A 72,089-nucleotide genomic window follows, 5' to 3' on the forward strand; every position below is an offset into this window, starting at 1 on the left:
TTGAGTTCATTTTTTATCATGGGTGACTCAAATAATATGGCTTGTACATCATCCCTAAATTTTCAAATTTCCAGCCTAGCTATTCTAATTATCTATACCACATGGTGAAACTTTATATTTATTTGTATCTTGAATTTCACAAGACCAACATCTCCACCATGTTCAACTATTCATTCTTCCGCAAAAAAAAATCTCATCAAGGATATCATTTTTACTATTATCAAATCACAGTGAACACTTTATATTTTTTATCATGACAATTTCATATTTATCTACTTTATTTATTTCTTAATATCTAAGAAATTAATTTCACAATCACCACATATATGAAACCATACATCATTTTTTTCACCAAGTAAGTTATTATAAAGAGCCTTCCAATCCCTTAGTGATATAAGACAACATATTTACTATTTTTTATAGTTTCTTTCATAGTCAATAGATGACCTTTAATGATTATCATGTATGCATACTCAAGTAACATTATTTTTAAACACAAAAGTGTTCCATATATTATTTTAGAACATAATCATATTAGAAAACCATCAATCATTTAATCATTTGACTATAACATCATGTACTTATACACCATTTATCATAGACATTATTAGTCAATTTGTGACTATTATTAAAACTATGTCCACCACCTAAATGGGTCAAAGAACATTAATATTTCTATTTCATTACTCATGAGATAATTTATTCATGGCTTCTAAAGTGAATTTTAAAATTTCACTATATCTCAAAATTATAGAACCATGAGATTATATATCATATCTAAGACATAAATATTTTTTAAAAAAAACATGTGTTGTAAACTTGTACAATATGATCTCGATTTTTAAATATATGATTATGGCGTTTAAATTTCCATTAAATGATTTCATACCAAAATAGTAATTTTGTGATATTAGCTAAGGTTTTTCACTATTCTATCTTGATTAGAAAAATTAACCATGCTAAGGGAGAGACTGCACTATCTTTTGCATATTGCATATGACTTATTTTATTTCTAGTAAAAACCACTTCTAGTCCAACATTTATAACATAAACTAAAAAATATGCAATCATATATAAAAACTCATATAGCTTTTTATTAGTTTTTTTTAAAACCAACCAAGATTATTCATATTATATGATTAGTTACAAACTTTCATTCTTAGCAATGAATACACTTAAAATAATGTATCATTAATAACACTCAATTGCTAGTTACTAATATAATGATTTGAAAACAAATAATTTCATATTTAAAGTTAAATATATATCATGAAAAAGAAAGAATATTTTTATACTAAAAAATTTCACGCACAAGTTGGATGGAATGGATTAAATTTCAATTCTCCAAATTTATTATCTACTTATAATGCACTCTTTAAAACGACTTGACTTATCAAGTTACAGTTTTTGCTTTCAAGAAATCATTTTAACTCAACCTTTTGAAACTAATGTTGGATTCAATAACACGACTTTTTGGTTTGGGAAGGCTCTCTCGAATGCTCAATGCTTCTATTAGATAGAAGTTTGTTCAACCAATGTTTAAACAATGTCATTACCACTCAAAATAAAAGTATTGTTTCGATCCATTAATAGATCCTTTCCCAACCATATATTTTCATTCCATTCATTTGCTTCCTTTCTTTCTTACATGATATTATTATATATTATATAATTTTATACCAATAATAATTTTGCATGTTAAAATATCATGCATATAATAACTAACATTTTACTTCTATCAATAAAATAATCCATGAGACAATCATACTTTTTTCATAATATAATTAATATGAATATAACTTAATTGTTGAAATCTAATTCATGCAACACTTGTAAAACAATAAACTTGACATACATTTTCTCGCAATAAAAATTACTTCTAAATCAAGATTTGATAATATCATTGACATCGATTCAACCGCATTTGTCGATAGCCATCCTCATACTACCGCAAAATTAGAATCTTAAAATTGTTGGAATATGAGGATAAAAATAAACTTATGAGAAATTAACGAAGACTTCAAGGTGTGTAACCATGTCACTTTTTTTAAGGATCTATTTACCCTCAACTTATATTTTGGTGTGCAAAAGAGTTATCGACAAATGAACCTTGAGTATACAATAAAACCCAATAACCATGTGTATTTTGCATTGACAAAAAATAGTCAACTGAGTATCAAATTCTACAAAAAAAAAAATTTGAAGTAACTCTTTATAAATTAATCTTTAAACATTAAGATGAAGGAGAACAAAGAAAATCTTTTAGAGTTTTTTTTGGTGTACATTCAAATGAAATTCAACTCCTATTTATAGAAGTTCTCGAGACAAGAGACATACTATTTAATAAATGTTTATTTGGATAGTCTCATTTATTAAGAATAAACACAATTATTCATTACATATTACTTGGACAATAACTTTTTTTTAATAATCAACATAACTTTTAATAACAAAAAAACATAACTCATCAATATAAACAATGATAACCTTTCATTTAATAATTAACTTACATAACTTTGGTTATGTAACTTTTAACTTGCAACTATAACAACATTATATATATTTTTAAAAATGTTCCATCAACTCAAACTCTGTTTAGAGGCAAAGGAGATCTTCTAAGAAATGCTTGAAAAAGTGTGAGCGCTTGCGAAGGGGACGTGTATGGAACCTCATGTGCTGCACCTCTTACTGTAGCAAATGTCAAAAATGTCAAATTTTGGCCTCTCCTTACTTTGCCAAATGACTGAGTCCACCCACCAACCTGATTATATATATTAGACCATGAATCTGGAATGAATACTGGAAAAGACTTTGAATAGCAGACATGACTTTGCAAAACATGCCTGCTTCTTATCATACCATAGAGCATAACTTCCGACAGGCACCAGCTTCAGTTCTTTTGCAAGCATATTTGCAATTATCCTTGTTTGTGTTAATGGGATTTTTGAATCTTGATCTCCACTGCAGTGAAGTTGCAGAAACTTTCAGTCATTTGAGGCAACTGGGGCTTGAAATTAGAAACCCTTTGAGGTTTAAAATTACTCACTTGAAGAGGAGAACTAGAATACTGCTTTTGAGGAGTTTTGACAGAAGGGGTATGATATTGATCCCTATACTCTCTCTTTGATAGGAAAGATGCCTGCAATTATAACAAGTTGTTTAATTTGCTTGCATACATGCAGAAGCATATGCAAAATTGCCAATTGAGAGAAAAAGAGACCCTCTACAGAATTCCCAAACTGAAGAGAGGTGAGTTGTGTTTGCATGAAGTGCTTCTTGTACTTTAGGTGTGTTGAGGTACTGACGTATCTCATCTCCACGACATGGATCAGTGGCAACAGCCGAGCTCATAGCAAGCTGCTAGAACAATCAAAGAAAATTGTTAGCTGGAAAAGAACCAGTCGCTTTCATGCCTGTGTTAATGCTGTTAATTACTTACCTTCCAATGTAACCGATTGTGTGTTCCCTGATAAAAAGTCTGGCCGAGTAGAGTCGGTGACAAGCAAATAGGCAAAATCAGGTCTCCAGGGTCAGTGTATGAACCCATTGCTTCTTCTAGTTTGTTAAGCACATGTATGCATTCTTTGGACAGATTCTGGTGAATGGACTCTTTAAGGTGCCTTGATGCATTACATACAGTCTTACTCAAAAGGAGAGTTTCATCTGAAATTACTCCATGTGAACACAAGGACTCAGCATTGATTACACTAATATCCGGATCTAAAAGAGGATTTCCCAACTGCAGAATGAACGAAAAGTAATGACGAAATTTGGGTAAAGCTTAAATTCATAGATAAACACAAGAATAGTTGGTAAGAGGAAGCTTAACTGCAATGGCTTTAAGCTTGATTGGTCTGCCACTGAAACGTTTATTGTAATCTAGGATTAAGTCAGCGAGCTGAGGAATGTAGTGACCTACATTTAATTTTTTATCGGAAAAGAGATTAAATTTGTCCATAGTTTTGATCCCAGTGATTGCATTCAAATCATTAGATTAAGATAAGCAATAAGCAGAGAGGTGAAAAATATAAATCAGAGGAGGGAAATGAATGGACTGCATAGATATTTCAGGGACTACACATATATGGTGCTAGATTCCATTTACTTGACAGCGAATACAACCAAAACACTTTAATCTCTAGTGTAGTGTGTTTAGTTTTCTTTTTCTTTCAGCTTATAACATTATTACTATATTTAATTTTATCATCATTGTTGTTTTTATATTAACTGTAAATAAATGCATCGCCGTCCTAAACTTTAAAAAAAGGTGGTGATTGTGGCTCAAGACCCCATTAATTAATCCAAATTTTCATGTAATTTTATTTATTATCATATATCGGTTTTATGATTTATTTTCAGAATTTTTTATTGCCCTTCCCACAATACTATTTCCAATGTTCAAACATTTCTTCCCTATTCGGGAGAACAATATATCATTGTACCCAACGTTTGTTAATTCCCTATGTAATTATTATGGTCAAATTCTGGTTATTAGTCTTTGTACTATATGTAAATTGTAAATTTAGTTATTTTTAGTTTCTATATTTTTTTAATTTTAATATTTTTATCTTGACCCAAACAATAACCATTAAATTTGTTAAAGTTAAATTATGTTGTTTTCAAAATTTTATGAGGAAAATATTTTATCATATGTGCAATGTTATATCTATTTACTATTTTTACTTAATGCTCGTTAAAAAGCCATATTATTTTATTTAATGTATTTAACTATTTGACTCAAGATTGAATTTTTAAAAATAAAAAAAGTCAAAGACTTAAAATAGAAAAAATTAAGGTATAAAAGTTAAATTTAAAATTTATACATACAAAGATTAATGATTAATAGTAGAATTTGATTAATTAGTATGGTAGTGATTTCTTTGGTTGCAAATTAAATAACGCTTTTGCTATGCTTTCAAAATTAAATATTTTTTTTTGAATATGATATTTATATTAATATATGACTAATATAATGATTTAATTCTTAAATAAATTAATTTGGTTATAGTTTAAAAAAACTTAAAATTAAATTACCATGACAAAATTATGTAAGATATAAGTTAAATTGAAACATTTCACAAAATAAATGCAAATAATTAAAACATGACAAAAATGTAATCATGTTAACATATACAGAAAACGAATTATTAAATAAAAATTTCCATAAATTTATAATCTTTTTAACATATCAGCCAATGTGAGCAAGAAAAAGTATATATATAATATAACTATGCCACACCAATAAATAATTTAAAAATTATAAAAAAATATATTTTAAAAAATTAAAAGAAAGATATAAAAAATTCATAAAAATTCAAAAGAAATTAGCATGAAGTACATATGGATTGCCACGTGTGTTGCCGTATTTCCGTTAAAAATGCCTCAATTTGATTTTTGTTTTTGTTTTTTTTGAAAAGTTGATGACCAAATTCAACTCTTTTTAAGAGGTTAAAGGCCAAATTTAGTGTGGAAAAAAAAGAATAAAGGTCAAATTGAAAACAAAAAGAACTAAATTTATCATTATGCCTATTAAAAATTCTTATTTTGCCTTTATGGCCTGCTTTTTCCTCGGTTATGTTTGCTCATAGCGGCACATTTTTTTTCTCCTTAAAAGGCTTTTCTAGTTTTGTCTTGTTCTTTTTTTCGTTTTTTTTTTTTTGTTGATTATTCTTTTTGTCCATAGAGAGTGGGATAGTTGGTTTGAGTATCACTAATTGTGAAGAGGAGGCTTGGCTATTCATGGGGGAATTGAATCGCAAAAGCCAATGTATGAGTATTGCCTTGCGGGATGTTTCCTTACGGCGAGTGTTGTTCACTTCTCGATAATGCAAACTACCATGGCCAATCTCTGACACCCTTTTGGGGTGTTTGGATGTCAAGTCTGGGCGAAAAACGCTACTTGTTTAAGCTTTATCATGAGTTGGATAGCAATAGTGTAACAACCCAATTTGTAACGATGTCAGAAAAGTGGTTCAAGGGCCACAATTCCGACGTTAGAGTCGAAAAATGTTATTTATTTACATTTACCAACCTATTAGAGTGCTTTATTGATGCTTGAATTGGTGAATTCGATCAGCAAGTTAGAAATGAAAGTGTATGGACTAAATTGTAAGAATTAGCGAAAAGTTGGTTAAATGAGTTTAATAAAAATTGTTCAAGGTACAACGTGGTAAATAACCACTCTTTCATGGTAGTGTCGGTTGTGTAAATGTTTAGTGGAAACACCTGTTAATTTTCGTTTAACGATGAAAATTAATATGTTAAGTGTTGTAGGCTGAAGTGGAGGGAAGAGAGTTTTCATTCTCATCATCCTCCACCGAAAACGTTGTTATTTATAGAAGAAAGAAAAGGTCTAAGCTTTCTCAATTAGTCAGCTTTGCATGTAAGTGTTTTCAAAGCCTGTTATTCATGAGTTTCATGTTTTTGAGATCATTGTATCTCAATTTAGCTAACCTGCATGTCTACTCTCAAAATTGTTAAAGTCTGAAGTGTTGTCATTGATAAGCTAATTGTATTAATGTATGGATCAAGAACCAAATCAACTAGTAGATAACAGAGGAAAAGGGAAGATCACGAATTGATCATTGACTTTCAATATCTACTACTGTACCAGGTAAGTTCATATGGTGTTGTTATGTTTATTTATGAAATGTTGTATGTAAATGTATATGGTAAATGTTAGTAAATTTGTATTGATAAGGTGAGAAAGGTATGATTCAATAAAAATAAAGTTATATTATGTATATGGAGCTCGAATGAACAAATGATATAGTTGGCATGCCAATAAAGGTAATTGTGCATTGTAAGGGAAGAAAGGAAATAAGAAAAAAGAGGAAGGAAGTTACTGAAGTTTTTTTGGAATCCTGCATTTGTTGTGGATTTCCAATTTAATCTCTTTGGAGATTCTGGCGTGTTATCAGTTGGAAATAGCTTTTATGAGCAATTTGACTTGTTATCGGTTAGAATTGCTCTTACAAGCAAATTGGTGTGTTAATGGATGAATACCCGCGTATTCCTTTCTGTTCTTGCTAAGTCATTGGGTGAAATATTTTTGAAATAGTAATGTTTACAGTATAATTTATATAAATTGAATTAATGTATTAATAAATAATAAAATGTGTGGGACATGTTATATGTTTGAATCTGATGCACTCACATTGGACAAGTGAAAGGTGTTGGCAGGATAAAGGAATTTAGTTAAATGTTATAAATGTATGAATATTTTGCGAGGTGAGTTTAACATTTTAAACCTATGTACTTACTAAGCCTATTTAATGCTTACCCCATTTATCTTTTCCCTTCCCTGTAGAGATTTTGGCGGAACTCAACAACAGGATTGATCTACTACTCACACTATCCAACTTCTTTTTCAGTAGAATAATTTTAACTCTATATCGAGTCAGGTGGGATGTATATAAGGTATATTTGGTGAAATTGTATATGAAATAGATGCTGTTTTGAACATTGTGTTCATATATATATACTCTTTTGTGGTAATTGTCCAATGCTGGCATAAACTATTAGTATGCTTGAAATGGAAATAATTGTTTTTATTAAATATGTTAACTTATTTTGAATTTGCAACTCCCTTACCCAACCCAATCGCCAAGCTCGTGTATAGTATGTCAGAATTAACACGATTTGATCTAAAATCAAACTCAAATTAGAAATTCACCAATATATTTTACTAATTTATTTCAAATTTTTCTTACAACGGGAACCTTAAACCAACCTAATTAACTACCTTGAAATATCTATACTCTAAGAAAACTACTTAATGACAATATATAACTCTAAGGAGAAACCTCTGAAGGTACCTCCTTCCTACGAGCATGACACCTTACTGAAAATGATCATTAATCTAACCCAATTTGGTTTGGTCCCTCCTTGAGTTCCTTATCCCATGAATCTTGCAAAGATAAGTCAAAAATTTTGTAAGTTCAAATGAACTTAGTGAGTTTCTTTACTACAATACATAAAAAATAGACTCCACCTTGTAGAGGTAATAAAATGAAAGGAAATTAAACACATTCAACTCCCTGATTGTTTTGGGGCGATTTCTTTTAACTTGAAATGGTGTTCTTAGAATCATTCTCTGAACTTATCTATTGGCAGACAGATCATTAAATTATCTTCCATTGGTTGATCCTATCACCATTCGACTAGTCTTGATGGACTTTCAAATGTATTGCAACAACTAATAATTATAATCTTTCTTCAACTACATTTTCTCTTTCGCAATATACTTAAAAGGTTGTCCTCTTAAATTTTCCATCCTAAGGACCCTTTTTATATGCCTTCTTAGGCGTACATTCCAATTCTGACTTGTCATTGGCGGACTCCCTTCCTTACTCAAGTTTTGAATAACCTGCTGACATCCCATCAAACAGGTTAAATAATGAGGACCCACTCCACTCTGGCAGACTAAATCTCATTTCACCCTATATTCGGGTTGAAAAGTTGTTTGGATTGTGATACCTTGTTTTTGAGACGTAACATGTTTGTAGACCGTTTAGCCTTTAATATGCAGTAAACTATTACTTGAACGACCATTTGAGTTCACGATTTCCCTTATCTGATGGTCCCCTATAAAACTAACTCTATAGTAGATACTCTCATACTAGGTTTTCCTAAAAAATGAATACTCTTGATAGAAATATTTGTCACTTGGATTAACCTTTTTGGTACCTCTTCTTTTCAATAGGTTCTAACTAATCTCCTCTTTACCAAATAGACTATCCGGGGTACTTATGATCAAACCTCTAACATACAGAGTTCTACTGAACACCTTCTAATGGTTCTTAATGGCAGATCCTTATATGTGATTCTCGAATAAGTCTTCTTTCATTTTCCTATACACCAGACACTACTGGTATGCCATTTCCTATATTTGATTCTTGTTGGGTTACCACCCATATGCCCTATTGGCTTCCATGATTACTGTTTGGTGAAATGTTCCCTTTTCTACGACTTTTTCCTTGTTCAATGGATTCCTCAAAATTTGTTTGCTAACTATAATCGTCAACACTTGCATTTTTCTTCTAACCTTTTTTCAATAATTATCGTCCTGACGGATTACCCTGTGTTTATTATCCCGATGGATTGCCCGTATTTATTGTCCCAACGAACTCTCTATGTTTCTGTAGCCAAGTAATGGTCTTTCAGATTTTACCCCATGTGTAACATCCTGACAGGCTCTATTGGTTGCCACAATTGAGCTATGGTCTTACACCTTAAACCTCCTTGAGGTGTCACCCTATAGAGCCTACTAACTGTCATTGCAGTGTTTCTTTATGGAACCTAATAACATTCGTCACAATGTCACTCTAACGAGCCAATCGATAACATTTTGTTTCATATTTAACATTAATACTTGCACATCGTAGTGTCCCCACCGCAAGGCTTGGAGCTTCACACATCACGACTTGCACCCAACAACATCGGATTGTAGAATCTAATTGAACTTCCATTTCCCTATCCATCCACTCATTCCTCCATTTCACCACTTTTAACCTTGATGCTCGAACTGTAACAGCCCATTTTCAGTGAAATCAGAATAGAGGTTTCAGGATCACAAATCTAATGTGTGGATATTTATTTTATTAATTTTTTAATGTCTACAGTATGTTGGAAAGGTCGTATAAAAATTTCGTTAAGAAAATTATTGTTTGCATGCTTAATTTGGTAAAAATGACTAATTCGTAAAAGATGCAAAATTAGAGTTCTAGTAGCTAAAGGTATTAAATGGCTATAGAACAAAAAATTAAAAATACTTATATGGTAATTAGACCATTTTAGTGATAGTGGACATTTATGAGATTGGTTTATTCAAATTATTAAAGTTTTTGAAAGTTATTTTGGTAATTTAGTAATAAAGGTTAAAATAAACAAAACAAATTCTTTTAATTTTCATTCATCTTCTTCCTCCAAAAATGAAGAAGGAAGAACACCATTTAGGGCTTTAAAATTTTGGTTCATTCTCTAGCTTACATGTAAGTGATTTTTGTCTTGTTTTTAATGATTTTTATGTTTTCGAGATCGTTGTAACTCAATCTAACTAGCCCAGGGACTAATTTGCAGAGCTGTTAAAAGGTTAGGGTTTTTCCATGAATGTGCTCATGTGATTTTTGATGTTTGATGGAAGAAAATGCATCTTTGTTGATAAATGAACAACTTTTGTAAAGTAAATTTTGTTGAAAATGTCAAATAGGGATTTATTCGTAAAATGTGTAAAATACATGATGGAAATTATGAAATAATGAATTCTATGAGTTTCTATAGACCTATATTGAATTCGGCTAGCTTGGGTAGGGATGAAATTGCATGAATTTCAAATTACGAGCTTAATGACTAAATTGTAATAAAATCAAAACATTAAGGGCAAAAGAATATTTTTGCAAAAATATGAAATTTGGATTGAATTGAATAGAATGGATATTAAATAGATTGAATTTATTTATTTAGATCAAGATAGACCTTGTACGGTTTTAGATCAAGGTAAAGATAAAGCTTCGGATTAGTCGACTCCGTTTCTACGCTTTTATTGTCGAGGTAAGTTCATGTAATTGTATAATGTTTTAATGTTATATTTTGAGCTATATGTAAATTTTGGATTGTTATGTAAATAATTAATGCAAATCCAACAATGTTACGACTATTATCGAGTCCCGTTTGAACCTTAGGAATTCGTAGGATACAAATGGCATATCATTAGAGTTTTCTGTTTCGGTGCTGGTCTTGAATGTCCTACTGATGGCTGAAGTTCAGCATGTGTTACGGATACTCCACGGCTCATGTGAGCAGCATCATGTAGCTTACATTCTGACCCATAGCTCGTGTGAGCAGACCCATTTTACAGCTCTTGTGAACAGACCCATTTCACAGCTCGTGTGAGCAACGATGTAAAAGAAAGGAAATGTTATGATTATATGTTTAGCACACTTTGTGTGAGCTATCTTGTGTATCCGATGATATTCTAAATGGTTCAACGGTCATGAATGTGAAAGGATATGGTAAGTGTTCAATATGAACCAAGACATGTATGTATGAAATACATTGAAATGATGAGCTATATGGAAAACATGTTATGTTGTTATGATGGATGATAAATCCAATTGAATCATGCTCAAGTATAATGGTTATCCATGTTAAATTCATATGATTTATGTTCAATTATGCTAACATGTTTGTGTTGGTGCTTAGGCTTGTGCCAAGCTAAAGTTGGATTATGCCATATTAAATTTTAATGTTATAAAATGAAATGGTAAGTTGTGTTTTATGTTATACGAATCTCATTTCCCTTGTTCTACAGTTAATCAGAAGCTCGTTTAGTTTGGAAGCTCATCAGAGACCTATCACACTATCTAGCTGCTATACCGGTAGCTTTTAATGTTTTGGTTATGGTTATATTGGCATGTATAAGTGGACTTCTATTAATGATCTAGTGGTTATGTTTGGCATGTATATATGTAGTAATATGGTTGTTGGACTTTTGGCATTTTGGTATTTACATGGTTGGTGTTGAAATAGTCAAGTACAAGTATATATTGGATGACCAATTTGGTATGTTTGGTTCTGTTTTGGTACATGATAAATGATGCTATGACATGGTATGGAAATGGGTAGTTGTGTGTGGTTGATTTCTGCCAAATGTGTTTATGTTTTGGTTGATTTTATTATTTGTGATTGAGGTGGCTTTTGACATATTGGTTGTATGGACAGATACCATATTGAATTAGTTCTATCATGCATGTTTTAAGTCTGTTTTGAAGCTTGATTTTATGTGCAAATGACTTACAGGTGTGAGCTTGATTTGGGTGAAATAAATGGCTTGAAAATGGCCTATTTCTTGTCCACACGGCCTAAGGCACGGGCGTGTGCCTCAGCCGTGTGCGACATATGGCCATACGACACGGTCGTGTGTCCCTTGTAGATTTTAAAGGGTTACAATTTAGATAGTTACATGACCTAGCACACGGCCAAGCACACGGCCTGGCACGCAGGCATGTGGCTTGGCCATGTGTTCCAAGTCAAAGAGTTACACAGGCATGGACACAGGCTGGGACACAACCGTGTCCCTACTTCGAATGTCCACACAACCTGAGACACAGGTGTGTGTCTCAGCCGTGTGACCCCTGCAGTGTGAAATTTTCAATATTTTTCCATGAAGTTCTAAACATTTTAGATTTAGTCCTGAATCGTTTCTAAAGTGTTTCTAAGGCCTCGAGGGCTCGAATAAGGGACGTTATCCATGATTTTGGATGAATTATACTATGTCTTATGAAATGTTTGAAATTGAATGTTTTAGGTTACGATTTTATAGTAATACCCCAAAACCCTATTCCGGTGACGAATACGGGTTAAGGGTGTTGCACAAACACTGCAGTGTTCCCTTTACTAGAACCAGAGCTTTGCACATCATGGTTTGCACCCAAAAACACCGAAAAACGATGAACGAAAGCTCCTTTCTCCAAAATTCTAACTTCACCTAACCCGTCAATAATCTTCCCTTTATATTCCACCGATATAAACATGCAATACATGTATTTCATTAACATACTATCATGGAGTACGCTATTTGAACACCGGTACACCCCATGGCGCAGCAGAAAAAATAAATATGGTGATCACACCCAGGGATCCATGTGCGAGGAATGAATTAGGGTGAGAAGAGTATGAACGATTACCTTTAATCTTCTAAAAAACCAAAGATAACTATTTTGAAACTAATTACACAATTTTATGTCGATTCTAAGCCGCTACGAAAAGTTTGGGCCTCTACGTAATCCACTCGGTGTGACAACGAATGGCAAGAACTCTTTTAAACTTTTTCAGAGAGAAAACTCATTGACGACTGCTAGACCTCATACACTATATTTTGGGTATATAAGGTTTTCTTAAAAAAATTATATTTCCTAATTCAGGAATAGGTGATATCTTAATATGACTCAAAATTCTTTATAATAATTAACCGAATATAATAATTATAATTACCATAATTATAATAATGTTTGACCGAAAAATTACAATTACAATAATTATAATAATATTCAATCGTAAATTATAATTAAAATAATTATAACAAGAATTTCAATAATTTATGTTTAATTCAATTTTCTACGATTCAAATTCATATATATATTTATTTAACCATGTCCTCATTATGTGTACAACATACTTGTACATATAATTCGTTCGATATTTTACTGCCCAATTAAATTAATTCTATAATCAATTTAATTCATGTGATAGCCAAAAAAACAATACCAAATATGTTTGGATTCCGTTCGTTTCAACCATAATGTGTGACCCTGTAGGTTCTTATAACATTAGCAGTAATACTAGAAAGATTCTAATATTACAAACAATGAGTGGCATCTAGCAATACATCATTGCTACTTAAGTTACAAGAAGTCATGATTCGACATAACCTCTCTGTGATTAACCCTTAATGTATTAAGTCATTTTGTCCTTTATATCTAGAATGGACACAAGTCATGAAATAGTCAACTTGCATACTCCATCTAACGTTTCTTGACATTTTGAGCAAACTATGATAAATAAATATGATATCTCATATCAACTTATTCGAGCATGGCCATGCATGTCTAGTCTCACTCATTCAAGTGGCCTAATATATTACTCCCTTTTATGTAGAAGGGACAAATCCTACATTGAACAACCATATCCCACTATATAGATTGTGGTATATTCAACATCAGCCTTTATAAAACAACCAGTTACAGTGGACGTTTGACTGTATCAAAATATATGACACACATGTTGGGATAATAATGATCTCAAGTCTGAGGATCATATACATAGTAATCACTATGAGTAATGTTGTGACGATTACATAATAATCCAAGAAACATACTCATAACGGTCAGTCCAATATGTTGTTCCCTAACATGCATACTCATGTATTGATTTTGACATCCTATGTCAATGACAACACTTTGTCATCAATAAACTACGCGTTAGTCTTAATGCATTATTTTTGTCTAACCCATAATAATACTCGACTAAGGACCTTTTAAGAATAATCATATTATTCTCAGAACATTATTATAAAACATTTTATTTATATACACAGAAGAGAGACTAAAATAATGATGGAAATGCCTTATATTAACGAATGAGGTAAAACACGTTATTACAATCATATCATGATTGGTCTTTGGGCATATTTTAACACACGCTACCTTCGAAACATAGAATCATAAATATTTCTTACATGCCAAACTACATTAGCGAATGCTAATCTATCTATCTAATCTTATACATGCTTAGTATTTAACAATCAACAGAGATCATATATCATCACAAAATCTTATTAAACTCAACACAGATTCATGCCAACCATACAATATTCCAAATAATGGAGTATGGAAACTCACCTGATGCTTCTTTGCCTCATCAGCTTAGCTTTTCCAACTGTTAGAGCTTCTATTCTCCTGGCAGCCAAGCATTATAACCAAAGTCATAAGTTAAACTCAACATTTTCAACTTAAAACTCGATTTTCCAAAAACATGCAAAATCGGTCAAAGGTTCTGAAAATTCTTAACTCCCTTTTTCTTAAGTTGACGAACACCGAAAGACTTAAAATCTTACCTACTCACTAGATTCTCTACCTTTTTACTCAAACCTCACGATCATCGCTCCATGTAGAGTTTCTCATAATTATCTCCTCTTCAAAGCAACCAAAGAAGAAGATGAAGAAGAGAGGAAAATGAAACAGAACTTAAATGAATTCTCCTCGGGAAGTCACTTCTCATTTATTTATAGCTTTTCACGCATGGTCTTCAACCATATAGAAACCATCTATTGACAACCATTTTGTCTCCCACTAAGGAACCAATCATTTCCAATCCAACCGAACTGGAATTTGGAACTCAACAATGTCCAAATCATCCCCTAAATTTTCCATATTTTCCTGTAGAAGCCACCAACTTACAGTTTCTTTCAATTTAATCCCACAATTATTCCTAATTTCCAAACTTAAAGGAACATGAGTGTGAAAATTCTCCCACAAAAAAAACCATCCTCAAAATTTCTTTTCACACTTATCCTTAGAGGCAAACTAAGGGAAACTCTTCCCTATCTTTGCCCTCGTATGGTTAACGGAAGAATTCACATTTCATTCTTAATGGAAACTTCAACTTAGTTATCTTTTAGTACATTTGCTTTATACCTGCTCCGTCCGATTTGCGGATCCCTCAACACATAACGAAATATAGATATCGGCTCATTCACATGTATCTGACCTTTCCATTGTTGGATACACTTACTCTACAGATATCGAGAATACTAAAGGATTTTGCTCCTTCCTATGACAACAGATGTCTTTAATACACTGGTGGACTTGAATAGTCCCTTTACTATTCTTAAATTCCCATAACTTCTCATGCACGTGTTTGGTTATAAATAAACCAGAATGATGAGGGGAAATTCACAAATCCATAAACCTTTTTCTTGACCAACTTACTTAATATCTCTTACTTTTCTTCTATATATCCTTCTTTTTCTCATATAATTACAATACTGGGTGTCGTTCCCTTATCCTATCGTCACCAAAATTTTGAAAATAAACTCTCTATTTTCCTCTACCTTCTTATTCTCTGAGTAAAATTAAACAAATGACGCAGGTAAGGTGAGAGCCTTTAACTTACAGGGGCACCTTCACCAAACACAATATGGTGGATCACTTGACTATTTAGGGAATCCAATGTTGTTTGAGAAAATCAGAGATGCATAACTTGTTGATGTCAAGTTAGCTGAGAAAAAGAAAATGGTTCATCAAGGCATAAAAAAAAACTTCAATATTGATGATCGTGGTTGTTTAAGGTTTTGTAATCGAATCTGTATTTCAAAAGTCGTCAATGTAAAAGATTTAATACTTCATGAAACTCACGATAGTCCTTTTGCTATACATCCTAGCAAAACAAAAATGTATCATAATTTATGAGAAATGTATTGGTGGCACGGTATGAAAAGAGAAATAGTCGAGTTTGTTACCAAATATTTGACTTGTCAGCAAATTAAGATAGAATATTAGGTCCCCATTGGACTTCTTCAACCTATTTTGATTCCTAAATGGATATGGGAACGCATAACGATGGATTTCATAATGGGGTTATCGTTGTCTCCAAGTAATAGAAATGTCATTTGGGTGATAGTTGATCGATTTATGAAGTCAGCCCATTTTCTTGCAGTTAGAATTGACTGGTTAGTTCCAATCCTAGTTGAGTTATACATTCGAGAAATAGTTAGATTACACAGTGTACCTATGTTGATAATTTTGGATCGGGATCCCCGATTCACCTCAAGGTTCTGGATACAGTTACATGAATCTTTAGGTACAAAACTAAATTTCAACACTACTTTTCACCCACAGATGGATGAGCAATCGAAATGAGTTATTTAGATTTTAGAGGATATGCTTCGAGCCTACATAATTTATTTTGAAGTAGGTTTGGAACGTTATTCACAGTTTGTTGAATTTATGTATACTAATAGTTTCCAGTCGAGCATTCAGATGATTCTGTATGAAGCATTATACGGTTTAAGGTGTAGACACCTGATTGCTGGTTAGATTTGTGTGAAAGAAAAGTAGTTGGGCCAGAGTTGATTAAAGAAACGAAAAATACAGTTAAAGTGATCAAATATAGAATGAAAGCAGCTTTTGATAGGTAGAAATCATATGCGTATCTGAAACATCGAGATATTGATTTTTTTTGTGGGTGATAAAGTATTTCTAAAGGTTTCTTAATAGAGGAAAGCTCTACAATTCAGCGGGAAGGGAAAGTTAAGTCCTCAATTTATCGGACCATATAAAATCATCGAAAGGATCAGACCAGTTACGTATGGGTTAGCATTACCGGTTGAATTATAAAAGATGCCCGATGTATTTCACATGTTAATGCTTAGGAGATATCAGTTGGATCCATCTCATGTTATTTCAATAGAATAAATTGAAATTTACCCCGATTTGTCTTACAAGGAAGATCCAACTGAAATTCTAACTCGTGAAATGAAATAGTTAAGAAATAAACGTGTTCCACTTGTGAAAATCTTATGGCGTTGTCACAGTGTGAAAGAAGTGACTTAGGAACCGGAGGAGACAATGAGATCCCAGTATCACCACCTCTTTTTAGGTAAAAAATTCAGGGATGAAATTTCTTTAGGGAGAGAATTGTAACGACCGAGAAGTCAATGGTATTAAAAAGTGTGGTTTTGGAACCCATTTCTATAAACTAGATCTGTAAATATTTTTATTAAATATTTACAGAGTTATATTATAAGTAAATTAGATTTTGGTTAGGAATTTTTATCGACTTAGTGTTTAATTAAGTTATAAGGACTAAATTGCAAATGTAGTAAAAGTTTAATCGCTAAAGATTTTCTTAATTTGAAAATAGAATAAGGATCTATCAACCACAACCAAGATAACATTTTTCTTTCTCGAAGTCATAGGAAACCCTGATACAAAAACCATTGATACTATTTTTCATTTCCATTTAGGAATCATTATTGGTTGTAACAAACCTCAAGGAACTTGAAGTTTGGCCTTAACTTGTTTACATACTAGACATTTTGAGACAAACTTTGAGATTTCACGCTTCATTTCCGGCCACCAATAATTCTGTTTCAAATATTTATACATCTTGTTACTATAAAATATCATTTTTACTATCTTTATACATCTTGTTACTATATGTCTTTCAAGTAAATTAAAATATTATCAATAAACACAACAACAAATTGATCCAAATACAACTGAAACACTCGATTCATCAAATTCATAAATGCAAGAGGGGAATTAGTTAAACCAAATAGCATTACTAGAAATTCATAATGACTTTATCGAGTTCTAAAAATAGTATTCAGAACATTAGATTCTTTAACCTTTAACTGATAATATTTGAATCTCAAATCAATTTTCGATAACACTATAGCTCCCTTCAACTAATCAAACAGATCATCAATTTGAGGAAATGAATACTTATTCTTTATTGTGACCTTGTTTGACTATCCATAATCAATGCATAACCTCATTAACCTTTCCTTTTCACAAACAGAGCTAACACACCCCAAGGTGATACACTTGGTCTAATAAAGCCTCTATCAATCAACTCTTGCAACTGGACTTTTAATTCCTTCAGTTCAGTCGGAGCCATTTCGTACGGAGCAATTGAAATTGGGGTAATCCCAAACACTAATTCAATAGAAAAATTGATTTCACGATTCAAAGGCAACTCAAGCAATTCCTTAGGAAACATATCAACAAATTCACTAACAATCGGTACCTACTCTACCTTCAACTCAAACATTCGAGTACCAAGTATTTAAGCCAAAAATGCTTCACAATCCTTTTTAATTAATTTTTGAGCAGATAATGTTGATACTATATTAATCACACCACCAAGCTTAACAAATTCAACTATAATAATCTCACTGTCTTGACATTTCAAAAGAATATCTTTCTGTTTACAATTGTAACAGCTCGAATTTGGGGCTAGTCAAAACAGTGGTTTCAAGACCACAAATTCGACGGGAAAAAATTATTTTTATTATATTTTTATGGTCTATGATTTCACAAAATAATTTCGTAAAAATTTCGTTCGAAAATTTCGACATTTGGGCACTCAATTTAGCTAAAAGAACTAAATTGTAAAAAGTGCAAAAGTTGAATTCTACATGTTAGAAGTGTCCAATTGTTATGAACTTTTAAATTGGAGGTCCTTAAATGGTAATTAGACCATTGGTTAAGTTGTGGATAAAAATGGACATGAGATAAGTGAAATAGGAAATTTTTAAGTTAGGGGCATTTTGGTAATTTGGTAATTAAAAAGTATTAAAAAACAAAATAGCCCAAAAATCATCATCTTCAACCTCATGGCAGAAATTAGCAAGGGGGAAGCCATGGTTAGGGTTTTCAAGCTTCCAAGCTCGATTGTAAGTCCGTTCTAACCCCGTTTTTAATATTCTTTACGTTTTTAGAGTCTCAGTAACTTGATTTAGATTATTCTACCAATAATTTAACCTAGGTTTTATATTTGGAAAAATACCCATAGGTGAAATGTGTTTATTTTGATATTTTATGGTAGAATGTGAATATAGAAATTATGTTAAACAACTTTTACTAAGCGATTTTAAGTGAAAACGAGTAAAACGACATTATCGGTAAAAATACCTAATGTTCATAAGTGTTAGAGTGAGAATTTGATGTTGCCATAGAATGGAAAAATGTTCAGCATGTCATAAAACATAAGAATAACAGATGAAGTTTAATTTTCGATCTTTGGGGCAAAAGTGTAAATATGTAAAAGTTTTGGGGTAAAATTGTAATTTTGTCAAAGTTCGAGTCAAGGACTGTTTTGATGAATGCGAGTGTTAAATAAGTTAAATGTATCATTATAAGTCAGGAAAGACAAAGAATTGACTTTGATTAGTGAAAAAAAAGTGAGAAAAAGTGAGAAATTCCTAGTTGAACCTTCGGAATAAACAGGGATACAAATGAAGTGACAGAAATGATCACATGTGTGGCACGGACTGTGTGTAGGCCACTATGTGAAAGTGAAAGTGATGGTCACGTGTGTAGTACTATGTGCAGGCTACTACGTGTACCAGAAAGATAGGTCGCATGTGTAGTACTATGTGCAGGCTACTATGCGTACCGGATAACTTCGATCACGTGTGTAGTACTATGTGCAGGCTACTACATGTATCGGATAGTGATGGTCACATGTGCAGTACTATGTGTAGGCTACTATGTGAATCAGTATCATTAATTATAAGGTGGTTGTTATATGCTAATCCCACCGGATATCATTGATTACAATGTGTGGTTGCTATGTGCTGAATCCACCATGTATCTGTTATTATTTCGAAGTGTTCATCGGGAAATTGACTAAGTGAAAATAAATGAGATCATGTAACGATTAAGTGTAATTGAATAATGAATATATGTGTGGAATTGAATTGAATATTGACTTGAAAATGACAAAGTGAATTTTGAATTAAATAGTGATTGAAAGTGAAAAAGTGAAATTATGAAAAAGTAGAATTAGCAACAAAACAGTTTTGGACAGTAACAATCATGTGACTTTAAAAAATCACAAACAATGGTGGAAATAGAATTAGAGAGTGAATAATGTATGAAATGAAAGCTTAGTGAGTCTATTTTTACATAAAAGAAACAGAGCAAGAAAAAGAGTTATATATTTTGAGATATTTAAATTTTAGTGAGACAGGGATGGGTTGATTTTGGAATCCCCTGTTCTGATTTTGGAAAATCATTAAAAATTGTAAAAAAAATAATTATAAGTTATAATTTATATGATTAGAATCCTTAATGAGTCTATTTTCAATAGAAACAAACTATAACACCATTTGAATTTTTTACAATGAGATAATTCATTTTTAGTGAAGAGTGGTCAGAACTGTCAGACTGCGTAACAGGGTAAACTTTAAAAAATAAACTGTACTATTTGGCCAAACCAAAAATTTTGAAAATTTTATGGTAAGAATATATGCGAGTCTAGTTTCAGGGAAAATTAACGGTTCTTAATTTGAAGTTCTGTATCTCTAGATAAAAATAATTTAGTGATACTGACTCGGATAGATAATTTTGAATATACATAAGGGTGAATAAAGAAACTATAGAAAATGTTATTTCTAAGAGTGTTAAGTACACTAAGGATGTGGAATTGAGAGGAGGAGGAAAATTATATATATATGAATGATTTATGTATAATTGGTTATATGATTGATTATAATCAATAAACGTGGAAATAGAAATGATGCTTACATTTGTATATTATTGATAATGGTTTAAGCTCATATTAAAAAATAAAATTTCATAGTATGTATGTATGGTATATTTGGTATATGATTTGGTATGAAGTAAGGCCATGAATGGTTTATGGATTAAATGCTCTAGCTTGCGACTATGGTTGAGTGTAATGTTTATATCTTGTGTGATATGCATAGGAAACGGGAGTGGAAAGGAAATGAAATACTAAGTTCATGCTTGAAGTGTAAAATGAAGCAAAAAGGGGATATTAAGTTAAACGATAATTATGTATTAGTACTGAACTTAATGAAATTGAACTGTACGTGAATTAATGGAAATTGCAAATTATTTGATTTGAATTAAATGAATTATTGTGGTATTGAAATGTATATTGGATTGAGAAATTGAATTGAATCGTGAACATGAGAATCATGAATTAAATGAAATGGAAATGAAGTATTGAATTGCATGAGTATGTATTGGGTCTTAGAAGCCCTATTTGTTACAAATATAGTATTTTGAAGTTATACCATGAAGATTTATAAAAACATGTTAAAAATTTGAAGAGTTTAAATTTGAATGAAATTTTATAACTCGATTTAACATGTTTATAAGTGTATGTGTTATGGTAATGCCTCGTACCCTATTCCGGTGTCGAATACGGGTAAGGGGTGTTACAACAAATCACTACGACATTATGCAATGTCAATCAATCCATACCTAGAATAATATCAAACTCATGAAAAGGCAACATCATCAAACCAGTAGGAAAATCACAGCCTTGAACTTTCAATGGACACTACATACATATCATGTTCACTATGACACTCTAACCTAAAGGATTTGTTACTTTAACATCAAAATCAACTGACACTACTGGTATATTCTTATCATTTACCAAAGTAGTGCATGTATACAAATAAGTCGACCCAAGTTCAATCAATGAATATACTTTTGGTCAAAGAGAGAAAATACTAGCTATAATGTCTGGTGAAGAGGTTTCCTCCCTAGCTTGAAAAGAATAAGCTTGAGCTGGCGCCCTTGCTTTAGACTTATCTATAGTATCCCTTCTTCCACTTCGATTTCCACCAGTATTACCACTTTGTCTCGGTTTTCTACCCCTCTGAGGAGTTGACAATGGCTTGCTAGATTGGCCATCATTAATATCAGCCTTCCCGGGAAGTTCCTCAAGAAATGCTCCATTGATCCACATCGAAAGAAAGCACCTATCTTAAATCGACATACCCCACCAGGCAACTTACCACAATGCTCACAAGTAGGTCTATCTACATTGTGGACACTTCCAACAATTACCGTTGGGTGAGACTGAAATCTCGAATCACTAAATTTCATTTTATTTCTACCCGTATTCCTTGGCAGAGTAGTTTGGTGGCTAGAAACTTCTCTGAATTTCTTTGGCAGAGGAGTTGTAAACGACTTCAAAACTCTACGTTTCCCAAAATCTTGAGATCTTCTTTCATTCTGTCTTTTATTAATACAAATTTCTTCCATTATCTGTGCTCGATCTGTCAGAACAACAAATTTTCGTAATTCCATAGCACCAACCAACATCTTAATCTTATCATTCAGTCCATCCTCGAATCGAACACACATCTCCTTTTCAATTGGCACTATCTCACGTACGTATTTACTTAATTGAAACAAATTATTGTTCATATTCAGTCACAGATCTATTACCTTTATTTAACTCCAGGGATTGTTTCTTCTTATCTAGATACCTTTTACTCATATTTCTTTCGAAACTTAGCTTGAAAATATTCCCAACTAATTCTCTCTTTTGGTACCATAACCACTAATGTGGACCACCAATAATAAGCTTTATGTTTTATTAGCGACACTGTGTATCTAACATAATCATCAGGCAAACACGCCATTTCATCAAAGATTTTCCACATATTCTTTAACTAGTATTCCGCTTTGGTGGGATCATTACTAGACTTACCTCTAAATTCTTCAGCCCCATATTTACGAATTTTGTGTAATGAAAGCTTAATCACAAGTACATGAGTTAAACTCTGAGGACCAAGGGGTACAAGAGAAGGCACATTAGGGGGCAGAGGTTGTGGAGCCACAAGATCGGCTCTTATAACTCACTAAACCATTGACCAATGACACTGAAACATGCATTCTTCGTCTCATTTTTTGTCATGTACAGAACTGGCATACTAAGACTCGCTTCCTGCTCAAAAGCCAATACATTACTATCTACTTCATCATTGGCAACACGATTAGATTCTTTCGATATCTTCAAATCTATAAGAAAATATGGTCAAATCGAATCGTCCAACATCACACTATCACAGGTTAAAGTGGCATGTATTTTCTAGACTTAATACACACTACGCTCAGTCCTAGAACCAACTAAATCATAGCTTGAATACCAACCAAATGTAACTCCCTTCATCCGGCCCGGTCGCCAGACCTGAGTTACAAAGTGTTACAGAAAAAAAAGACATTTACATGCAAAACCATCATGCAAATCTATTTTAAAGTCATCAGAATTTTTATTCTAATCATACATAAGTATTAGAGGTGCAAACATTTATGAGATTAATCAAGGTTTAAACGCGCTATTAATTTCAACATTTTATAATTCTATACTAAAACTTTTAAACAAAATGTGCCAAGGTGATCCGATAGAAAAATAACCCCCCGAGCTTATCCGCCAAATGATTATCTGCCACGCGTTCTTATTACTTTATTATTATCTTCCCAAATAGTCCGCTTTTATAAGTTCGCCAATTATCTCAAATGTGTCAACATATTTAACATGCACATTACCTTCATTTCAAGCATACTAATAGTTTACGCTAGCATTGAACAATTATTACAAAAGAGCATATATATATACACAATGTTCAAAACATCATCATTTATTTCATATAAAATTTCACCAAATAGAGATTATATACATGTCACTTGACCTGATGTAAAGTTAAAATAATCATACCGAAACAGGAGTTGGATAGTGTGAGCAGTGGATCAATCCGCCTGCTGAGTTCTGCCAATATATCTACAGGGAAGGGAAAAGATAAAAAGGGTAAGCATTAAATATGCTTATTAAGTAAATAGGTTTAAAATGTTAAACTCACCTCGCAAAACATTCATACATTTATAACACTTAACTAAATTCCTTTGCCAACACCTTTCACATGTACAATGTGGGTATACCTCATTCAAACATATAACATGTCCCAAACATTTCATTATTTATTCATACCTTATTTCAATTCATAAAAATTATGCCATAAACATTTTTATTTCAGGAACATTCTACCCAATGACTCAGCAAAAATAGAAAGGAATACGTGAGTATCCATCTGTTAACATGCAGTTTGCTCATAAGAGCAATTTCAACCGATAACACGCCAAATGCACATAGTGTAAAGCCCTTAGGCTAAATATTGTCCCTCAAGAACACGTCAGATTCCTCATAAGAGCTATTTCCAACTGATAACATGCCAGATACACATAGTGCAAAGCCCATAGGCTAAATATTCTCCCCCTATAACACACTAGATTGCTCATAAAAGTTATTAACACACCAAAATATCCAAAAAAACTTCAGTAACTTCTTTCATCTTCATTATATTTCCCTTTCTTCCTTTACAGTGTGCATTTACCCCTATTAGCATGTCAATTGTATTATTTGTTCATTCAGGCTCCATATACATAACATAGCTTTCTTTTTACTGATTAATACATTTCTCACCTTATCAATATAAGTTTACTAACATTTTACCATATACATTTACGTACAACATTTCGTAAATAAATATAACAACACCATATGAACTTACCTAATGTAGTATTAGAAATTGAACGTCAATGATCAATCCATGATCTTTCCTTTTTTGGAAAAAAATCAATTTTAAAATAATTTTCTTGCATAGAAAAAAATTAAAATTTTAAAAATCAACCTAGTTTGTGATATTTATAACAATAAACCATAATCGATCCATTCATGTGCTTTCAGCTTAGAGGACGTTCGTTGTTTTCAACTTTAAACCAAAATATCTTTTTTGCTATTCTCGTACCACGAACTGCTTTAATTGTGGGTTAAAACCAATTGAATCAAATATAGAACTAGAAATAGTTCTCTTATTTGGGATGAAAACAAAAATTTTGTCTTCTTTAATAGAAACTGATAGAATTTTTATTTTGAAAAATTATATTTAATAGTTAAGAATTCTTTTTTTTGGCAGAGTAACAATCTCTCAAAATTGTGTATAATGCCCTATCAGTGCCATCTATTTATAAAAGAGAAGGTAGAACTCTTGTTAAGTTGTAGTGATTTATTTCAAATAGAAAAATAACTTCCTACTTAAAATAGAAGTGGGGTGGACGAGACACCCTAATATTCTTACTAGGGTTGTCACCTCATTCATGTTATACGAAGAGTTTTTACCTTCTTTCACATCAGACACAATTACGAGTACTTCCTGAGCCTTTTGACCTAGTACTTTATAATGTGATTCAACCCAATTCGATTTTTCTATTTCCCAAAATAAATTTTAATATTCTATCAAACAATTTTCTCATCTTATTTTACACCCAGTAAAATTTTGACGATTTTAATCCCGATAAAAATTTTGATGATTTTACCCCTAATAAAGTTTTGAGAAAATATGCTCAATATTTCATAACTCAACGTCTTCACTGTGATTGAATGGTTTGTTTTTATTTTTGGGCTTCAAAACAGCTCAAAAATATAAACTCATTCTTTTTATCGTTTTTAAGTAATCCTTATAGAATTGCAAATGAATCATTTCAATTTTCATTTCCATTTCCATTTTTTGGAAAACATTCATTTCCAAATGATTCCATTTTTCTTTTTCGAAAAAAAAAACATAGTCATTCCAAAATGTTTTTCATTTCTCTTTTCCTATTCATTCTATTCATTTCTATTCAAACTCACAATTCATTTCTGGTTTCAATGAGCTAGCGAAAGGACTGATTGGACATAAAAAATTAGGGCTAGGATAATTTATAATTAAGTTATAGCTTTTCGCCTATTAATGATAAACTCATTTAGTCATGAATTTGTTCCACTATAATATCATGACTGAGCTCTTCCTAACGAAATACCATTACGACATACATTCATTTTATCAATGACAACACTTTAGACTTTAACAATTTTGAGACTAGACATGTAGGTTGGCTAAATCAAGATACAAAAATCTCAAAAACATGAAACTCGTGAAGAATAGGCTTTGAAAACACTTGCATGCAAAGCTGAATAATCCAAAAAGCTTAAAGCTTTTCTTTCTTCTACAGAGACAACATTTTTGGTAGAGGAAGACGAGAATGAAACTCTCTTCCCCTCCACTTTAACTCACAACATTAACATATTAATTTTCATCGTTAATGAAAATTAACAAGTGTTTCCACTAAACATTGACACAACCGAAACTACCATGCAAGAGTGACTATTTACCACTTTGAACCTTGAACAATTTTTATTAAACTCATTTAACTAGCTTTTCGCTAATTCTTATGATTTTAGTCCATACACTTTCATTTCTAACTTATTGACTAAATTCACCAATTCAAACATCAATAAAACACTTTTAACAGGTTGGTAAATGTAAATAAATAACATTTTCTAACTTTATCATCGAAATTGTGGTCTTTGAACTACTGTTCCGACACAATTATAAATCAAGTTGTTACAACTTCTTTATAGGCTATTAATTCTACTCACATAGTCCTTATCCCTAAAACATAGTCTATGTACAGTTCTTTATAACATTATATAAAAAAACAATTGCCAATCATTTTCAAAAGGTGTTGAATGTTTGCATAGATGAAGGACAAAGTGCTTTTGTTCCAAAGAGATTAATCACCGACAATGTTCTACTTGCCTACAAAATACTTCCCACTTTCAAGCAAAGAAGAATAGGGAAAATATACTCTGTTCCGTTCAAACTCGATATTAGTAAAACTTATGATATGATGATCAAGACGGGATTTTCTTTTTCTAGGTCGATTTCATTATGCACTGTATTCCCACAATTTCTTACTCAATTATTATTAATGGGGAAGCGGGCGAAATCTTTAAATCGACAAGAGATCTTAGGCAAGGAGATCCACTCAACCCCTACCTTTTTCTTTATTTGTAGTGAAGGTTTATCGTCTCTTATAAGAATGGAAAAGGGGGAAGGAATAATAATTGGAGAAAAAGTATGCAGGCGGGGACCAACAATTACTCATCTTTTGTTTACAGACAACTGCATTTTGTTTGGAGAGGCTACTGACAGAGGTGCTAATAATATGACGGGTTTATTCAAAAGAATATGAAGTTTTCTCAAGTCAATGCATCAATTTTGAGAAATCTCTTCTGCTCTTTAGTTCTAATATTTCAGATCAATCAAGGATATCAAATTCTCAAATCTTGAATGTCTGTTATTCTTCAGGTCCGGAAAAATACCTTGGACTTCTGAATACGGTAGGTTGAATGAAAAGAAAGGCTTTCTAGATATTGAAAGACAAGGTGATTAGTCGCATTAATAATTGTTGTGTTAAACCCCTCTCTCAAGGTGGTAAAAAGGTTTTCATTAAAAGCATTGTGCAAGCCATCCTACTTATTCGATATCATGCTTTTTATTGCCTAACTCTCTTTATGTTGAAATGGAGCGCATCATTAGCAGGTTTTGGTGGCAGAAACACAAGGGCAAGAAGGGGATTCATTGGTGCGAATGGAGAAAGCTATGTGACATTAAGGAAGATGATGGTTTGGGGCTTAAGAGTTTATCAAAATTCAATTTAGCCCTTCTTGCAAAACAGGGTTGGCGATTGTTTAGTTCTCTAGATTCTTTATTGGTGCGCACGTTAAAGGCTAAATATTATTCAGATTCCCCTTTTTTGAGATCGAGTCTAGGAAATTACCCTTGTTATACCTCGAAGAGTATATGGGCTGCGAAAGGACTTCTTTAAACAGACATGTGTTGGCGGGTGGGATCGAGTACCAATATATCCATCTGGAAGAATGCTTGGGTTCCTGGCTCTGTCGATTAGAAGATCTATAGCTATGTAAGAAATCAAATTATAGACAAGGTTTCTGAACTGACTGAGCCAAGATTGAGACAGTGGAGGGAGGATTCCATTACCAACATTTTTTCCATTGAGGATCCAACTGTCAACTTTTGAAATAGTTAATTTCATCGATTCATACATTTGAGATCTAGAAATCATAAATGAGAGATTATCTATCAAAAGAGTTGAAACGATGGAAACCACCAAAACCACCCTCGCTCAAGATAAGCTTTGATGCTGCTTTGCAAAGCTATACAAAGAAATCATGCATGGGGATAGTGGGCAGAAACTCAGAAAGGACAGTTTTGGGTTTGAGAATGATTATCAACAATCACGTACCTACTCCTTTGGCGACAGAAGCGCTTGCATGCCTCCAGGTAATTCAAATGTGCCTTGATCTGGGTTTTAGGGATGTGGTGATTGAAAGAGATTCTCTTGCTATTGTAAAGAAACTACATGCACAAAACGAAGATGGATCTGTCATTAGTGCCTATATTATAGATGTAATTTTTTAGCTGCTGATGGTTGCGATTGCTCAAGAGATAGAGAAGGTCTCTAGATTTTGCATTTCCTGAAAGAGACGGTTTGTTTTCCTAATGGGCTCCTGGTTATCCTTTTGTTTTATATGCCCTTAGGGAGTGGTTGAGCTCATTAAAACGGTTGGGTACTCTTTGGTTTTATCGAAGATATGCTTCTATTTCTTAGGAAATTGTTATGTTTTTTATCTTCTATTAGTTGTTATTATTGTGATTTTTTTAAACCGTTTTAATAAATGAAATCTAGCCTTTTCTTAAAAAAATAAAGAAAGAAAAGAAGAATTCTTAGTTAATTAAACTTCCAAAGTTTCTAACAAAACTCAAACAAATAATTATTTTCTAGATTATTTGAAATTTTGATTGTTTTATGAAATTTTATTTATTTATATTTATTTTTTGAATTTTTTCATTTTTCTAGTTTGGCATAATGATAAATTTAGTTATTCATGTTTACATATTTTTGTGAATTTGACTGCTATCCTTTTTTTAGTTAAATTTAATTATTAACTTTTCAAAAATAGTCGAAATGCTTCTCTTTTAAATGAAACTGCTGACTAAAATATTAATTTTTTAATAATTTGTGTATATTGGGGTGATCATTTCAAACAAATTTTCTAACGACGACACTAAATTGATAAAAAAATTTAAATGATCAAAACAGGAACAACCCTCTTTTAGGGTGATCATCGAATAGTTTATCCTATATTTAAATAGAATAGATTAATTAATTTCAAATATATAAAAAATATTTACGCCTTTAGCTTTTAATAATTTTAAAATTCATAAAATAAATAAATAGATAATACACATATATCAATGACATTTGCCTTGACAAAAAACTTTATGATAACAATGAAACCTTGAAAGTGGAAAAAGAAAACCAGGGCAGCTGGAACTTGGAAAGGAATAAATAGTATTTCATTTTATTTTATAAGAAAATAATAACAACAAAGCCAATTTGCAAAAATATTACAGATTTGGCAGAAGGCAAGAAATTGTTCTTCCAATGTTATTATCGTAAGGAATTGTAAAATAAGATATAATGAACAAGTACTAAGTTAAAACTCCTTGGACTGTAGCTAAGTGGCTCCAATAAACAATCACCTGCTGTAAGCCCTGACTTTGGTCAAACACCCTATATGTATATCGGGTAAAAAATGGTACAAATGATGGAATGAGAGGTACATGCTGGACATTCCTAGAGGATTGACTATATACACTACGCAAAGTAAAAATAGTTCCCAGCCCAAGTTTGCATTAAGAAGATGCTTCCCAGACCTTGTAATCGTATCCCTCAAGAGCTAAGGACCATCTTTGGGGTCCACTTGGAGGCTCATAATAACCTGGTCCAATCTTCATTGCAACTCTGTCGTCTATGGTGGCCGCATATACATCCCTCTCTGCCTTCACAATTTCAACCTATACCATAAACCAAGTCAATACTTGTCCTTCCTTTTAGTGCTAGAGTTTTGGATACTTACTATACTCCGGCAATGGATTTTGTTTCTGTTTCTGAGAGAGATAAGAGCGCCAATCTCTGAGCGATGGTGGGAGACAATGTGATCATAAAACACAGCCGGTGTTCCTGGGTGTGTCAAGATATATGCATATCCTTGCATTTCCTTTCCACCTGGAAACCTCCAATGACCCTTCAGGAGTGGCATATCATATCAAACAGGATAGTTTGAATAGAAGAATGTAAGCATTAGCATTCAAAGTAGTTAAAGGGGAAACAAGTGAAAAGACAGTGATGCATGCTCAAACCTGGGTAGAACCAGTGTCATGATTCTCTATAAAGGTAACAGCACGAGAGGGCCACCATCCAACAACCCCAGGAGGCTTCCCTTTCTGATCCGATAATCGCCAATATTCACATCTTTCCAGTGCCTGAGTTATAAATAATTATACCGTAACGAAATGAATATAAATAATGTCTTCATTTCTGCAGAAATACTTGGCAGGAATGCTTACCGAATGAAGAATTCCCTTACTTGTGACATCAAATGCACCGGCAGTTCCGTTAGTAGCATTGATCCAGTCGACAATTCTCTGTCGGTGGGCATCTTGATTGTGGTCCATTTCACCATATGTGTAACTGAGAGAATCCCAATACTCACCCACCGCGAAGTATGGTTCACTTGCATCCAAGTAGTCCTTGACATAACCACCCCAAAATCCTCTGACAAAATCCAGCCTCCACCCATCATACCCAATTTCTTCTCTGCATCTCCCAAATAGCCAGAAAGGCATTATATCAATAAGCTATAACAGTAGAAGAAAATACTTTGTAAAAATAATCTGCAAGTAAATCTCTTGCGTGATGTAGAAGCATACAGACAAAGCTGATCAGAACATGATGAGGAAACAAGTAACACTTGAATTAAACACATGACAACTTGTTCATTAATTCCTCAGTATTAATGCTATATTCAGGTCAGCTTCCTTGGAATCTGAGTTACCAGAACCCAATTCTCAGAAGAAAAAATTAAGAAAACAAACAAGATAGTTGTAACGTAGAATATAGGACATCTCAAAGCTAACCCAAAAGAAAAGCCTAAGATGTAGTGATTGGAATTATAACTTTCCGCAGGGAAGGATGAAGATGGTTCCTAAAGAGGTCTTAAATATCCAGTTCTTCCATTAGATTTTACACCAATGGATAGACTACAACCAAAAACGGAACCTATGCTTAAACAACCAAAACAATCAAAATATCCTGTTGAGGTAACCTTTTGGTCCAAGAAGACTATTGAATAGCTAGGCCAAGTTAATCCATCATCTGACTAAGGCATTGATAAATTTTTACAAAACCTTTTAGGAAAACCACGCTATAAAACCAGCACAAGGGTAGATTATTCAAAATTGCAAACTTTAGGCTTAAATTTGTGACCAAAAACCACTATGTTGCAGCTCATTTACTAAATGAAAACTTTCCATTAGTACACCCTTTTCCTGATGGGCCATGTATTTTAATAAGAAACAAAGGACAAATACACTATACTATACTAATTATATCAGCTACTATGTAACTGTGTTCTAGTTCAGTTATTTAATCATATCCCATTTCCAGGCTAAAATCATATAAAAAATCACCTCAAAAATGAAAAAAAGTGCACAAGTACCCAATTAATATACAAATAATCATTTGTTCCTGTTAAACCTTTCTAGTTTCTACTAACAAGTTATTCATATTGCCTATAATGTATATTCTATATTTTGTTATGAATGTAATGGTGCTAAAGTAAGATCTTGACGCAATAGAAGGTTAACTTTGGCAATAGTTTCAAAATTTTGAGAATATTCAGTGGGTATGTATCCATACATGTCCATCAAAGAACTTTTGACAAGAAGACAAAAAAAAAAAGGTAGAAGCAGGATCAAACAGTGAGAAAATACATGCTTTTATAATCCTTTCAGGCATGATAGATAGTGGAAGGAAAAGAGATCCACGTTTCAACCTTAGCCAGCATAGCCACTCTATGAGATCCTTCCTTACGAAATCTTGTGAATGATCAATGTTTGGAGCAGCATGGAAATTATCTCCACTGCTTTTGTTACCCCTGCCCTGTATGACAGAAGCAAGGAGTTCATAGCTTCCACATAACATCAATAGAACAGAAGCATAGCTCAATCAAAAGATTGCACAATAAACAATAATTTTCGTGTCTAATAAAAATAAATAATACTCTTCAGGATCAAAAGATTGCACAATAAACAATAATCTTCATGTCTAAAAAAATAAATAGTACTCTTCAGGTCTAAAAAAAGAACTGGAGATCATGGATAAATAGAGGCATAAAACAAGCTGAAAAGTTTGGATTATAACAACCAATATTATAGGTAAGCCATGAAGGATATATTTGCTCAGTTATCATCCTCTAGCTGTACTGACAAGTTCAGATACGTACATCCTAAGCATGCCAATCATACAACACTTGAACTGCATTTTTGTTCATCTAGATAACTCTGCCATGTGCATGGATCTCAGAATCAAATTTTTACAAATTTACCTTAGCACACAAAAATTGTAAACCAATATGTTAAATCATAAAATACATTTACTCATTCTACAAGGTTAAGACCACTAGCATTTCTTTCCATAAAGCTCAGTAATTGTTGCAATGAGACATAGTTACCATTGCTAACTTAAGTCTTGCTGCCAGAAAAAAACAAGGTAAGACAAGATGTCGGGTTACATACTGTACTGTCCAAAATTTTACTGGCCTAAAGTTTAACTGCACATTGAGAAAAACATAACCTAAATCTTGTGCAAGTTATAAGTTGTATATACGCTAACAGATGAATCTAAAACTTTGCTACCCATGCACCTCTAAGAACTGGCCTAAGCTCTGAAAATCACAGAAAACACCAGTACCTGAAAATGAGGATCATCTCCAACTACTGCACGATCATCCCAATTCAAGCGACCCCCAAATATATTCCAAACACCATTCTGATTTTGATAGTGTGCACAACGGTGATTCAATACAACATCACCAAGAACTTTCAAACCAACTCCATGGAGGCTTTTTACGAGGTCCTTCAGCTCATCGATTGTTCCATACCTGATCAGTGAAAAAACAGTTGCACACTGGTTTGCTTAGGCCTCTTGAGGAGCATGAAAACATGATTTCTTTCAGATATGGGAAATAACCATGACTTTCTACATTTCAGCATGTCCAAGAGGCATTTGCATGTAGTCTTTTAGATTAAAAGAGTAATTGAAGTCTTATATTACTATTACAGATGGTTAAATGTAAGTTAAAGAAGCATAAAAGAGAGGTAAAAAAATGTGCACTTTCTTTTGGTTGAACCAAAATCTGAGACTTGCAACCAACCATTGATCAGCATACTAAAGCAAACATAAAAAACATTCAGTTCCATCTTTTTCCCTGAACAAAGTTTCCCAATTATAATTTTTAGAAAAAAGAATCAAAAAAAGCATTTGAAAGTTCATATTTGCAAGTTTCAGCTTCTTTGAATTTGACCAGGCACCAAAATGTAAAAACCTGAAAGATTTGTTATGTAAACTACAAGCTTGCAATATGTACCTGGAATTTAAATTATACAAGTCCTTCGGCATGTAACCTTCAGGTGACACAGACTCGGTTGGTGGTGGCAGCCAAATTACAGTAAACCCAAGTGAAGATATTTCAGAAGCTTTTTCTTTGAGTTCCATATACCATCGTCCAGATTTATTAGATTCCCAGTTGAAACCTTGGCACAATATTTCAAAACCTGAGCCTGTTCCAGAGGATATGTTAATAGTGGGTTCTGCATCATCAGCATCCGAATCTTCCTCTGGATAGGATGGAGTGGAGCTCCGGAAGATGCTATAGGCTTCAGCGGCTAGCTTTTCAATTTCATTAAGAATGCTTTCTTTTGCTTCCTTTACTTTAGTCTGCAAACTCTTCTCAGAGTTAAGGCCGCTGACCAAGTTCCGTATCTCATTGATTATACCATCAGTATGAGCTTTACCAGAAGTTTCTTCACTTTCACTATCAGATTGACCCTTAACACTTCTGGCACTAGAGAGGGGAATATAGAAGTCATTTCCTTGAAAGTTCACCCAACTGTTAGCATCCAGCTTTAGAACAAAAAGAAATCCATCAAGTTTTTCATCTAAAGTGAACAATGCCCTTGATCCATTTCCTGTTGGCTGCAAAATCAAAAAAAAAAAAAAAAAAAAAAGATTTTAATCTAAGAATAATAAACGAATTCTAAACTAGTATTTGTAAGTAATAATAAATAAGCACTCTTAATCTCATGCATCGTGATAAAAGAAATTCATGGAGAGAATACAAAAAAGAAAAGAAAAAGGCGAAGACCCTAGAACATTGTCAGAGCAAATTGATGTTTTTCAACATTCCACCTTTGATAAATGGCATGTTTCCGAACTCATTGCTAAACTAACAATAAGAAAACTATATGAAACCGTGTTAAGAATAAGATCATACTCTTCATTGTTTTTATTAGTAATATTGCAAGTTATTTACATCCTATAGTAACTACGAAAGTTGTTCCAACATAATCCAACTGAAATCTTTACATCTTTACCACATAATACTACGTTCTTCGTTTTATCCTAAGTATAAATGAAAACAAAGCAACTACATGAAACGAGGAAAAATGATTTGCTGACATCTAAATAAGAATGCATTAGTATACTTTATATATTATTACCAAGAATATCTGTAGCAAGAACTTAGTCATGTTTAAGTTCTCAATAGGAGAATACAACTACAATTCGCACCTGCAATAAGGTGCGTAAAGCCTTGTTCCTGAACACAGTTGTTTCAGGTGGATATGGGACAGCAGGTATTTCCCATGTTTTAGCATCATCTCTGCAAACCCCCCAGTGAACTACAACATCTCCAGGTATGTCAGTTTCTAAATGTAGAACAATATTTGCTGCATCAGGGAACTTCCTAATTGCAACATTGACCATGTTACCGACAGAAACTTCTTTTACAATGGGCTGCTCTTCATAGAACCCTTCAAGTCGCCTGTTCTCATTTTTAGAGTCACATGATGCTTCTGCTTTAAGTACCATGTTAGGGAGTTGCTCCACAGCATCTAGGATCAAAAGAATGCAAAGTATGTGTCAATATATCACTGAAAAAGAAACGGAGTGTAGGAATAGTCAATTATGTTCTCACCTTCACTCACTTCACCCAATTCCCAATTCATAAACTAGGTTCAGATGGGATACTATAACTTATCTGCCAGTAGCCACTTGACTTCTAATTGTACCTAAGAGGTTTTAGGGAAGAAACCAGACTTAAACTTCTAAGACACTAACCATAAGTCATGATTGCACAATATAGAAAAGGTGGGCGAAGAAATAAATTGTGCAAACTAACCTCTTTTTAGTACCAGTTAATAATCAATACCAAACCAATGAACTTCATTGTTCTATACTATATTGCATCAGGACAAGGCAACAAGCATTATCTATTCGGTATAAATGTAAGGGGAAAAGGTAACCTGGATGATTTAAATTAATAGCAGGAACTCATGCAAAAAGAAAAAAGATTATAGCACTTTCTGCAACCTGGCCATTTGCCAAAGCTGCTTTTCGCGTGAATCATATTGCCATCATCCTCGAGGTAATTCACAAGAGAGACCCGAAAATCTCGACCTTTGTGCTGATACGAGGCTCCAGTTTCTTCATCCTGCAGCAACACATAATCCCCCAAATTTGAGAGAGGAGAAAAAGAAAGATAATCTAATAATAACAAGATTGACAAAATGTCAAATGATTAGAATTGTCAAATAGACAAACAGTTTATCAGTCTCTAGGTATTGGGAGCACAAACCTTGAGGATAAAATGTATAGCTTCAATCGCACTGCTGGGATTAAAATCTATCTTTACTTCATGAAATGTATCATCTTTAGACGGCTTCTTGAAGGGCGTCTCAATTGCGTAGTCCTGAAAATATCCCTCTTACTCCATATATTTTTATGTCAAAATGAAAAGGCAGACTTCACACAAAAATTAGAAGCTGATACACACTTTAATGGGAATTGAACCATGAGGCCACATGTCTTGAGGTGGTTGATCCCATTCACTGCAAAATTTGATACAAGCTTTTTTTATTGTACTACTTTTTGGATCACGTAAGTCCCCAGTAACAAAATTATATATTCCAACTTGCAAACACCATTCAATTACATCACCTACAAACATTATCCAAGAAACCGTCAAAAATCAAGGCGTACCTGCCAGTATCACCAACATAAGAGACTCCCCAATGAAGAATCCACTTTCCTGAAAGACTACATCCTATTGTAAGTCGCCAATTCAGCTGATCCTTTGATTGATCCAACCTGATCAACAGTTTTCCCTCCACCTATTATTTCAAATCAGAAATTAACAAACACTAAAACAGGATACGCAGCTCTGTTGAAGTTGAAAACAGAACATTTCGACAAATATTACGGTAACGTAATGTTACGGGGTGAAAAGCTAAGTAAGAAAATAGAGACTAAAAGGGTCTTAAAACGGTGAGTTTAATACTGAGAATAATTTAGCAAAACCGGTGCGTAGGGACTTTAGTTAAACGGTGAGTATTGTTATAACTGAATTTACCACGTTTATCTTTTCTTTATTTTTCTATTTAAGCATGACTTGTAATGGGAAAACAGTTATGAAATCACACAAGGAAATTGCAGAAATCTCTCTTTTCTCTCTGTTCTTCTTCTTTTCTCTACCTTCTTCCTATCTCGGATTTGAAGTTGCATCAAAACTATCAGAGCTTTTACGATTCCTGTGATGGTCACGATGGTGTTTCAACGTGACTGCAAAATGAGATTGGGGGGATGCAGCAGGAAATCTCTAAAATACAAGAGGAGATGTTTATGTTAGAGACTAAGATGGAGACCAAGTTTCAAGAGTTCAAGGATGAGTTCCGTGGAGATTTACAAGCTTTGTTAGGGCAGTATTTTGGACTTCCAGCAAATAGAACCATGGAAAAAGGGAAGGTGGTCTTAGAGGCTCTACCTGGATTTCCTCCAAAATATGCGGGGGTAGCCAACGCCCCAACTGGACCAAGTGTGATACCCTCAGTTGATGTGAGTAGCGTGCATCTAAGGAATCACTCGCCTGTGATACGAGCATCTGAGAAGCCAAGCTAGCTTGAGTGTCCAAAGTTTGATGGCAGTGATTTTCGGGGATGGTGGACCAAGCTTGAACAATACTTTGAGGCTGAGGGAACTCCAGAATCCAACAAAGTTCGCATAGTAATGTTGAATCTAGAGGGTCGAGCTTTGGAATGGCACCATTTCTACTCTCAACGAAATGGTTGTCTCCAGATGTTATCTTGGTCAGCTTACATAAAGAGTTTGCAATATCGTTTTAGGTTTGGACAATTCGGGAATCTTATAAAAGAGCTAGTCAATCTGAAATATCAAGGTACAGTGGAACAATATCAAGATATGTTTGTTGGCTTATTAAATCAATTGCACCTTCCTGAAATGTATGCCTTTAGCATTTTTCTAAGTAATTTGAAGGCATAAATCAGTCATTATCTTGATTTGTTTGAACCCTCTACCTTAATGGAGGATTTTCAGTTGGCTAGAAAGACTGAGTGCTTCTGTCTTGCTCAACAAAGAAGACCTCAGCACCTTTGAATAGTTCCCCTAGATCACTGCGCAACCCATCTGTTATATCGGGTTATTCTTCAGCTCCCACGAGGATTGTTTCTGCTTCACAATCTGTGAGTAGTGCTCCAATAAGCAAATCAGCTTCTTGATCCATTTCACTAGCAGTAATGGCTGAATGGAAGCAGAAGAGCCTATGCTTCTTGTGTGGAGCCAAGTACCATGTCGGACACAAGTGTGTCAAATCACAGTTATATCAGTTTCTTGTGGAACCTCTATTTAACAGTGAAGCAGAGGAATTCCAGGAATGTTCTGATAGGCTTGAAGAGAGTAGTCCTGAAGAGGAACCATCCAAATCCCCTGTGATTTCGTTACATGCCCTCACTAGTTTACAAGGCCATAATATTATGCGAATGGCTGCTCGAGTGGGGTCTAGTTGGGCAATCATTCTGGTTGACTCAAGCAACACACATGACTTAATCGACGCTAGGTTGGTGAGTAGGTTATCGCTGCCAGTAACGCACCAAGCACAATTGAAGGTCTCTGTAGCAAATAAGAGTTGTTTGTTCACCAAGGGAATGTGCAAAGGAGTTCGATAGGAGGTTCAAAATTACCAGTTCGAAACAGATTTCATGGTATTACCATTGAAGAACTGTGACATGGTGTTAGGGGTCCAATGGTTACTGGCTTTTAAAGATATTATTTGGAACTTTGGTTCCTTAACCATGCAATTTATGGTTAAGGGTGAACCATGCATTATTCATGGTATTATTTTGGGCTCCTTAGCAGCAGAAAATAGTGGCTCAAATTCTAGATGTTTTGTAGCTATGGGGCAAGCTTTGGGGACTTGTACTTTAGTAATGAGCTCACCTAATCAAGTGACACTTTCAGCTATGGTAGTCAATGATAGTGAGGAACAACTTCAAGGGTTATTGGAAGACGTTGTTGATGTTTTTCAAGTGCCAAAAGGGTAACCACCACCTCGGTTGCAAGACCATAGAATTCCCTTGAGAGATGAAGGAGTTGTTGTTAAAATTCGACCCTACAGATATCCTGCCATTCAAAAGGGAGAGATGGAAAACTTGATTCAAGAGATGTTTCAAGCTGGGATAATCAGGGATAGCAATAGTTCTTTTGCTTCCCATATAGTGATGGTCAAAAAGAAAGATAGAAGTTGGAGGTTGTGCATTGACTAAAGAAAACTAAATCAACATACAATCAAGGATAAGTTTCCCATCCCCATAATTCAGGAGTTGCTAGATGAATTGAGGGAAGCTCGGGTGTTTTCCAAATTGGATTTGAGGTCCAGATATCATCAAATTCGAATGTGGGAACCTGATGTACATAAAACAGCATTTAGGACACATAAGAGGCATTATAAGTTCCTAGTGATGCCATTTGGCCTCATTAATGCTCCTTTTAATTTTTAGGCTCTTATGAATTCAGTATTCAAACCATTGTTGAGGAAGTTTGTGCTTGTATTCTTCAATGACATACTGGTATATTCAAAGTCTTGGCCCAACTATTTGCAATATTTGAGAACAGTTCTTCTCATCTTAAGGGATCAACAACTGTTTGCTAAAAAGAATAAATGTTGTTTTGGTACTTCTCAAATTGAGTACCTTGGACATGTGCTACATGAGGGGACAGTATCCACGGATAGATTCAAGAATGAATGTATTTCTTCATGGCCCATTTCTCAATTAGTGAAAGAATTAAGAAGATTTCTTGGACTATCTGGCTACCATAGAAGATTCATTAGAAACTACAGAGTGTTACCCAAGCCTTTTACAGACTTATTACAAAAGAATGGTTGGGGTTGGTCTGGACAGGCAACATCGGCTTTCCAATCATTAAAAGAAGCATTATGTGCAGCACCTGTCTTGGTGTTACTAAACTTTCAGCTTGAATTCACAGTTGATACTAATGCTAGTGGGTTTGGAATTGAAGCAAAGCTGCAATAGCAAGGGAGACCGATGGCTTTCTTTAGCAAGGCCTTAGGCGTAAGACACCAAGCCCTATCAATCTACAAAAATGAGATGTTAGCAGTTTTGTTGGTTGTTAGGAAGTGGCATGCCTACCTTGTGGGAAGGCATTTCAAAATTTGAATTGATCACCAAAGCTTGCGATTCTTATCTGACCAAGTAGCTATCACTTCATTTCAGCAACGGTGGGTAGCTGAAATGTTATGTTATGACTTTGAGGTCTCATATAGGAAAGGTATCAACAACAGGGTGGCTGATGCTCTCTCTCTACAACCTCAGTTGGAGCAAGGTCAGTTCTTTCAATTATCAACTAGTGTTGTCATTTCTGGTCTCTTGGAACAATCATATGAAGTAGATGATAAGTTAAAAAGGATTATACAAGATGTCCAATAGCATAGATATCAAGACCAAAAGTATTCTTGGGATGGGAGATTTTTATGAAGGAAAGGGAAAATTATGGTGGGAAAGAACCTGAAATTGCGAAGGGAACTGTTTCACCATTTTCATGCTAGCGCAGTGGGGGGTCACTCAGGTATCCATGCCACTAGGAAACATTTAGCTAGTTTGTTATACTGGAAAGGTCTAACAACTGATGTCAAACACTAGATTAGAGAATGTTTGGTCTGTCAAAGATACAAGTGTGAGACAGTAGCATCTCCAGAACTTCTTCAGCCTTTACCTATGCCTAATCGAGCCTGATCTATTATCAACTTAGATTTCATTGAAGGATTGCCGAACTCTAGCAAGGAAAATTCCATTTTGGTTGTGGTGGACCACTTGACGAAATATGGTCATTTTTGGCACTATCTCACCCATATATAGCTAAAGATGTAGCACAAGAGTACTTGAATCATATTTATAAACTTCATGGCATGCCTGATTCAATTATATCAGACAGAGACAGAATTTTTGTTAGTGGATTTTGGCAAGAATTATTTCGAAAAACTGGTACCAGAATTCTATCATCCACAACATACCATCCTAAAACAGATGGTCAAAAAGAGGTACTAAATTGGTGTCTTGAGAACTATCTGAGATGCATGACTAGAGAGACATTTGCAAATTGGTTTAGTTGGTTACCCTTTGCAGAGTGGTGGTATAACTCTTCTTTTCACTCCTCCATTCAGCTTACCCCGTATGAAGCTTTGTATGGACAACCACCACCTCAACACATGCCTTACTTAGCAAGGGTCTCATCAGTGGTAGTGGTTGATAGAAGCCTACAGGCTCGAGAGGCCGCAAGAAAGCTATTGCAATTCCATCTCAAAAGAACCCAGTCTCTTATAAAGTAGTTAGCTGACAAACATTGGTCTGAGAGGAGCTTTCAAGTTGGTGATTTGGTATACTTGCGACTGCAAGCTTATAGGCAACAGACAGTTAGGAAGGTTCTTCATAAAAAATTATCTCCTAAGTACTACGGACCTTTTCCTGTGATTAAGAAAGTGAGAGAAGTGGCGTGTACTCTACAATTACCTCTAGGATCTTGTATTCACCCAACATTTCACGTTTCTCAGGTAAAGAAACATATAGGATCTGCTCCTACTCAAGCTCAACTACCCTTGGTTGATGCTCATAGGGCACTGCAAAAAGAACCAATTAAAATTTTTGACAGAAGAATAGTTAAAAAAGGGAATCAAGCTGTTACTGAAGTTTTGGTTGAATAAATCGACTCTTTTACTGAAGATGCAACATGGTAATCCTTACCTCTACTTTTAGAAAAATTTCCTCACTTTCATCCTTGAGGACAAGAATCCTTTTCTTGGGAGGCGGTACTTGTTACGGGGTGAAAAGCTAAGTAAGAAAATAGAGAGTAAAAGGGTCTTAAAACAGTGAGTTTCATTTTAGTAAAACGGTGAGTTTAATACTGAGAATAATTTAGCAAAAGCGATGCGTAGGACTTTAGTTAAACGGTGAGTATTGTTATAACTGAATTTACCACGTTTATCTTTTCTTTATTTTTCTTTTTAAGCATGGCTTGTAATAGGAAAACGATATTAAAATCACACAAGGAAATTGCAGAAATCTCTTTGTTCTCTCTGTTCTTCTTTTCTCTACCTTCTTCCTGTCTCGGATTTGAAGTTACATCACGTAATTAAACCATCCATCTTTTTTTCCTCCAGAAAGTTTCTCAATCACCAAGCATCCGAGTATAGAAATCAACTTCAATTCAATAAGTTTTTCTTCTTCTTTGTTTTTAGGCAACCAAATGGGAACCAAAAATGCTAAATCAAAAGTATATATGCCAACAACATGCACACACGCAATATACATCAAGCACAACTCTCAAAAAACATATAAATATACATGTATGCATGTACATATACATATACGTATAAAAATAAATATGAAGATGAAAAACCTTTTCAATTCGGTTGACGGGAAAAGTTTGTTCGTACAAGATGTCAGCGGAAGAAAAGGTGTCAATAGGAGCTGTATCAGTTGAGCTGGCTTTAACGATATAAAACTTCCCGCAAGGGTTGGAGTTAGAGAAGCAAGCACCACGAGAGCAGAGAAGCTTTCTATGTGGAGAACAATCCAAATCCAATGAGCGAAGAGGCTTTAAGTTTAACAACAACTTTTGTCCGCGAGGAGACGATAGCCTAGGGTTTTGGAGAAGGGAACCGACGGCAAGGGTGGCCATGGTTGGGCGGAAATCGAAATGGAAGATAGGTAGATTTTGATATTTCCTTTTTTGATTGTTAGAGAAACTCGTAAAATAGATGAAGTCTGGGATTATTGTTTTCTTTGTATCAGTACAAATATTTTACCCTTAACATGTTAGTTGTTTCGTCATAAAATAAGAATAATTAATTTAGATGAAGTTGATAATAGTGATTGAGGTGATCCCCACCAATTTCGTAAATCTAAAAATACCCACTTTTCATTGGAACGTAAATTTATCCCATACTTGGAGATTTGGAAGGAGAGAGATCGTTAAAGCACTTTCCCTTTTGTGGTTATCTTTTTAACATTCTCTACCATAATTTTTTATTATTAGGTAAACTATAAAAATCTGACTCAATTATGTTTTTCATTTTATTTTAATCATTCAACTATTAATTTTTTGATATTTTAGTCACTCTAAATTAATGTGTTTTTTTGTTAGTAATAAAATTAGTCCTCTAATATTTATATATTCTATTATTTTGAATCTTAAATATAAAAGAAATAATAAATTTAGCTCTTAATATTTACAAAATTGATCATTTTATTTCTAATTCTAAAAAATTCAATAAATTTGGCCCTTAATATTTACAAAACCTATCAATTCATTCCTAACTCTAAAAATTAAAAAAATATTTTTAAAAAATCAATTTAACTATTTATAACCCATCAACTAAACTATGTGATATATTAAAATAAGAAAAAGAGTATCTCTTTCAAGTCACTTGCGGCAATTTCTTTTATAATTTAGGCTTCTCACTACACCAAACCAATTGATTTAGAACCTATCTAGAATAATTTGTTGCATTACTACTCGAGCAAATAATGTTTTTAATGTCTTTGTTTTTTCATCTTAATTTTTTTTAATGTTTTATCCCAACTTTCTAAAGTTTTTTTTTTTTGCAAGTAACTTGAAAGAGGGTACTCTTTTTCTTATTTTAATATCTTGAGTTAGCCGATGGGTTATAAAGGGCTAAAAATGAATTTTTTTTAATATTTTTGACCTTTTAAAGTTAAGACTAAATTAATAGGTTTTGTAAATGTTGATAGTCAAATTTATAGAATTTTTTTAAAATTATAATCAAAATGACAAATTTTGTAAACATTGAGAGCTAAGTTTGTTGAATTCTTTATATTTAGTATCAAATTGATAGAATGTATAAACATTAGAGGGTTAAATTTGTTACTAGACCAAACAAAAACCCACATTAGCTCAAAGTAATCAAAATATTTAACTTCAAAATGTTTAATGACTAGATTTAAAAAATTATTAGTTGAGTGACCAAAATAGAAGGAAAAGTATAACTAAATGGTCATATTTATAGTTTACCCATATTATTATAAGAATAAAGAAATTTTAAAAGAGTGAGCAATTGGAATGCAGACCAATGGACTATTCCAATTTTGGAATTACCTCCTCCCTCCTCCCCTCTCTCTCTCATCTCTTCATGTGCAATAATTTTTCGTCACTCCAATCATTGATATTATATATCAACCAAATTTTGTTAAAATAAATTATTTATAGAAATCAATGATTAAATCACAAGAAAAAGCCCATTTCTAAAAAAAGAATTACAGAAATAGGCCGTTTTATTCAAAAATGATTGGAGATGATCGATTTCCCTAAAACGCGTTGAGCTAGCGTCATTTTCAGGAGAACACAGAAAAGCGTGTCTAGCTCAGTGCTTTTTTCCTTGATGACCAGTAAAACGCGCCCATGTCAGTGCACTTTAGTAAAGCGCTTCCACGTAGGCGCACTTTTGCCCGTGCTCCAACAGTTAACTCAAACAACTATTTGAACTAGCGGTTGGAGCCCAATGGTAAAAAAAAAAAGTATAACTCCCCCCCCCCACACACATTTCTCACAACACAATTCTCATAATTCTTTCCTGAATCTCTCAAATATCTCAAAAACCTCTCAAATACTTTGTACATTACCTAACAAGTTATTGAGTGTTCTTTTAATGGTTTTAGTACCCGTGGGATTATTAACTATACCATTTTTGGAAAATGTTAATAAATTCCATAATCCATTTTGTTGTCCAGTAGCGACAACCGTTTTTTTATTGGTACTGCAATAGCCCTTTGGTTGGGTATTGGAGCAACATTACCGATTGATAAATCCTTAACTTTAAGTCTTCTTTAAATTGAATCAATTAAAAAAATATATCATGATGTGCGTATCTAGGGAGTAGTCACTTCAAAGGCAAAGTGAATTCTCCCTAGATACATTTATTCAATTCTGGTTTTTATTATTTTTATTAGTAATTTCAAGAAATAGCATTTTTATTAAAAATTTGTTCATGTTCAATTATATATTTAGCAATGGTTGGGATCCATCTTGATAACAAGTATATCTCTGTTAACCAATTACAAATGGTAAGAATTAATTTTAATAAATTTTAATTTTTTTTTCATAGTTATAATTGAACTTAATATTTTTTATAACTTTTATGTAAATAGGCGGAGGACGAATTTTGCAATGCCATATTTGTAATCTACTTGGTCCTCTATCATCGTTGATCAAAACATACCTGAGGGAAACCAGTTTTTTGCACGCGACCCTTGTAGGTCGGGGGTGTAAGTTGGACCTAAAACTCATAAGAGCGTTGGTGGAGAGGTGGAGACCCAATACGCATACATTCCATCTTCCATGCAGTGAGTGTACTATCACTCTAGAGGACGTGCAATTATAATTGGGGTTACCCGTAGATGGGTTGGTAGTCAGTGGGTCTGTTCAGTCTATTGATTGGGGAACCATATGTTACGATCTTTCTGGTGTGGTTACGGAGACAATTTACGGAGGTCAGATCGAAATGTCTTGGCTACGAAATAATTTCGCAGAGCTAGTAGAGGATTCTATTGAAGAGAGAAGAGAACGCTACGATTGGGTGTACATGTTTCAGATTATCGGGGGTATTCTGATGCCGGATAAGTCACGAAACCTTGTACATCTAATGTGGCTGCTGAAACTCATCGATTTTAATGGAGCTGGCGAACTTAGTTGGAGGTCCACAGTATTGACAACATTGTACCGGGAGATGTGTCAGGCGACAAAACAAGAAAAAATCAAAATTGGTGGTTGCCTTTTACTACTACTATCCTGGGCTCGGTACCGCTTCCCATTTTTACGTCCTCGAGTGGACCATTCATATACATTCCTACTCGTTAGAAGGTAAAATTTAGTAGATATTACCATTATTAAATTGATTTAAAATAAAATTATTATGCTAATAAGTTATTTATATAGGTGGAACCATGCCCCGAGTCACATGAGATTACCTACAGAGCTTGAAGATATACGACTTCTATTAAACCAACGATCGGAAATGGATGTATGTATTTATTTAATTTTGACCTATATATAAATAATGTAGTTGATTTCGTATTTAGTATTTAGCAGTATATATATAACTAATGTTTTGATCACGTTCATATATTTTGAATGGACACCATACGAGATGATTTTTTTGTAAATCCCAACACCTGCCACGTTAAGGCCCCATTGGTAGTATACACTACTGTCGAGATGCACAAGGCGGATAGAGTGTTGTGGCCGTTCAGATTCCAGCAATCAATTCTCATCGCACCTCAAGTGCTTGATGATCTGCATTGTATCGACTTACGACAACCGGATACATATTGGCTAGCATTCCACTCGCAATACATCAATATATGGAATAACCGGTATGATTTTTTACCTAGTTGTGACGCAATTCTCGTTCCAGAATTAGCATACGATTTGAATTATATTCCATGGTTTAGGATCCATGGCAAGCCATATTTGTTAGGGGAAAAGGCAAGGCGTCGGCATCCCCGATGCCTTCACCATACCCCTTTAGTATGTACCGCCTTATTCTGGTCCATATTCCCACCCTTTTAGTTTCACACAAGCACAAAATGTCGCACCACATTTTTCTAGTTCTAGTCCTATGTCAGGTTGGACTGTTGGTCATCCATCCTCGGTGTGGTAAACACCTAGGCCATCTCATTTCTCAATGATGGTGAAACTACAACAATGTATAGGCCATCTATGCATAAGGTACCGATGGAGAGTGCAATAGTTATCCCATTGGCTTATGGGACTCAACACAGTTAAGCTAATTAGCCGTGGGTGACACAAACACCTCCGAGATCTTTGTTCTATCAAGATGAGTAATCTTCATAACCACTTATTTATAGACTGAAATGATCTACATCGACCAAATGCGAACCCCGACAACCACAACCCCGCCCAAAAGCTGTACCTAAAAAGAATCCAGCGCGTAACCATCGACCACCCTGATGTGGCACAGATTTTGATTGGCATATGCACCGATGAATTGTATATTGTATCATTAAGAAAATGGAAGTTCTTTTTAATCTTCTTTGTACACAGTCTGATTCTTGTACCATTAAACCCTAATCAAAATGGAAATTTATTTTGATTATTTTCACATAGCATAGTAATAAGATTGGATTTGAAAAGAAATATCAAATGTTTTTTGTTGAAAATTCACATGAAGAAATATCAAATGTAGTTTGGATTAACAATGGCTAACAAATCCTATGAAGACATATATATTATAATGTTTAATTTTGATGTGGACATGATGATATTGTATGGTTTGGGTTTCTACACCACCCGCATAACCTCTGTTGGTTTGAGCGTTCCCGAATATCCATATAGCTGCATATTCGAGTTGAGCACGATCAACCTTTTGGTGTGCGACCCAATTCTCTATCGGGTAACAACTTAAATGGAACAAGCAATATAGGCGACCACTTATGTTCATTTGGGGCTAGTGGGAGTACGTGTCTCTATACATTGTACAAGTTTTCTAATTTGTACACTTCGTCGACAAAGCTTATGGGATCCAAACGGAGATTCATACAACATGCAATTACATGAGCGCATGGACAACAAAGTGCGTCAAATATCCCATAGTCACAAGTCCTATTTCTTAGGTGTACTTGGTACACTACCCCATCAATACCTATGACAGTTCTGCCAAATGTAAGTATGTTTCTTTCACAGCTGAGGTTATTGGCAAATGATGCATTCCTTTTAAAATAAAATTGATGCATTCCGCCAGGTTCGAGGTCATGTGGCCATATCGTAGCCTACTGTCATATGCTTGTGCCCACTATTTGAATGATATGTTAGTGAAGTATGTTGCCCCAACCGAGTTAGTTGACAGCAATATTTTCAACATCTCATGAAAATGATCCTTCATGATCTTGTACCCTATCAATATAAGTGCGTAGCGACGATTACATACCAAAAAATATAAAAATAAAAATAGAATATTACAAACCAAATAATATTAATGCGATTCAATACCCATGTTGGTCATTTATTGTTGCTCAGTAGTAGACCGATATTGCTTGTAGTAATTGGACACAGTGTGTCTTAGATAGTACCGGTGGTGTGTATGATCCTAGAGGCTTCCCTATCATTCAATTGTGGATAGTATTCCAGTTCCTCGATCTGAGATGAAGCATATATCAGGTTGGGGGCAGACTTACCTCCTTAACCTAGACAGAAAGAAATCCTAGTTGTTTGCTTTCTCCCCTGGTGTTATTGCAAACAAAATTGGAATGATCCTCCGATTACCATCTTGTGTCATAGACAACAATAGTTGATGGGTATATCTACGATACATAAAGATACCGTCTATTTGTACCAGTGACTTGTATTATTGGAATGTACCCCGATATTGCTTAAAGGTCCAAAACAACGTTTGAACATTCAGTGTAACACCCTTAACTCGTCTCCGTCGCCAGATTAAGGTTATGGAGCATTACTGTACAATTAGAAACATTTAAACATCATGTCATTCAACATGTTAAAATATCATAAACCATTCATTCACATGCATACTATCCCTATATCGAGCCCTCGATGCCCTAAAAATAGCTTAAGAGTAAGTCGAGACTAATTTGTAACAAAATAGGAAGTTTAGGAAAAAGTTCTAAAAACTTGGAAACAGGGGTCACACGACAGTGTGGCCAGGCCGTGTAGAATCACCCTAGGCCATGTAACTTTCGAACAGGGGACACATAGCTATGTCTCAGCCCGTGTCTTCACCCGTGTAACTCACTGAGTAAGGTCACATGCTCGTGCGCCAGGCCTTGTGTTAGGCCGTGTAACTCACTAACTTGAACCTTCTGAAATCCTCAGATGACACACGGCCGTATCGCTAGGCCGTGTGCCTTACACGACTAGGTCACACACTCGTGTCTCAAGCCGTGTGAACCCAAAATTTACCTAAAATCAAGCCATTTCAAACCATTTCATGCATAAACTTTCAACCCATTTAAGCACACTTCAAATGAACCTAAACATCACCCAAAGACCAATCAAAATGTCATTTCAAGGTCCCAATTCAAACTAACCAATATCTTATTCAAAGGCACCACATTTCATCAAACATTTCTAAACAAAGCAAAGCAAATTTTAGCTACATTTTAAGCACAAACTTAGTTCTTCTAACAACCACCATATAACAATCAAATTAACCATTCACATTTTTACTTCAAACATACCATATAAAGGCTTATATTCCAAGTGCTTAATATGAGCAAAAGACTTAAACTTATCAAAGCATTTAAAATCCATCAAACAAAACTTAAGTTCAAAAGCATATTTGGACCAAAATGATCATTTACACATTCATAAACTATTACTACACATAGTCCTATACATGCCATAAAACCAAGATATTCAAAATCTACCGAATTAGTCCGTGAGATAGTGTGATTCTTTGAGCTTGATACAATCTCCCAACATCAAAACAAAGGACAAATAGAGGTAAGCTTACTTAAAGCTTTGTAAGTTCGTAAAATAACGATAGAACTTGTTACAATTTAATTTGACAACACAAACGAATATCAAATAGGAAATTGCCAGTCATTCACAATCCACCACAAGTAAGAACTACACATTTCATTACTTTAAACTGATCAGAGAACTTAGCTTGTCATTTTTAGAATTTACAAAATAATGCTCAATCGAGCTAGATCTAGAACATTGACTGTTTTGCATTGTTGCTCTCACAAGCTGACGACGGTTTGCAACGTATGCAAGTCCCCAACCATAGCTACGGTTCATTCATCATAACAGAGTATTTAGTCATTTCACTAGTTCTCGATACTACTTACACAAACTATCGTGAATCCACAACTTATGCAGAATCCTCAGCCATTGGAATAGTCCATATCTTCAAAACAAAATATTTAATTGTTTCATCACTTTACATCCCGACCCAACACAGAATCATATTAATAATTCATATTTCCAACTCTCAATTAACTCAACATGTTTATAAATTTCACAACTTAAACATATATAACTAGAAGTACGAACTTACCAGGCTAATTTGTAATAACATCCAAAGTACAGGGACTACTCCGCTACCTTGTCATTTCCTTGGTTATCAACACATTTGTGATCTAAAACAATAATTTCATTTAATTAACTAAATTAATAAAGAGTTTAAGTCATTTATGCGATTAAGTCCTTTTTTGACATTTTACAAAAATCACCACCCTAAAGTTTCATTTTTACTCACTTTAGTCCTCAAGCCCTAATCATGTAATTAACCTAATTTTTCCTAGAACCCAATATAATCAATTTGATAACTACACCATAACAACCTTTACTTGTGAATATTTCTCTTGTAATCCTTGAAATTTTTACGCTTAAACAATTTAAGCACTAAACCTTAAAATCATCAAAAACCACTTTATAATACAGTGAACCTAAACAATAAAGTTTCATATTCCATCATAAACTTCAAGAAATAACTCAACTTTTGCAGTTTTTATGACTCAATCCCTTTTACTTATTAAACTATCTAAATGATAAAATTTTCCAACAAAATTTAATATGACCCTAAAAACCTCGTAAATATATTAATTAAATAATATTTACGAATTATTACATCAGAATTATGGTTTTGAAACCACTATTTCTGAAACCACAGAAAAATAATATGTTACATTTGGCACCCACTAAATAAGCGATCATTGTAGTACGCTAGACCCGTTTCAAGATCTGTTACACAACCTGGTACATACCTCTCCAACACCTGACACCACTGTCATACCTCGTTGTATGACACATCCCACCCACTATGCATCTTCTTCAAGGCCTTCTGCTTAGCTATCCACGCCTTGCGGTACGAAGGCATGTAATTGAATTGGTTACGAATATTGCCAATTAAAACCAACACAGTAGTCATCGGATTTGCTTTCACCATCGACAGTATTAGGCCTGCGATCATCCTGTGAAACACCTACAATCCCACGAGAACGTTAAATTAATTGGAAATAAGCCTAAACCTTAAAAAAAACCCTAATAACCCAATGATACTGTACCAGAAACAACACATATATACGAACCGGTAAACTTTTTTTATCGTCCATAACCCTGTCTTCTTCTTAACAGAAGCCATGATTTTCCATGAGTAGCTACCGTCTCGCATTGCACACTTCCCCTCGAACTTCTCAAATTTGGATTTAACCACGTAGAAGTTAACCCCATTTTTGATGCTATATCACTTCAATGTTACGAGAAAACCATCTTTACTGGAAACTTTCTACCCACTTCCAAATCACCCGAATCCAATGATACGCTTCCGTGGCTAGGCCTCTTGTGTGGTAGCTTTGCAAACTCCAACACAAACTTTACCGAAAGATCGATATTATGTATGTGGGCTAGCAACGAGTACGCTGTGAATCGTAGATCTTCTTCTTCTTCTTCATTTTCACCCCCTTCACAATCATTAAGTTAATTTGGAATAGGCTCCGGTTCAAAAAATAATACAACTTCTGAATCGTCGACATCGGGCTCTCGGGGTGAATTCACATCGGATTCGTTGACATATTAGTTCTTTGACCCACCAACATCTGCCATGTTGAAGGTCCCCTTACCAGTGGACGTCGTAGGGAGTATATCATATCTTCTTGTGTATGTTTCGAAATGACCAAAATCACATGTCGATTGCCAACCACTGGAAGATGATGTCATTCCCTAGTAATTATTCCCAATGTTGAACATCGACTCACCAAGGTGCATGTCCCATCCACTAACTGAGTGTAGTGCAGGGGTCATGTATTCCTATTGATGATTCGGTTTTCTACCTCCCACGATTGAAATTTAAGATTAAGATGGATAAGTGTCTTCCTATTGATGATTCTAGGATATCATATATAATGGAAACTTTCTAACAAAATGGTTGTACTATCAACATTTTCAACCATTCTTGCCTCTCGAATTGGAAGAGATGTTAAAGTCGTAAGTCTTTTATATGGTCTTGAAAATTTCACATATAACTCAAGAAATGGTGATCCACTTTCGAGGTGTATCTACACGATAGCCTCCAAGCCCTGAGAACTTTTAATATCAAATGAGTCATATTTCATGGGATTGACCGAAACATGAAATCGATACTTAATAGAAGAAACCCTCATTGCCATAGACCCAAAGATTTTTCGCCTAATTCTTTTACGAAGTTCTGTCAACTCTATGTTTTGGTTAAAAGCTAGTCGCTCTGTGTTCTTCGATAAAAAATCACGCCAGTCTCGGTGTCACAAACCTCACCGTCGTAATAAATAATAGCACTAATTTGTCCACTCATTTTCAACCAATTTATCTGTCGAGAGAAATTCGAAACACAAAAACTTAACACAAAAAATCAAAATATTATGCAATAAATATAATGCTTCGTATAAATATTAACATGAAAAATCAACTTATACCTTCAACCCCAACTTCTATTCTTCTGAACTTCTTCAATTTCTATTGCTCCAAATTATGCCACCAAAGGCTGAAATATGGGTCATTTATAGTTTAAGGGATAACATCTCACTTATTTCTGTAAAATGCCTCAGATAGTGGGGGTTGAAATTTGTAAAGGAAAACGCTCCAAGCAAGACACACTATCAGAAGCAGTACTGAAAAGGGCGTTCAGCTAGAAGCGTTTTTAGTACTTGTGCCGACAGTGCATCCTGCTTGGAGCATTTTTCCTCTACAAACCTCAACCCTCATTATTCACGGCATTTTTCACAAATCTCATCCTGGGAATCCCATGATATTTTTTTAAAACCATCTTCTCAAATTTATTTTTTCAGAAGCAGCAGTATTGAAAAGGGAGTTTAGTTGGAAGAGTTTTCAGCACTTTTACTGACTGTGCATCTTATTTATAGTTTTTTCTCTAAAACACTCAACCCATCTCATAAAAATTATTTCTTTAGAACCCATCCAATCAAAATTAGTTTTTCAGAACCTATCCTATACAAATTATTTTTTTCAAAACCCCTAAAGATTAAATAAAACCCTAAAATCCTAAACACTTAAAATTAAAAACCTTAAAACTTAAATATTAAACCCTAAACCTAAATCTAAACACTTAAAAATAAAAACCTTAAATCCTAATTGGAATTGGGAAAACACAGGCAAAAGAGCGCCTGAGTTGAAGCGCTTTACTAAAGCACGCTAACGTGGGCGCATTTTACTGGTCATCAAGGAAAAAAGTGCTGAGCTAGACGCGATTTATGCATTTTCCCTGAAAATGATGCCAAATCAAGGTTTTTTAGGAAAATTGGCCATTTCCAATCATTTTTGAACAAAACGACCCATTTTCGTAATTTTTTTTAGAAATGGGCCTTTTCTGGTCATTTAGTCAGAATTAACTAAAAGAATTTACATTTCATATATTACTTCTATTAATTCTATAAAAAATTTAAAAATTATCATACCTTTTACATTTTTTTATGTAAATATAATTTGTAATCAAAAAATTTCATCATCCTAATTAAAATATCATGGTAGGGGAATGAGAAGACTATTGAGGCAAGTAGCACCACTAATAGGAGTATATAAAAATAAAGTGTTTGATAAATAATTCATGAATAGTTTGATTTTTTTGTTCGTTCATGTTAATTTATCAAACTAACATGAACATTGACAAGCTTTAAAGACTTGTTTATTAAACAACTAAATACAAATTAAATTTGAATATAGGTTTGTCACTTGTATTTTAAACATCGTTCTTTTATTCATTTTGCATTGTTGGTAGCTAAAGACTTATTATACCATCTACTCAAGGTGAACATGTGGAATCACAAGAAGATGCCTAAGAGACGTCCACGGGTGGCCTTCCATCTCACGCTACTCAACTAGTCCCCCATTTTATATCACTTAGTTGGTCACTAGGTGACCAACCACCAAGGCCCCTCGTCGCCCAAGCCATGCAGAAGTGTTTGAGGAGCATCAAACTTTACCTCACTAAAGATGTCATGATCACAGAATTACTCTCAAGGAAGACGTAGATGCTAAGAATTCTAGGCCTTATAGGCATTTTTCTATGCAAAAGGACATTATTGAGAAGATGATAAAGGAGCTACTTGATGTAAGGTTAATTCGGGCCAACAACAGTCATTTTCTTCCCTAGTGATGTTAGTTAAAAGGAATATGGTAGCTTGAGAATATGTATTAACTATAGAGGGTTGAATAAGGATACCCTGAAGGATAAGTATTGTCACACCCAATTTTCATTAAAGTTTGGAACTTAGGAGGATTTAAGAGTAAATTGAAAGAATTTGTTGGTTCGGTGGACTCTACCGAAAAATTTAGAAATTTTAGTGGTTAAATAGTAAATAATTGAATCTCAACTCTGGTTTAGTTAACTTGGAACCGACTGGTTCTTTAGTGGGAAATAGAATGATTAGTGATGGACAGTTTATTTGGGACTGTGGTGACCGTGCGCAAAAGGAATATATATTTGTGTGAAAAGGGTTATTCTGTAGGTAGAATTCTTCTCATTTCTATTTTATTTTATTCCCTTTTACATAATCTTCTTTGGTGGCTCCTGAAGAAGAGAAATTTAAGGAAGGCTTTGTATGAGGTAATGATCGTGAGGTTCGAGTTTGGAAAGTAGATAATTCGTTGAGCTGGTAAGTTTCTTTATTTCACTGTATTCATGAAATTGAGAAAAAATAAGTAAGAATTTCTGAAAAGCTTCTATATGATACTGGATTTTGGGTTTTAAGGTTTGGATACCCTCGGTTTAATTGGTATATTTGGTTGTCATGCTTAGCTAACCAAGATATAGGAGATTCTGGTATTTGGAAAAACTAAGCTGGCAAAGCGGAAGGATAAGAGGTGAGCTTTTGTACTCAACTATTTGAATGTTGCTTAATTTGTTCTGGTAATTGTGTTTGTTTACTTTGCACTAAGTCCAGTCGAGTCTGTTGACTACACATAGAATCGTTGCTGACTGGAAAAGTTATGCTTGCATATGGCTGTATGATTATATTATTTTTGCAAGTATGTTCTCTGAATGTATGACATGGATGTGTATCTATAAATTGTTATGTGGTATGCTCTATGTTATGTTAGTGAATGTGATTATATGCGTGATATGCATGTTATTAAAATGCAGAGTATGAAGAGAAGTATTGACGGGTTAGTTGAAGATAAGAAACTTGGCATCATGGAGGAATGGGCGGATTAAAAAGAGAATTAAGTAGGATTGGTTGGAAATGGCTATCTACAGGCTCTTTAAAGTGACACCATTAAAATGGTTATATACAGGCTGTTCAGAATGACACCATAGAAATGGTTATCTATAGGCTTTTCGGAGCGACACCATGAAAACAGTCTACAGGCTCTACGGAACGACACCTCGAAAAAGTTTTACTGACTCTTCGAAGTTGAAAGACCATGGTGAGCCATGGCATGATCTAGTGGTGAACAAGTACGCCTTATGGAGAATTGAAGTCCGCTAGGATAGTAAATAGGAAAGTCGACGAGCATATAGGTGGAAATCATTGTATGATTTGCGTGGTGAAAAAAAATCTGGCATAACTATTATGGCGTGTATAGGAATGTAGGCAAGCGTGTTAATAAGAGGTCCCGCCAAGAATTCAAAGGTAAAAAGAATGGGTGGAACCGTCTTGTACGCGAGTATATGTGGAGGGAAGAGGTATTTCCTTCAAAGTATTTATGAATAAGTATTAGCCATTAAGAGTCCTCCAGAGTTGATGAATAAACAAACATTGGCTATGAGAAAGCGAGATGATTATTCAAATTTTAAATTTTAAGTAATTATTGGTAAAGAGCTAACCAGAGAAGGAAAAATCGCCAAAGGCTATATAGGATGGAATGTCCACTAGGGATTAACAAAGAAAGAGGACATCCATTAGGACTATCTAGTGTTGGGAAGTCCATTGGGGACTATCTATTGTGAAAGTTCGCCAATGACAATCTAAGGAAGAGATAGTCCGCTAGGGACTATCTATTGTTGGAAATTTCTCATTGGATGGTCTGAAGTGGTAAAATCTTGTGGGACTATCATACAAATACGAGTTCACAAGGGAAAAGTGGTGCTTAACTATTAGCCAAATCTTATATTCAAGGGTGACAAACAGGGATATTAGTAAATGGGCCTTCCTTTAAAAGAAGACATATGCACAAGTTAAGTTCTAATAAGATAAACATCGGGATAATGCAGTAAGTCAATGTTCAGTTCAATGTGGAATGAAGGGATCAGAGTAAGAGTCTGCTGTTGTGGCGAGATACCTATAAGTCCACCAAAGGTAGTCACTAATCTACATATTGCTTATATGGTTATCTTTTGATGAGTTAAATAAGAAAGGTAAAATGAAAGGCTGAGATAAAGCTAGACGAAATCAAGCCTTAGAAAAGGGTGTCATCAAAAGTATAATTGTCCGTGCTATTCAAACTGAGGAATCCCTTACGATAATTAGGGGTTTAATTTTGTGCACAAATTCATGTTTACCCATAAATCTAATAGTCTTTTATGAATACTGTTATACAGTATCTAACTAAGTTCTTTCAAAGTTACATGTATTTTACCTTTAATGTAGGGTCAAGGAATAACTTGAGGATCATGTGGAAGGACCATGCTAGACACCGCCAAGTCAACGTTGAATCATGCATAGAGGGGTACCATTAGAGGCTACGCCTCGAGGGTTGGATAACTGTATTTATACTAAATTAATTTCAATGTCTTAGTAAGTGTAAATATACAGCCTAGTATGACAAAATGATTGTAAGAACTTTCTACTTGTACAATAGAGAATTTATTTGAAGTTTAAATTTTGAAACATGTTGTTATCCAAGAAGTTAGAATAAAGTTGTATAGTAAATACGGGTTTACAATTTGGCATTTCTAATTCTATAAATAAATCAAGCTAGAAAGATCATTAAGTAATATGGTTTAATTGTGACATTCGGTATCTAGACTTAGCGATCGGGTCGGGAATAGAGTGTTACAAGCATCCTATTCTCATTGTGGAAGAATTACTAGATGAATTATATATGGCAACATGGTTTACTAAAATCAATTTGAGGTTAATGTACCATTAAACTAGGATGCATCCTTTAGACATTTATAAGACAACACTTAGGGATTTTGATAGTCATTATGAGTTTCTGGTAATGCCATTTGGATTGGCAAACACTCTCTCAACCTTTTAGAGCCTTATGAATGATATCTTTGGACCATTCTTAAGGAAATTTATTCTAGTGTTTTTTTTATAATAACAGGTCATTTTTAAAGCATGTTCAACATTTAAGAAACATTTTTCAACTATTGTAGAAAAATTCTTTGTTGACTAAAATGATCAAATGTGCATTCAGTCAATGTTAGGTGGAGTATTTGGATCATTCTATATTAGAAAAAGGTGTTGCTACTGACCCAAGGAAATTGAAGCTATTCAAATGTGGCCAAATTTTAATAATATTACAGAGGCTTTGTAAAGAATGATGATAACATATGCAAACATGCTTAAGAAGAACCAATTTGTGTAGGGCCCCAAGGTCAAGTTTGCATTTCAAAAGTTGAAAAAGGCTTTGGCACAACCATTAGTGTTCCAATTGTTTGATTTCACTCAAGAGTTCATTATCGAAACTGATACTTCAAAATCTAGCATTGTAGTGGTATTAATGCATGGAGGGCATCCTATTACCTTCATCAGCAAAACACCAATCTTTGTTAGTGTATAAAATGATTTATATGCTATAGTGTATGCAGTATCTAGGTGACATCTCTATATAACTAGGAGACATTCTACTATCTATACAGATCATCAGATTCTTAAGTATTTGTTGTAATAGAGGATAACCTCTTCTACTTAGCATTTAATAAGTTATGATTATCATGGGTAAAGAAAATATAGTAGTAGATGTTTTTTCATGGGTGCATGTTAAGGAGCTTATGCCATTGACTATTTCCAATATTTTTACTGATTTGCTAGAGGAGATGTGATAAATATAGAGAAATGATTAGGTTTTGAATTAGTTGAAATGATTTCTTTGTAGTGAGGGGCCATAACACATTTTGTTTATACTTGGTCTTAAGATTAATTAAGGAGAAAATGACATCTGGTAGTGGTCAAAAATCAACAATTAAGGAATAAAAGTATTCAAAGCTTGTGACATTTGTCAATGGTTTAGGTGTGATAGTGCATATACTTCTGGCCTTCTTTAGCCATTATTGATACCAAAAAAGGCTTGGTCCCATATTAATAGGGACTTTACTGAAATCTTGCCATGTTCCTTAAGGAAAAGTGTTATTTCAATGGTGATTGATAGATTTACTAACCATTTTATTGGTTGAACACACCCTTACACTGTTAGTGATGTTGCTTAGGCTTATGTTGATAACATTTTCAAATTTCATGGCTTACTAGTGACAATTATGAGTGATAGATAGAGATCATGTGTTCACTAGAAATTTTTAGCAGCTCTTAACCAATCTAATACTTATAGCCCTCAGATGGATAGGTAAACTAAAGTGGTCAATAGATATTTAAAAGTCTATTTGTCATGTATGGCAGAGGATCAGCCTAAGTCTTGGTGTCATTATCATAATGGTGATAGAATAGTAATTACCATTTTGCCACAAACCTTACTCCATTTGAGGCATTGTATGGCTATGCACCTCCATTGCATATCCTTTATGCACAAGGAGTTTTTCGTTGGTCAAGTGGATACACTATTGAGGGCACGAGGTGAGATGTTACAACTATTGAAATATCATCTTAAGAGGCTTAATAATGAATGAGTCTCAAGTTAATAAATATAGATATGATAAGAAGTTCCAAATTTGGGATTTGTGTTTATCTGAAATTGAAACTTTATAGGCATATAAAAATACAAGAAACTTTCCCTAAGATAGTTTAGACATTATACAGTTGTTAATAGGGTAAGAGAGGTAGCTTACAAATTAAAGCTACCTTTAGGGTCTCAAATCTATTCGGTGTTCCACATGTCACAACTAAAGAAAATGTAAGGTCACAGTTGCTTATACTAGGGACATCTCTTGTGTTAGAATCATATGATTTGCTGGCTAAAAGTATGGTTAAACAGGGGCAATCATACAACCAATCAAGTAGTTCATTGGAGGAACTTGTTCCTTAAAGATACCAAATGGGAATATTTGTTTGATTTGCTTGAAAAGTTTCCTAAATTTTAGCCTTAAGGACAAGACTACTATTGTAAGGGAAGGTGATGATGTATGGGAGTTGAGAAGTAGTTGAAAGTGGCAAGAAACTCTATTAAAGCGACCTAGTTGTTGGAAAAAGTTCGGTTTGAAAACGGTTTTTTAACACATTGGAAAATAAAAATTTTAAAAACTGAGTCTATTTGTGATATTCATAGAAATAAATCATTTAGCGAAATGCACATGTGCTTTTAGCTAGATGGATCCTTGTCATTTTTTACTTTCAATCAAACGATCTTCTCTGCTATCCTCATACCACAAATTTGCTTCAAGTCTGGGCTCGAACGAATCGAATCAAACACGGAACCAGAAATAGTTTTCTTTACTTTCAGTGTGAAAGTAAAATCTCTCTCAATATAAACTAGCAGAATTGTTATTCCGGAAAATAAAATTAATACTTACAGAATAAGCTCTCACTATTTACAGGCAGAATAACAATATCTCAAAGTTGTGTATTTAGCCCTACCGATGTATCTATTTATAGGGAGAAGAGGTAAAACCCTTGTTAAACTGTAGAAGTCTATTTCAATAGAAAAATGAACTCCTAGTCTAACTAGGATTAGGTGGGGTAGCAACCCTAGTTAAACAAACTAGGGTTTGTTGTCCCTTGCTTTAAACATTAGGGGCTTTTGGCCTTCTACCATATAAGGTCCAATTAGAAGTACTTCCTATAGTTTTAACCTAGTACTTTATAATTCAATCCAACCAAATATTTGTTTTTCTATTTTCCAAAATAAACATATTAAATTAATTTCCCAATTAAATAATTTCCTTAACCTAATTCTGATTCCGTTAAAATAATAATGACTTTACTATAAAAGATTCTATGAGAAAATATATATAATATTTATACATTTAATGGATTTACCATGACCAATAAATTTATTTTCATTTTCTAACTTCAATTATTTAATTACTTAATTAAATAATAATTCAAAGAAACCATAAATTCAATTTTTAGGTCATTTCCATTTTGAGAAAATCGTATTCATTTCCAAATGATTTCCATTTCTCTAATTTTACTAATTCTATCCATTCCTATTCATTTGATTAAACATGCAATCCATTTTTGGTTTCAACGAGCTAGCGGAGGGACCGATTGAACATATGCGATTAGGGCTCAAATGATTTATAATTAAGTTCCATCTTTCGCCTATTAATTATAAACTCATTTAGTCACGAATTCATTCCACTATAATATTGTGACTGAACTATCCTTAATGGCATACCATTACGAAAGCAACTCAATTAATGCTCATCAAATAACCTTGTCATAAGTGTGCTACCCTCTTAGGATTTCCTTACTCTTTTTGAGATAAATCTGTTCTCCCAATATGATCTTATTTTATCTCATGATCATTACATTTTCCTTCATGAAAAGTCAATTACTATCAAATAGTAATCAAGTCACTTATCACAAAGACGAATGACTCGTGGCCACATTTTCTTTTCATCAACCATGTAATACCAATGAAAGGATCTATTCTTCTTGGGTCCAATCCGATGTACTGCCAGTCCAGTTAGTTACATCTGTGTCTTTATCTTCTAGGAGTTATCTGCTCCAATGCCCAAGACAAGGCATCTCTCCAATTGGACTTGATAGACGACATATTAGTTTTTCAATTGGTTTGCTCATTTCCGATTAGACTAAAGACATGTTTAGGTTCGTCTACTAATATAAGTTGTCTTTTTGCATTTCGATCTGATCACGTAATGTCGTTTAGTATTAGGGAAATATTAAACAACCAATGAGCTAATATTTGCTTCTATTTTGATTTCCATGCAAAAACCACATGGGGATAATATATAAAGGGTATTAATGTAATTCATGAATAATTTTATAACCAATTCATTCGAAAAACTTAAAAATATATATAAATGAAAATAGTATACTTAAAACACAAGATCCAACATTGAAAGAAAAAGGTTACTTTTAAAGGAAGAAGAAGAGGGACCTCATGGGGGAGTAATGGATCACGTGGTGAATTGAAATGGAGGGCATCATTTTAAGATTAACCTTTTGAGGTATCAAACAAAAGAAAGAAAAATGAAATACATCTTTAATGTAATAATCCAAACTTTTAAATTTCAAATTTAGATTCATTCTGTATCAATAACTTTCAGCCTAAAAATACCTTCAAAACAAAATTCAAAAATTTAATATTTCAAAGTATACTTTTATTGTTTAATTAGAAAATTTTGGACATAATTATTACATTTATTTTGAAATTTTAGTATGACAAAATGTTTTAAAAAATATTTTTTGTACAACCTGACAACTAGTGTCAATTGATGAATTGTTAGTGTATTGATTATTTTTCAAATATTGAATACCTTTATTTCAAACATTTTAGAATGCAATTCTCTTTTGTTTTTAGTAAACCTTTTTAAGGGCACACTCAAAAGATTTCTCTATTAATAAAAGTCAATAGTTTTGCTGTATACCTTATAATATGGTTAGAGCATCGTCATCCTCTTTCTCCCCGTCAACAAAATATGTATACATAATGTTTTCTTATAATTATTATTTATATCTTTATCATTTTAAAATTTTACAAGCAAAATCTTTTATTTCTTTTCAATATAATATAATTTTTTCAATTTAAGAATGTATTATATTCTATTAAATTTATATATTTAAATAAATTTGGACAAAATATTTACGATTTCTCAATTTTTTAAATGGCCTGATTTCTCATTTACTAAATCAATATACTCTCAATTCATCCATATTCCATACCAAGTATAATTTTGAATTTTAATAAAACGTTACTCTCAAAAAATTGAATACTTATCAAAGTTTTTCCTTTTTATTTACATTTTATACCAATTATCTTTTATTTTTTCGATTAAACTATATCTTATCTCATCCAAATAATAATTTTATAAAACACGAAAATAATCTGCACATCAAAGAAAACTTGTTACATACTACTATTAGTAAACTATATGAATGATTACTTGTGAAAAAAAATAGAACGTTGATAATGACAATGTATTGCAAAGAAAAGATAAAGAAAAATAAAGAACACATAGATTTTACGTGGAAACCCTTTCAGGAAAAAAACCACGGGTAGAGGAAAAGATAATTCACTATGTCGAATTCGAATGATTACAAGAGGAGTAGACTATGTCTATTTATAAGCTTGTAAAACCATATTCTAATAGAATGAGTGCAGTAAGATTGAAACACCTTATTCTAATAAATATCAAATAGATGGAGTTTAATAAGGTTTAAAAAACCTTATTTTAAAATAAAATAAAAGAAGTATAGTTCTATATTGATTTTACTTTTTTTTTTATTTTACCACTGTATTTTATTTTATTTTACCACTGTAGTTCTAACAATCTCCACTTTGTCACGAATTCTCAATGAACAAGTTCTTCATCGCGAACTCTCAACGAACAAGTTTTCTAACTCTTCCATAAAACCCCTTACGGGTTTAACTTCAACAATAAACGCTAACCAAGTCTAAGCAATTCTCAAACTTGGTTATAGGAAGTGACTTAGTCATCATATCTACAGGATTTTCATGTGCACTAATTTTTTTACAATAATATCACCACGAGGAATAATATCACGAACAAAATGATACCGAACATCAATGTGTTTTGTTCTCTCATGAAACATTTGATCTTTTGTAAGGAAGATGACACTATAACTGTCACAAAATATTGTACTGATTTGAAGGTCTTCATTGAGTTCACTAAAGAGTCCCTTCAACCAAATGGCTTCTTTACAAGCCTCAGTAATTGCCATGTACTCAGCTTCAGTAGTAGACAAAGCGACTGTAATTTGCAAAGTGGCTTTCCAACTGATTGCACAACCTTTGATTGTAAAGACATAACCTGTGAGAGATCTTCTTCTATCAAGGTCTCTAACAAAATCAACATCAACATACCCACTGACCCCATCTCTAGTTCTTCCAAATTGTAAGCAAACATCAATAGTACCTCGTAAGTATCTTAAAATCTACTGAACTATTTTTCAGTGTTCTTTACCGGGATCCGCCATGTATCTGTTTACTGCACTGACTGCATATGATAAATCTGGATGTGAACAAACCATAGCATACATAAGAGATCCCACTGCACTAGAATATGGAGCATGTGACATGTACTCAATCTTATCATTTGATTACAGAGACAAAGCCGATGAAAGTCTGAAATGGGCTGCTAAAGGAGTACTAACAAGTTTAACACTCTGCATATTGAACCTGCAAAGAACTTTCTCAATGTACCCCTTCTGATTTAGGTATAATTTACTTACTTTTCTATCTCTGAGAATCTCCATACCAAGTATCTTCTTTGTTGGTCCCAAATCTTTCATCTCAAATTCCTCACTTAGTTGGGCTTTGACCTTTCTTATCTCTCATTTATCTTTAGCTGCTATCAACATGTCATTAACATAAAGGAATAGATACACAAAAGAACCATCACTGTTTTTCTTAAAGTAAACACAACTGTCAAAGCTACTTCTTTTAAAATCATGAAAAGTCATAGAGGAATCAAACCTCTTGTACCACTGTCTTGGTGACTGTTTCAAACCGTAAAGGGAATTTTTCAGCAAGCAAACATAGTCATCTTTTTTTGAGACTGTAAAACCCTCTGGTTGTTGCATGTAAATATCCTCCTCAAGTTCTCCATACAAAAATACAGTTTTTACATCTAACTACTCAAGCTCTAAATCATGCATGGCCATAATATCGAGCAAAGCTCAAATCGAGTTATGCTTCACAATTGGAGAGAACACATCTATGAAGTCTACTCTGGAATTTGACTGTAACCTTTTGCAACAAGCCTTGCTTTATATCTAGGTTCTTCAATTCTTGGAGTCCCTTCTTTCTTTTTAAACATCCATTTACAACGAACATCCTTTTTACCTTTAAGAAGTTTCAAAAGATCTCATGTTCTGTTTTTGTGGAGTGATTCCATCTCCTCTTGCATAGCAAACATCCACTTTTCTGAGTCTTCATAGCTAACAGCCTTAGAATAATTAGATGGCTTTTGGTTTGCATCTATATCATTAGCCACATTTAAAGTATAATCAACTAAATTAGTCTCGACATACTTCTTTGGAGGTTTAATTTCTCTTCTAGTTCTGTTTTTGGCTATAGAGTATTGTGGTGAAGAAGAAGCTCTATTTTGAATTTCTATACTGGCTTGAGGAGTCAACTCTGTTATAGATTTTGGATTAATCTAATGCTCCACCTGCTTTTGATGTTCTTTATTGGAAGAGTCTTTAATAGATAAGTTAGGTATCATAGCAATTTCATCAAAAACAGCATCTTTGCTAATCACAACTTTTCTATTTTCAGGACACCATAACTTATACCCTTTTACATCAGCTTTATAACCAAGAAAAACACATTTAATGGATCTCGGTTCCAATTTTCCATTACCAAGATGAGCATACGCAGGACACCCAAAGATTTTTAAATCAGAATAGTCAGTAGGATTACCAGACAATACCTCTTGTGGAGTCTTTTTCCCAATGGCAATGGATAGAGATCGATTGATAAAAAAACATGCAGTAAAGGCTGCTTCGGCCCAAAATGACTCGGTAAGTTAGCATTTGACAACATACATTAAGCTTTCTCAATGATCGTTCTGTTCATTTGTTCTGTAACACCGTTTTGTTGTGGAGTATGATGAACTGTCAAGTGTCTCACGATCTCTTCTGACTTGTATAGTTCATTAAACTCATTAGAACAGAACTCTATGCCATTGTCTGTGCAGAGCTGTTTTATTTGTTTTCCCGTCTGTTTTTCAATCATAGTTTTCCATGACTTAAATGTAGAAAACACATTACTTTTCTGCTTCAGGAAAAACTTCCAAACTTTTTTGGAAAAATCATTAATAAAAGTTAGCATATAATTAGCTCCACCTCTCGAAGGTATTCTGGATGACCCCCATAGATCAGAATGAATATACTCTAATGTTCCCTTCGTGTTATGGATTCCTCTAGTGAATCGAACTCTCTTTTGCTTCCCAAAAATGCAGTGCTCATAAAACTCCAGTTTCAAAATTTCTTGCCCATCAAGAAGTCCTCTTTTGCTCAATTCTGCTATGCCATTCTTACTCATCAAGAAGTCCTAGGCGCATATGCCAAAGTCTAGTAACATCATCATCAGACAAGGAAGAGGAAGCGGCAGCTGCATCACCAGTAATAGTAGAACCCTGCAAAATATATAACTTGGTAGTCTTTCTCTGCCCGTTCATCACAATGAGGGAACCTTTAGAAATCTTCAAAACCCTACTTTTAGTTGTGTATTTGTACCCTTTTGAATCAAGAGTACTCAACAAAATTAAATTTCTCTTCAATTTTAGAACATGTCGCATGTCACTAAGTGTTCTGGCAACTCCGTCAAATATCTTAATTGTAATCGTTCTAACTATTGTAATTTTACACGAAGCATTATTTTCCATTAAAAAAACATCTTCAGGCACTGTTTCGTAAGTTGTAAACTAATCCTGATTGGGATTCATGTGAAAGGTGTAGCCCAAGTCAAGAATCCATTCCTCGCTCACTTTAGAATTGTTGACAAAAGCGACTAGAAGTTCACCATTACTGTAGTTTTCTGCAACATCAGCTTCACCAGATTTTTCTGGCTATTTTCCCTTTTGATTTGCAACCTCCCTTTTGATCTTGTTCTATAGCTTATAGCACTCAGATTTAATATGTCCTTTCTTTTTGCAGAAGTTACAAGTTTTACCTCCATTTGAAGACTTCGATCTACCCTTAGATTTACCACGATGGTTCCATTCTTGTGTCCTTCCACGATCATCATCAGCATTTCGATCTTGTCCCCCATGAATAATGAGACCCTCTCTCTAAGAGTTGGGTTTAACCATAAGATGCTTCATCTTATCATACGAGGTCAAAGAATCATAAACCTCATCAATTGTGAGAGACTCGTGGTTATATAAAATTGTGTCTCTAAAGGTTGAATAAGACGAATGCAACGAACAAAGTAGAATCAACGCTTGATCTTACTTATCATACTGAACCTTTATGGCTTCCAAGTTTGAGAGAATTTCTTTAAACACTATTTAGTGTTAGTGCACAGACACATCTTTCTCCAAACGATGAGCATAAAGACGATGCTTTATATGCAACTTGCTAGTTAGAGTTTTCGACATGCATATTTGTTTCAACCTTTTCTATAATGCAGCAGCGGTCTTCTCATTCATCACATCCTGCAAAATTTTGTTAAACAAATACAGATGTAACTGTGTTAATGCCTTTGGATCTTTACGCCTCTTCTTTTCCTCTGTTAATGTCGAAGGCATCTAATCTATCCCTAGTAAGGTATCATCTAAGTCTATCTGTGCAAGAACTGCTTGCATCTTTATCTGCCACAATGTGAATCTGGTGTTGCAATCCAACAACAAAATTTCATACTTCAAAGACACCATTACCATGATTGAGATGAACAACCCGAAAGCTCTGATACCAATTTGTGAAAAAAATAAAACGTTGATAATAACAATGTATTGCAAAGAAAAAGAAAGAACATACAGATTTTTACGTGAAAACCCTTTCAGGAAAAAAACCACGGGTAGAGAATAAGATAATTCATTATGTCGAATTCGAATGATTACAAGAGGAATAGGCTATGTCTATTTATAGGCTTATAAAACCATATTCTAATAGAAGGAGTGTAGTAAGATTGAAACGCCTTATTCTAACCAGTATCAAATAGATGAAGTTTAATAAAGTTTAAAAAACCTTATTCTAAAATAAAATAAAAGAAGTGTAGTTATATATGAATTTTACTTTTGTTTTATTTTACCACTGTATTTTATTTAAATAAGGATTCGAATCACTCAATTCTAACATTACTTAACTATGCCCACATTCCTAGTTTTGTCATCCAACTTTCAAATTTTCAATTTTGGCACTAACATTTGAATTTGTTCCTGTTTTGGTCACCCGCTTGATTCTAAATAATTTAATAAATTTAACTCTCCACTTTTACAAATTCTATCAATTTGATCTTTAAACTTTCTAACCAAAGCTTTCAGCTTTTAAAACTGAGGCAATCTACATCTATAAATTTGTAAAACCCAAAAAAGAAAAAAGAAAAACTTCTCTGAACTAATGAGTCATTTTCTGAGCCAATTTCAGATAGTAATGGGTTTATCTTGAACATTTCTTTCATTTTCTTTTTATTTTCATTAGTTTTCTTCTAAATATAATATTGTATAGCCATTTGATTGATAAAATTTTGACTAAAGAAAATGAAAAAAACCTTAAAAAAGAACACTTTAGATTTACTCTTATTATTAACAATATGATATTTCTTTCAAAGTACATAGAAATAGTCCTCGAAGTAGGTTCTGAAAATTGGAAATTAAATCCAGGGCTAAAAATATGGCTTTGAAAAATCCAATTGTTAAATCAATAATTACATCATAAGAAAAAAAGTGAAAGAATTAGTTGAATATCCTTTTGTTAAGTTGATTTTTTTTTAATTTTATAAATTGATTAAGAGATTATCATGTAACTATTTATTTTTAATTTTTAAATCCACAATAAGAAATATATATTAATAATAATCTAATTTAGTGTTAAATTATTTATCAAATTAATTAAAAACTAAAATTATTCTAGTAGAGTGAAAAATTATTTCTTACAAATATTAAATTATTATATAATTTTATTATATATTATATTTTTAAAATATTTATTTTCTATTATTTTTAATGGTGTTTAGTTCATTTCTAACACTAACTTCTTAAAAGAATAAACAAAAAGGGTTATGTACATTGATTGAAAAATTTCAACCATAAATAAAACAATTAATAGACGTGGATTGCCTTTGCTTTAAAAGCTAGAAGCTTTGGTTATAAAGTTTAAGGATCAAATTGATAGAATTTGTAAATATGAAAGGTTAAATTTATTGAATTATTTAAAATTAGGATCAAATTAATAGAATATGTATGTATTGAGGACTAAATGTGTTGTTATAACAGTTAGAAATTAACATAGTGAACAACCAGAAAAAATTCAATGTTAGTACTTAAATTGAAAATTTTTTAAATTGAATGACCAAAATAAGAATGTAGGTATAATTGGGTGACCATTTGTATAGTGTGTCCTAATAATAATAAACTTACTTTAAATTTTAAAACGTGATCAGGCGACGAATTGCCCAATGTGCCCATTCCTGATATCAGCGGGGAAGGCTTTCTCACTTCATGATCAACGGTCCATAAAACTCCTTTTATTTTCAAATAAAACGGTTTTTCAATTATTATTATTATTCTTTTTCATCCCTGTCTTTCGCAACCAGCCTTCGTTTCTCTCACTTTCCTCTCCATTTTCTCGGCAAAATCAAGCATGGGGAAAGGACCTGGTCTCTACTCCGATATCGGCAAAAAGGCCAGAGGTGAATCTTTTTTCTCCTTTTATACTTTATTTTTCTTTTCAGCTTCCTTTGTTCATTTTTGTTTTTGTTTTAATTTCAGATCTTCTTTACAAGGATTACCAGGCCGACCACAAGTTCACTGTCACTACTTATACCTCCAATGGAGTCGTGAGTTTTTCTTTTTATTTTATTTTTAAATATTCCAGATGATATAGTGAAACATCTGCTCTCTTCAGTTCCGATTGTTTTAATTTGTTTTCTTTGTCATAAACGAATTCGTAATTCATATTTTAGCAAAGCCTATTAATTTGTATATGATTTTTTTTCTCTTATTTGTTCCGAGTATTATTCTCTTTATGGTTGTTGAATTTCAAGATTCATATGTAAAACATGTTTTCCATTCAGCATTTTATTTACTTGTCATGTTTATGCAACGATCTTTTGTTTGTTCCTTGATTATACAATTTTATATGATTTATTTGTATATAATTTTTTCCAATACGCTCGCATGAATATCTGATCCTATGAATTTATGATTGATCTAGAGATTTATGATTTTGGCTCATTTTTTCCCTTTTCAATTATGTCAGGCAATCACATCAACTGGGATTAAGAAAGGTGAATTGCTTTTGGCTGATGTAAGCACTGAGCTGAAGAACAATAACATCACAACCAATGTCAAAGTTGACACTAAGTCTACTGTAAGTTGTAGAACAATTTGATAAGTCTTCGAATTTTAAAGGTCATGTTCATATAATCATTGCATGCTATCTCATTATGATGAATACAAAGGTAGGCAATGTTTTGGTCTTGTACTGTTTTTACTCATTGTCAGGGTGAATTCAGTCTTGGCTCAAGTATTATCTCATTCTGTTTTTTTTTTTTATCCAATAGCTTTTTGCCACTGTTACCGTTGATGAACCTGCACCTGGATTGAAGACAATCTTTAGTTTTATTGTCCCTGATCAAAGGTCTGGCAAGGTAATAGACTTCCTTACTCATGCCATTAACTTCTTTTTCTTTCAATAATGCCAACATTTTCTACATCCTAGTTTAGGTAGCTAGCTGTAGCTATGTTTGTCATTTACTTCTGTAAACTTATAGGTTTCATCATGTGGTCATGACATGGTCTTTGTCATTATTGTGACAGGTGGAACTGCAATACCAGCATGAATATGCTGGCATAAGCACTAGCATTGGTTTCAATGCTAATCCCCTTGTTAACTTCTCTGGGGTGGTTGGAAACAATTGTGTCTCAGTGGGGACTGATCTCTCATTTGACACCGCCAGTGGAAACTTTACCAAATTGAATGCTGGGCTGAATTTCACCCATTCTGACCTCATTGCTTCCCTAACATTGTATGTAGTTCCTCGGCGCAGTTGGCTTTAACTTTTAGTTTACTTATTCACATATCCATATTTTCATATGGAACTTCCAGTAAATTGGTTTTTTCTTTCTGTAGCTTGTGCATGTATTCTGTTATTCTGCTTGTGGTTTTGATGAGGTTAATTTGTCGATAACCACAGAAATGATAAAGGTGACACTCTTAATGCTTCCTACTACCACATTGTTAGCCCATTGACGAACACAGCGGTTGGTGCGGAGCTGACCCATAGCTTTTCAAGTAATGAGAACACTCTCACGATTGGTACACAGCATGCTCTTGACCCGTTGACCACAGTGAAGGCTCGACTGAACAACTACGGCAGAGCAAGTGGTCTTATCCAGCATGAGTGGCGCCCAAAATCCCTCTTCACTATCTCTGGAGACGTGGACACCAGAGCAATTGAAAAGAGTGCTAAAGTCGGGCTGGCCTTGGCACTCAAGCCGTAGGGAAAGGTAATATCATTGTTTGAATGAAGGGAGGGCTTTACTTTTGATTGGTGAAACCGGAAGTCTGGAAGACTGGGGAGAGTAATAATGTGCTTTGACGGATTTTTCATGATCTTGGATTAAAAAAATAATTGTGATTGGCGAACTGAAATTGGCAATTTGTTATGTTAAATTCGCTAGGGCGTACGTTGTTTTTTTTTTTTTTAGAAAAACAAGGCTTCATGTAGCCTATTCATCTGTGAAATGCAAATGTTGCTTACATGCTATTACTTAAGTTGTTTCAGTCATTAAACTTGGCAGGCAGAGGATGAGGAAATTATAATATCTTAAGAAAGAGGATCTAATAAGAAAAGGAAGGGGGCTTTCCAATCGTGGCTTAATCAAGGAGGAGCAATGCAAGAGCCTGATCAATTTGTTAGTGTAATGTAAATTAGTAGCATACGGAATGGAATTATGTGCTTTTGCTTCAGCCCTGAAGGACCTGGAATTTGGGAGAAGGTAAGGTCGCACTACCTAATTTTATTAGTGGAGTCCATTCCTCGTCCCAATTAAACAAAATATAGTGCTGCTGCTAACGGATGCCAATTGATTTAGTTTAAGAATAGTTCAAATGTGGTGAAACCACCATGGAATTAGAACCTAAATTGCATTTTTCTCCTTTCTACTCGTAATAAAATGGATAAATTAGTTTATGTACGTTAGATTAAAGAGCAAATTAAATTTTTTTGGTTAAAAAGTTTATCAAATTGTACTGTTAAAAATTGGCGTGATTGATGGTATAATCGGCTAGTGATGTGATGTGCCATGTGTATTTTATAAATTAGTTTATGTATGTTAGATTAAAGAGCAAATTAATTTTTTTGTTAAAAAGTTTATCAAATTGTACTGTTAAAAATTGGTGTGATTGATGGTATAATCGGCCAGTGATGTGATGTGTCATGTGTATTTTATATTGATATATAAAAATCAAATTTTATTGTAGCAACATAAAGAACTTTTAACGAAAGAATTAATTTACTCTTTGATCTAATATACATGAATAAATTTACCTATTTTTTAAGTATAGGGAGTATATATAATTAAACTTCTAATATAAAAGCTTTTATGATATTTTTATTCTTGAAATATGTATTTTAGCAAAGATGCAATGTTACAAGCTTAAAAGAGAGGGACGAGAAAGGGAGAATAGATGGAATTGAGAAGAAAGACAGAACATGACGATGGGATACTTTAATTTATCTAGCTCCTCCTTCATTACGTAGTCTTGGCATTATAAATGGGATGAATTACATTCAAGGTTATTATACTATTAATACGTTTATGTTTTAATCACTTAACTTCAAAATAAAATGGTCATTGAATTATTCGAAAATTATCATTTAAATCGCCGGGCTATTAAAACCACTGTTATATAGCCTTATCTATTTGCACTACTTGTATCGATTGAAAACTTTCATTCTTCTTCTCTTTTACAATTTAGCTTTTTTTTTCATTAAACAACATTATTCGTCACAAATCTACGAATTAAAATCTCTTCTCCAATCTCCAACACTGACCTTTAGATAAACTTGGATCTAAATGTATATTCTTCTACTCGTTGATGGGTACTAATCTATTGTACTGATTATCAAATCGTTGCTTGGAGCTCGTTAGCCAAATGTTTTTATAAAAAAAAAATCTTAACAACCTAGTGACTTAAATAAAAATATTTGAATAATTCAATGACTTAAATAAAAATATTCAAATAATTCAACGACTATTTTGTAACTTTTTAATGTTAAGTGACCAAAACATAAATTTACTAGTAGTTTAGTGACTTAAGTATTGTTTACCCATCTATACGTGGAAAGTTACAGTTATTCAGTTTTAATTTTGGGGAGAATTAATTATTTAACGTTTCAACTTTGTAAAAAAAGAATCATTTAACCTTTTATTTCCTTTTCAGCCTCTTTTTAACCCTTAAAATAATTGTGTTTATCATTTTAACTCAAAATAGATGGAAAATTTTAACCTACTGCTAAATATCTAATGTGGCACCAAGCATAAATCATAATAGAATGACATGACATTCTAGGCGTGAAAAAATTGAGGTTTAGGGCAAGAAGACCCAAAATATGAAAACCTAAAAAAATTAAAGAATAAAGAATTCACCTAAATCTGTATAGCAGTCACCTTGAATTGAATCAAGTAGATACTTTGAGAATTGACGACATCAAGCCACT

At 33.5% G+C, this 72,089-nt stretch overlaps 3 protein-coding genes across 13 annotated transcripts; 1 reads left to right on the forward strand and 2 right to left on the reverse strand.

Moving 5' to 3' along the window:
* Positions 1–2,359: 2,359 nt before the first annotated feature.
* LOC107910681 (serine carboxypeptidase-like 42) lies at positions 2,360–28,626 on the reverse strand. 4 transcript variants are annotated; one of them, XM_016838635.2, is made up of 10 exons: positions 28,197–28,626; positions 27,932–28,005; positions 27,711–27,828; positions 23,770–23,832; positions 3,830–3,915; positions 3,440–3,739; positions 3,221–3,360; positions 3,047–3,139; positions 2,762–2,961; positions 2,360–2,688 (listed from the first exon to the last, which is right to left on the reverse strand). In XM_016838635.2, the coding sequence occupies exons 2-9, from the start codon at positions 27,944–27,946 to the stop codon at positions 2,775–2,777; spliced, it is 1,002 nt and encodes a 333-aa protein (XP_016694124.1). In that variant the 5' UTR covers positions 27,947–28,005; positions 28,197–28,626; the 3' UTR covers positions 2,360–2,688; positions 2,762–2,774. The 4 variants fall into 4 exon arrangements, with proteins under 4 accessions (XP_016694124.1, XP_016694127.1, XP_016694123.1 ...); XM_016838638.2 differs by having other exon boundaries at positions 2,361–2,761; positions 2,860–2,961; XM_016838634.2 differs by having other exon boundaries at positions 2,361–2,961.
* Positions 28,627–29,296: 670 nt separating this feature from the next.
* Positions 29,297–42,243, reverse strand: LOC107910680 (alpha-amylase 3, chloroplastic). Of its 6 annotated transcripts, XM_041088752.1 has the most exons (16): positions 41,841–41,958; positions 41,186–41,272; positions 40,955–41,061; positions 40,562–40,833; positions 36,117–36,247; positions 35,911–35,965; positions 35,713–35,826; positions 35,448–35,568; positions 34,647–34,969; positions 33,445–34,052; positions 32,769–32,958; positions 31,852–31,958; positions 30,365–30,614; positions 30,158–30,280; positions 29,875–30,042; positions 29,297–29,812 (listed from the first exon to the last, which is right to left on the reverse strand). In XM_041088752.1, the coding sequence occupies exons 6-16, from the start codon at positions 35,938–35,940 to the stop codon at positions 29,651–29,653; spliced, it is 2,196 nt and encodes a 731-aa protein (XP_040944686.1). In that variant the 5' UTR covers positions 35,941–35,965; positions 36,117–36,247; positions 40,562–40,833; positions 40,955–41,061; positions 41,186–41,272; positions 41,841–41,958; the 3' UTR covers positions 29,297–29,650. The 6 variants fall into 6 exon arrangements, 5 of the variants coding, with proteins under 5 accessions (XP_040944686.1, XP_016694121.1, XP_040944685.1 ...); XM_016838632.2 differs by lacking the exon at positions 40,562–40,833 and having other exon boundaries at positions 41,841–41,959; XM_041088751.1 differs by lacking the exons at positions 40,562–40,833; positions 41,841–41,958 and having other exon boundaries at positions 41,186–41,287.
* A 25,572-nt stretch (positions 42,244–67,815) lies between these two features.
* LOC107908087 (mitochondrial outer membrane protein porin of 36 kDa) lies at positions 67,816–70,559 on the forward strand. Of its 3 annotated transcripts, none has more exons than XM_041088754.1 (7): positions 67,903–68,054; positions 68,134–68,201; positions 68,624–68,734; positions 68,928–69,014; positions 69,184–69,392; positions 69,561–69,873; positions 70,152–70,559. In XM_041088754.1, the coding sequence occupies exons 1-6, from the start codon at positions 68,006–68,008 to the stop codon at positions 69,865–69,867; spliced, it is 831 nt and encodes a 276-aa protein (XP_040944688.1). In that variant the 5' UTR covers positions 67,903–68,005; the 3' UTR covers positions 69,868–69,873; positions 70,152–70,559. The 3 variants fall into 3 exon arrangements, with proteins under 3 accessions (XP_016690846.2, XP_040944688.1, XP_040944687.1); XM_041088753.1 differs by having other exon boundaries at positions 70,168–70,559; XM_016835357.2 differs by lacking the exon at positions 70,152–70,559 and having other exon boundaries at positions 67,816–68,054; positions 69,561–70,133.
* Positions 70,560–72,089: the final 1,530 nt, after the last annotated feature.

Source organism: Gossypium hirsutum, chromosome D02, assembly GCF_007990345.1.
Source record: "Gossypium hirsutum isolate 1008001.06 chromosome D02, Gossypium_hirsutum_v2.1, whole genome shotgun sequence".
Taxonomy (NCBI): domain Eukaryota; kingdom Viridiplantae; phylum Streptophyta; class Magnoliopsida; order Malvales; family Malvaceae; genus Gossypium; species Gossypium hirsutum.

Coding starts and splice junctions, on each gene's coding strand:
- LOC107910681 (XM_016838635.2), bottom strand. Junction 3,140..3,220: donor GTTTGGGAATTCTGTAGAGG/GTCTCTTTTTCT, acceptor TTATAATTGCAG/GCATCTTTCCTATCAAAGAG. Junction 2,962..3,046: donor ATTCTAGTTCTCCTCTTCAA/GTGAGTAATTTT, acceptor ACTTCACTGCAG/TGGAGATCAAGATTCAAAAA.
- LOC107910680 (XM_016838630.2), bottom strand. CDS start 42,122: ATGGCCACCCTTGCCGTCGGTTCCCTTCTCCAAAACCCTAGGCTATCG. Junction 35,569..35,712: donor CTATACATTTTATCCTCAAG/GTTTGTGCTCCC, acceptor GTGTTGCTGCAG/GATGAAGAAACTGGAGCCTC. Junction 30,281..30,364: donor GTAAGGGAATTCTTCATTCG/GTAAGCATTCCT, acceptor TTTATAACTCAG/GCACTGGAAAGATGTGAATA.
- LOC107908087 (XM_016835357.2), top strand. CDS start 68,006: ATGGGGAAAGGACCTGGTCTCTACTCCGATATCGGCAAAAAGGCCAGA. Junction 69,015..69,183: donor CTGATCAAAGGTCTGGCAAG/GTAATAGACTTC, acceptor TTATTGTGACAG/GTGGAACTGCAATACCAGCA. Junction 69,393..69,560: donor CTCATTGCTTCCCTAACATT/GTATGTAGTTCC, acceptor CGATAACCACAG/AAATGATAAAGGTGACACTC.